At 38.8% G+C, this 72089-nt stretch overlaps 1 long non-coding RNA gene across 1 annotated transcript; it reads left to right on the top strand.

Annotated features, from left to right (window-relative positions):
* The first annotated feature begins 16312 nt into the window (after nt 1-16312).
* On the top strand, nt 16313-35283 carry LOC116529500. The gene is made up of 3 exons (XR_004259523.1): nt 16313-16468; nt 26635-26639; nt 35272-35283. It is a non-coding gene; the product is annotated as an uncharacterized LOC116529500 (long non-coding RNA).
* The last annotated feature ends 36806 nt before the right edge of the window (nt 35284-72089 follow it).

Raw genomic sequence — 72089 nt, 5'->3', positions numbered from 1 at the left:
TAAGTAAACTCCCAATCTCCTGATCAAGGGTAGAACACATTCAGAGTTAAGTGCAGGAGTCAGAAAGATACAGCTCAAAGTGTCACTTGTTTTGTTAAACTGCTAAAGCTGATTCTAGAATATGCCTTTAAGTCTGCAGGAGAACAGGTTGTTAATCCTTTATCCTACAATTAAACTTATTCCCATCCTCAGTACTGGCAAGATGGACAATTGCAAGTTTCCCCTACAGAAGCAGATTTCTAACAACACAGACGGGAGCAATACAGGTAACACTCTCTCAGCCACCTTGCAAATCCCAGAGGAAGCAGGTTGGAGGGAGTATGTGCAAATCTGAAATCCATTTTTGAAACTCTCCAAACAGATTTTTGTTTCTCCTTCCTTCAGTGGAAAGAGTGAGTAGGAAGCGGTGAAAGAAAATGTTAGTCTAGGTGGAGTCCTTCCTCATGAAAATAGGAGGAACTTGGAGTAAATATCACTTCTTCCTCTCAATGAGGGTTTTCTACAGCTCATGGGGTGCATCACCTCTCAGAATGGGGCAGGGGATGAATTCCTGTCACATTAGGTGGTCACATGCTTTTGTGTCCCTCAATGCTTCATCCCTTGGAGTCAGGGTCCTGGTTAATTCTCCTTTTCCCTCAGCTCTGGGCTGAGTACTTAACACTGTAGAGTGAGACTAACTTTATGTGATTTTATGCCTGAATTAAAGGATATGGCAAAGAAGAAAGATAGAGGAATTTGTCATTGCTTCTCTGCCAGGAGGCAAAGAGCTAATCTTAACAAAACGTTACTCTAATTTTCAAGGCTTTCTCTTGGCATTGGAGGAGACTTATCACTTACTTTTATATTCATTGAGGACGTTTAAAGGAAAGCATGTTTCTTTTTCTTCTGCTCCTAAAGAAAGCATTTCAGTTTCACAGGACTTTTAAAAAGGATACAAAAAGATACAAAGGTTTAGTTTGAAGCTTCCATGCAGCTGGCTGCTGAAGTGGTTGATATTGATGGATTGCATACTGGTTTCATTCTGGATAAAGGAGGCTTGTCTGTTAAGGCATTGTTTCTGTGTGCTGGTTGTGTCATCTAACTTCAGCTTTATCTTAGTCATGTTCCAACATTGATAGTCTATAGGGAAAATTATAATCCTATAAAGTGTTTTGACAAGAAACAGGGAAAAAAATCCATGTTTTGATTGAGGGTTACTAGGAATTTTCCTTTATGAAGTTATGATCTTTAGGTTTCAAGATTTTGGTAATAACTATCATGCAAGGATAAAGGTGGATTATTTCTATTCCCTGAGGATCAAATGAAAATATATGTATATATGAATTATTACTGTGATATATCAATTCGTATCAAATTGAAGAATGGGAGTGTGGAAGAGAAGTTAAATTGCAATCCTTGTTTTACAATTACAATCCATAACACATGTTATGTAGGCGGAGAGAGAAAACCTGATCATTTTGACCTAAAAAGCCGTTTTTTAGCATTATTTTTTCCTCATAATTTTCTTGCATAATGTCTGAACCTATACAGAGATTTTTTTTTTTTTTTTTTTTTTTGAGATGGAGTTTCATTCTCGATGCCCAGGCTGGAATGCAATGGCACAGTGGAGCTATCTTGGCTCACAACAATCTCTACCTCCCAGGTCCAAGCCATTCTCCTGCCTCAGCCTCCTGAGTAGCTGGGATTACAGACATGCGCCACCATGCCCAGCTAATTTTGTATTTTTAGTAAAGACTGGGCTTCTCCATGTTTGTCAGGCTGGTCTTGAACCCCCAACCTCAGGTGATCCACTCGCCTCAGCCTCCTGAAGTGCTGGGATTACAGGTGTGAGCCACTGTGCCTGGCCCAGAGATTTTTTCTGCTAATGTCCTGAATCTTATTCAATAAAGAAATGTGATTTTCATGTTTATCATATATGCTTTAGGGATTAAATTAGGGTCAACTCTTTTCTAAATAAATATCATCCATTATTCTGCTTGGCTTTCTCTTTTTCTCTTACATACACATGCACGCATGCACCCACGCACGCACACCAAAAATGGCAAATTCTTGCTGTGAGTATATAATGGCTTTTATTTGTATCTATCAAAGTATTCTCCACTTTGTGTCCATGGTACACAGTCTCAGTCCCGGCCCTGACATTCATACACATACAAGGAAGCTCTGCACTATGTCTCTTCATGCCACATTATGCTTTTGCTAAGGAAGAAAAATCACAACTTGATATATAGTGTTAGTTCATTCATCAATTAAATAAGCTTCATCTAAAATGCTTCAGTAAGTTCTAATTGCCCATTTATAAACAGTCTTTGGCAAAAGAGACATATCAGATGACAGGCATTAATGACTTACTAGAAGTAGAAAAAAAATTCTGATCTTTTTCATGATTTAAAAGCAAACAAATCTCAGGTTTTCCCCAGAAAAAGAAATATGATCTGTTTTAATGTTTTCTGTCCTCACTAATTATTTTAACTATAAGAAAACATTGATTTGGAGAATTCAGAGTCATTTATGTCATGGATACTTCCCCAGGCCAATTAAGCCTGGGAATTTAGTTGGAATCCAAAATCAGAAATCTATTTTTCTGTGGTGCTGCTTCATCTTCTCTAGGGTCTTCTTTGCTTTTTACTACTAGACGATCCTAATTAATCTAAGTTTCCAACTTGTGCCCAAGGACACCACATGACACAATCCAAACAGCTTCTTAGACCATATGGTTATTAAAGAGAATTCTCTTGCAGACCTGGAAAGCTTTCTTCTCTTTATTTCTACTTATGGTGCTGTTGCTTTTGCCAGAAGAGGAGAGCTCTTAACCACGGTCCTGCCTCCATGCCTTTAGTGCAATAACAAGCTTAAGAATGCAGCCAAGACAGCTTCCTTACCTTTAATTTCACCTAGGCACGTGCAGGTTCTTTCTCTTCCTGCAGCCAACAGAAGACAACCCTAGATAAACAAACCTGCTTGGCTCAGATAAGACTGAGCCACATCCCTGAACAATCACTCTTCTCTTAACTGTTTACCAGTGGTGGGATCTAGAAGCCCCCTGAAAACTGCTATTTTCCTTCTTTCCTCTATTAGGATGCTTTCCCATGGTTCAGGCAGCTGTTTTGATACAAGTTCATTATCTCTCTTTGAAGCAAAATATTTACTCCAGCTAAGAGAAAACAATTTCTCTAACAGAGATGTCACTGATTCTCTGAAGAAGAGTCATGTCTTCACCTTGAGCAAGAGGAAGACTATATTTACTACACTTTGCTCATGAGGATTGTTTGAAAATGGGACTGATGTCCCATGCTTATAGGAGGAGTGCCAGCAGCAGCTCAAATGTTGCCATGCTATTTATGACTCACAGAACTCACAGCAGAGAAACAGAGATGGTAATCTAGATATGCTTATATATTGGTCATTTTTTAGGTATATTCATTGAATTGGAGAGAAATATTTTTCAGATAATTTAAAATCCTGAATTTGAATATACTCTGGATTCAGTGGAAACAATTAATTCAGATACAACTGGATATTGTTTGGGTTACAACTATGATACAGTCAGATGGTTTTATTGCTTAGCCATAGTTGTTATGATTTCTGGTCTCATTAAAGTTATTTAACATCATTAACTTACTCCAATCCAGTTTTTCCTCAAAATTTGAAGTTTATTAACATCATTTCCTGTTAACCTTGTTAATAAGTATGGCTACCATTTATTACTAGCCTTTTGTTAAACTTGTTAGTACTACAACCACTAATTGAAGCAAAACTTTATTGGATTCTCATTATGCATTCAGCTAACCACTTTGTGTGCCTCACCACTTAATTCCCACAATAATTTTTTTTTATGTAGGTACTGTTATAATTCTTATTCTATAGGTGTGGATTCTGAGGCTCAGCAAAGTTAAGCAATTAAGTCACAAAGGTATAAAGAAGTATAACGAAATCTCAGATCCAAGCATATGTGACCGATTCATTAGTTGGCACCTGCATTTTAAGGTACATGTTTATGTATGTAAAAATTCATAGATTTAGTTAAGTGTACCTGTTAATATGTATGCATATGAATAATAACATTTATTTTCATCTAGATTCCAGGATCTGCTGAATTGGTTTATGAACACTTGCTATATTTGCCACTCAGAAAGTTAAAACAACAACTTGTCTTTTCTTTTACCTTATAGTTAAATTTAAACACTAACTGCATGCAAAAGTCAAGATTTTTAGGATAAAAGAAGCGATTAATTTTCAGTATTTTTTTCTACTACTAATAATAGATTAGGCATATCATTGAAGAAAATTATAACCTTAAAATGTTCTTTAAATATTTCCACTGTATCTTTTCCCATTCCTGTCTCTTTTCACATTCCTTTAGTTATCTTATCTAAATATTCTTAATTGCACATATTTAAAAAGAATTAGCATATGTTTCAACAGTACCCTTAAGTATGTCTCCATGTCTTAGCTCTTAGCACTCTGCCTGGCACACAGTTAATGACTCATAAGTATTTGTTGCATTTTATTGAAGCACAAACTAAACATAGAATTAAGTCCATCTAGCAAAGTCATAAATAGACAAAAGTCCATCTTTTTCAGAAAAATACATATTTCCATAATATGCTTGTTTATTTATAACACATTTTTGGAATTAGTTTAAATATCCCTAAACAAAATTTTAGAGGCAGTTACCAATTTTAGTTATTTTATTTGGCCACTTTGCCTTCAATTAATGTATATGCAATACAATTTTAGAATAGTCAATGTGTAATCAATTTAGCTCCCTTGTAAGCATAAATCTGCTTCCTTGAAACTAATGAGAATATGTCTAAAGTTATTTTACTTAAATTTATTTAAAATCTACAGTGAATTCAATTTATTGTAAAGATCAAACGTTTGGATACTCTTTTTCTGTTGTATACACATGCCATTTTTGATTAGCCCGTACCATTTTTTTTTTTTTTTGTTAGCTAAAACCAGAAATGGAAAAGGCAAAAATACCGTGAGAACAGCAGTTTTCTTGTGGTATTTCCAGCTCATTGGAAGTGGAGTGTACTGGAAATCACGGGAGACAGGCCTTTCCCAGGGGACTCTAAGCCCAGCAATGCTAATCCAAGAGGTTTGGTTTATTTAAAGCAATCCTTTTAGCCTCGGCTATCACTAGTTTCAAGACCCTGAACAAAACCCTTAGCAGTCCAGGCAATTTTACACGTGTTCTGGCAGTCTTCTTCTATGTGGAGTTACTGTCCAAATGTACAAACGTTTTCCTTTCAACAAATATGTAATGGGTTTTCATAACTCTGAAAGATGGGTTTCCAAGTATAGATTCTCTTTTCATGTTCTGCATGGAGGTTTGGATCACTTCTTAATAGCTGAATGGAAAACAAACTCCCTTTCAAACCATCAGTGTTTTAATTCCTTCCTCTTTCAATTTATCTATCGTGAGATGACACCATCACTGCCAACACTAGGGCAGGGAATGCACAATGACTTGAAACACTGCAGATGTTGAGTAGTACATTTGGAGTTTCTCAGTTACCAATATTTTTTTTCAATTTTTTTTAAAGCATGCTTTTAATTTGGCCAAAGAGTAGTAACTGAGGGCCATAAACATGTACATGGTAAAAAGGAAATTAAGTTTGTCTCAATAAATATTTCCCAAGCACCTACTCTGTGGCAGGTTCTGAGGATTTTAAATGAATAAGATAAAAGTAGCTTTTTTATATTTGTGAAAGCTCACTGTTTTCTATATGATGATCTAGTAGACCCCTTGCATATATTATTACACAGACGTCTAACAACAAACCTGCAAGGTAAGCATATGTGTTGGCCCTATTTTACAGAGATCATTTGGCTGCAGACAAGTTAATCAACTTGCTTCTAGCCACACAGGCAGAAAATAGTAGCACTGGGATTCAAAACCATGCCATCTATCTTTAGGAACTATGTTTTAAATCTTCTATTTCCTTAAAATATTGACATTCTAAGGTAGAAGACCAATGTAGAAACCAATAGCACAATACAATATGATATGAACAGTAACATATCATTGAGGTAGGAAGTAGCATTCTGATGGAGTGGAGGGTAGAGAAGAAAGTCAAGGGACACTTCAACAAAAGTGATATTTAAGTGGAGAGTGAAAGGTGGGAATGCAGTTTGCTGCATAGAACAACTTTCAACAGAGTAGAGGAATAGGATAAAGAAGCTCCTTCCACGAGAGAAATAGCATGTCAATACATGGAGACATGACATAGCAGGGTGATGTGCTTTAAACCACAATTGATGTAGCATTTCTGAATCACCAAGCATCGCTGTGGAGAGAGGTAACAAGAATTGAGTCTACAGATGTGAGTGTCAGTTCATAGGAACATGCTAAAGAGACTATGTCTTATCCTGTAAATCAATGCTTCTCAGGGTTTTTCTTCAATGTACTTGTATAGACAGAAAGAGAAATAAACCCTTAGGTTGAGACAGTGTAGCCCACATAGTCAAAAGTCCTCACATGAAAAAAAGTTTTGGAACTTATGGTTTTGTTTAAATTTATGCATTTACCTTCGATTACATAATACTTTTATTTTATTTTATTTTATCTCAAGACACAGTCTCTGTGTCATCCAGGCTGGTGTGCAGTGGCACAATCACAGCTCACTGCAGCCTCAATGTCTTGGGCTCAAGCAATCCTCCTGCCTCAGCCTCCTCAGCAGCTGGGACTATAGGCATGCATCACCATGCCCAGCTAATATTTGTTTTGTTGTTTTTTTTTTTGTTAGAGATGAGGTTTTGCTATGTTGCCCAGACTGGCCTTGAATTCTTGGGCTCAAGTGACCTGCCTGTGTCAGCCTCCCAAAGTGATGGGATTACAGGTATGAGCACTGCACTCAGCCTGTTTTAATATGTAAATGTTTAAATTATTTCTCACTCAAGAAAATTTATGTTCTAAAAGATTTGTGTGCCTCATTTGTGAAAAAGAACCTCTTAACATACCCCATGTTTGGGAAGCTCAGCTGAAGATATTGGTAGGGCAAAAAGCAGGGCAGTGATATAATCATATTTGTCTCTTTGATAATTTTGGAGGGGCAGAGAGAACAGGAAAATCTTCCAGACTAGAGTTGATGAGGGCCACAGCAAGGCAGTGGTAGTGGTGATGAAGAAGACATAAATGATTTTAAAGTATATATTAGGATAATTAGCACGGGCTAGTTATCAAATGAATGTGAAAGATAATTGAAAAAACAAAGCAAGGCTATCTGTCAATTAAGGATGGTATAATCTCATCAACTGAGATGGAAAATACAGGAAAGAGGGCTTCCCTACACCTTTCAAGAACATTGTAAGGAAGACTCAAGACAGGTACCCTACATCCGTGGAAGTCAAGAACAAACAAATCTCAGGCTGAGTGTGGTGGCTCATGCCTGTAATTCCAGCACTTTGGGAGGCTGAGGTGCGTGGATCACCTGAGGTCAGGAGTTCAAGACCAGCCTGGCCAAGATGATAAAACCCTGTCTCTACTAAAAATACAAAAATTTGCTGGGTGCAGTGGTGATCACCTGTAATCCCAGCTGCACTGGAGGCTGAGGCAGAGAATTACCTGAACCCAGGAGGCAGAGGTTGCAGTGAGCCAAGATCACACCACTGCCATCCAGCCTGGATGACAAAGTGAGACTCCTTCACAAAAACAAAAACAAAAACAAAACAAAACAAACACGATTCCCAACATTTTCACATTCAACATAATCTCACTCTATTTTTCTTGATTCTCTTTTACATATTTTGAAGGTCTTTCCTTTTGGCATTTGAAGAAAAATCCTTTTTTTTAAATTAGAAAATTCAATATGTGTATTTTTTTTTATTACTCAGAATTAACAAGTGTTGGTGAGAATGTGGAGACTTTGGAAATCTTGTACAATGCTAGTAGGAATGCAAAATAGTGCAGTTATTGTGGAAAACAGTATGGCTTGATGATTCCTCAGGAAATTAAAAAATAGCATCACCATGTGATCCAACAATCTGGAAATATACCCAAAGAAATTGAAAGCGGGAACTCAAATATATTTGTACATTTATGTTCATAGCAGCATTTGGCACAATAGCCAAAAAGTGGAAACAATCCTAGTGTCTATCCATGGATAAATGGATAAACAAAATGTGGTATATACATTCAATGTAGTATTATTTAGCCTAAACAGGCTTATTTAAGAAACTTATAGACTAGCTTATTTTATTGATTATTTTATTTTTGAATGTTCTAGTGTATGAGGCTATGATAAAACAAAAAATGTCCATTTTCCTAAAATTGTTTATTAAATTATCAATCACTCCCCCAAAAGTGGGTGAGGCTTTTTTTTTTTTTAAATCATGAAGGAATTTCATATGTATTCAAGGGAGTATTTCAGGAGCATGTCTTCTGTCACACGGACTTGTGTGGAAAGTGAAACTATGTAGAGCGTAATAGCTACAAATACTGGCCTTGAGTGAAGTGTCTTGTGTTGAGTCCCAGGTCCACACTTACGAGTTGTGTGGACTTGGGGAAGTTGTTTAGTCTTTATCAGCCTTGGTTTTTCAATATACAAAATAAGAATAAATGATAGGAGTTACCTCATAGAATTATTGCAAATTTTAGAAAGGAAAGCCTTATAAAGTACCTTGTATATGATTAGTGCTTAATCAATATTAGCTATTATTATTTCACTGAAATTTGGCAGAGTTCCATATGTATATATGTGAGATATATATATATATATATATATATATATATATATATATATATATATATATATATTTTTACACATATATACATGAATATGTGTGTGTGTATGTGTGTGTGTATGTGTGTGTGTGTATATATATATATATATATACACATATATCTCACAAATCTGTCTTGACTAAATCATAATGTATTTGGTTCCCACAATTTTCAAGAATTTCAGGGAAGTATGAGGGCGGAAACTGCATGACTGTGTAATTAGCAGAGTGCTGTCACATACATTACTGATTTCCTTTTGATCCACACAATAACTCTGTGATAGAAGATATTTCTTCCCTATGGAAATGAGGAAACTCTTAAAGGTCATAAAAGTTTTAAGGCAAAAACTTGCAACTTCAGCTAAAAGTGTCTGACTTCCAAATTCAGTGTTTTATTGATGTATCAGAATGTCTTTAGGAACAGATTCCATACCCAGAATCTCTTGTATCAGATAGCTTTGGAAACTGTTTTTTATTTAGGGAAGTGTTTAAGCATTAAAAAAAATCTATGAAGGCCAGGTGCGGTGGCTCATGTCTATAATTCCAACAGTTTGGGAGGCTGAGGTGGGTGGATTAGAGAAGGTCAGACGTTCAAGACCAGTCTGGCTAACATGATGAAACCCTGTCTCTACTAAAAATGCAAAATTAGCTGGGTGTGGCAGCATGTGCCTGTAATCCCATCCACTTGGGGGGCTGAGGCAGGAGAATTGCTTGAACCCAGGAGGCAGAGGTTGCAGTGAGCTGAGATCACACCATTACACTCCAGCCTGGGCAAAAGAGCAAAACTTCATCTCAAAAAAAGAAACAAACAAACAAAACAAACTATTAAATACTTCTAGGGCAGTTCACATGTGCATAAATGAAATATCTCTATCTCCTAAACTATGAACAGAAGCGATTTAAAAGATCACTAAAATAATATATATAAGGTAGCAAGTGCTTGATTTATTCCTCTATAAAATTTCAGGATGATTAAGGAGGCGTAATGTGAAAGTGATATGAAAAATAATTATGACACCTGACTCAAAGCAGACGCTCTTCAAACTTCTTTCAAACTGGTGGAAGTTTTCTTGACAGCCTGATCTCATCACAAAAAGGTGTTGTGAGGGGGAGATTTTTCTCTGAGCAGCCAAGTTGTAATGAAACTCCCAGCGGAGCAAAAAGTGTGGTCCAAGCTTTTCTTGGTTGCTAGGGAGTAACTGGAACCTCCTATGTGAACATAAATTAACTCTTTCCATTTTTCCTGTCCTGGTTTGTTATGCAATCCTAACTTTTTATTGTAAGTAGATCTTTCAATTGAATCCTACATGATAAACAAATTATCGTACATGTTTAAATCATTATTAATCATTTAGAATTGCAATTGCATAAAAAGTGCTGTTTTTTTTTTTTTGCTCTATTACTCAGACTTAGCCATTCTTTCCTAAAATGTTCTGTTTCCAACTTATGAAGGAAATTCAATCATCAAGTCAGAAATATATCTAAATTAAAAGTTTAAGTCAAAGTCTATATGACCATAAGTCTTTTTTGGAAGCTGCAGTGTGCAGTTGGAAATGTTTCCATTTATTATGCAGATTCCTAAAAACCTGAATAAATTTTAATTTAACTCCCAAAGAAACCTGATTTGCATGGAAAAATTAGTTAAACCATCATATAATTGAGATTTAAGGTGTTTCAATTTGGATTAAACTGCAAAGCTATAATTTCTTAACCTGACAGAATGCATTGCTTTACATAGCTATGTCATTTATTTACTATGGTGGACAATCATTTTGGTTTTATTATTTTTTTTTGGTGGGGGGGGTGATTCTCAGCTTGCATTCATTCTTCTTTTGGTACCAGTAACTCTGAAGAGCCCCTCCCTATTCTCAGTTGTATAAACTATTTGTAGTATAAACTCCATCTCTGACTTCAGGAATGAGCCCAGTTAGAACATCTTATTTTCCTTAGCCAGAAGGATTACTTCAAGAATGGGTGTGGCCCAATCAGAAGTAATGCGTTCAATAAAGATTTTGCTGGAATTTTAGGGGGAGAAGGGAATTCTTTTCTACTGGGTTTGAGAGAATGTAGACAGTGAGGTATTGGCAGCCATGTTGCCACCAAGAGCAGACTGGGAGTGAAGCCAACATGAAAGAACACAGATGACGACTGGAAAGAAGCTGGGCTCTGGTGACCTTGTTGGAATCCCTGGATCAAGATGGTATAGACATTATCTTTTGGCCTAATTGTTAAAAGTTATTAAGAATTATTACTTTTCCATTTTTTTTTTTTTTTTGAGATTGAGTTACACTCTTGTCATCCAGCCTGGGGTACAATGGCATGTTCTCAGTTCACAGCAACCTTCACCTCTAGGGTTCAAGCAATTCTCCTGCCTCAGTCTTCCAAATTGCTGGGATTACAGGAGCCTGCCACCACATATGGCTAATTCTTTTTGTATTTTTAGTAAAGATGGGGTTTCACCATGTTGGCAAGGTTGGTCTTGAACTCCTGACCTCAGGTGAACCACCTGTCTTGGCCTCCCAAAGTGCTGGGATTGCAGGTGTGATATATAGTATAAAAGAGTACAAATTGGCAAATATGGTATAGTGTGATAAATCTTAAACTAGGTCAAAGTAAAGTGCTCTAGGGAAAATTGGGTGTGCTGTGGAATGGTCAGGCAAGAAATTCAGAAGGAGATGATCCATCCTAGTTGAGTCCTAAATGAAGAGAAGAAAGTAGTGGCTATTTGGGAGAAAGAAGAAGAGATGGGTGTGAACTGTCTAGACCAAGAAAATAGCCTGTTGATAATTCCAGGGGCCGGAGTTAGGTTGTTTAAATAACACCAAACAATTCAGTATGGCAGGATCATAAATTTAAGAGCTGGAGAAAGAATTCTGGAGTCTTGAGAAATGAAGCTGATAGAGTGATCAGGGGCTGGATGAAGAAGGTTCTTGTAGATCATGTTTTAAACAGAGCACTGGTGTTTTAGCAATATGGCTTATAAATGTGTGAAAAGGTGTTTTGAGAGGCAGCAAAATTGGAGATAATATAACTTGTTAAGGGAAAGAGTATGACTGCATGGTCTGAGGTAGTGTCTGTGTGAATGGAGACCAGCAGAAGGATTTGAAAGAGATTTTGGGTGTGTGAATACTCAGGTCTGGTTGATTGGATACAAGGGTGAGGAAAAACCCAGGATATATCGGAAGAGATTAAAATATGTCACGGAGATTTGATAGTTAAGTTCTCCTCTGACACTAAGGTTCTGCTCTCTGTGAAAGGACTGTTTCTTCTTTCATGACTGTTCACAGTAAACGCTGCTAATCCAAACCTCATCCCGCTGCACACCAGCCTGGGCAAAAGAGCAAAACTCCAACTCAAAAAAAAAAAAAAAAAGAAAGAAAGAAAGAAAAAAACTATTGAATGCTCCTAGGGCAGTTCACATGTCCATAAATATAAGTGAAATATCTCTATCCCCTAAACTATGGACAGAAGAGATTTAAAAGATCACTAAAATAACATATATAATGTAGCATATATAACTCAACAATTTATCTTTTTTGCCTCATAGGTACACATATTACTATTTCCTAGTTGTCATTATTGAAGAAATAAAACAATCCTGTCCATAGAAGTCCCCTCATTACCAGTGTAGAAGAAAGGGATAATTTATTATCAAAAACCTATTAACAGGTTTATTTGCATTGAAGGTTACATGAAAATTACTGCAAAGACTGGACAGAATTTCACACAGACTTATATAGTAAAGTAGAAGAAAAAAACAATTCAATTCTCCTATCTGGTCAAGAAATAAATGGATATACCTTCCGATTGTTTTCTGTATACTTCCTGAAAGATTCCAGCGATTATTTTGGAACAATGTGTTTACAGTTCCAAGGGTCAGAAAATCTGTGAATTTGCCTTGTATAATCAAAAGATTGGACCTCTTCTTAGACTTATAATACATTTGAGGAGATACCCTTAGGAGAGGAGATTGAGGAAACAGCTATCTCCCTTCTCTTTACTAAACAAATAAAATTGCTTCATTTTATTCTTGAGTCATGAAGACCTCTCTGACTGTAATATCTTCACTGGTTTACCCTTCCCTTGGTTATACTCTCTGAGGCCAATACATGAGATGGTTAACTTTGATGTCACATAATCCAAATTTGAGGGTAAAGTGTATATGAGAGACCTTAAGACCCTGACAAATTCAGGGACTCCAAGGGACTCAAGGTCAGTGAATTCCAAGGCCTTATTCAAGTTGTTGGCAGACTCAGTAAATGTCAGAGTCCTATCATAGCTCCAAACTGCCTGCCTCCAGCTATTTGATCAAATGTGTTTTCAACCAAGAAACACCAATTCATTCTAGAGGGGACATGTCCAGATTTTTTTTAACAAGAATGATACCAGGCAATGAATGGTCATTTGTCCTTCTCTTTCCTTTCCCTGTTTCCTGGTGTTTTGGTTTTGTTAAAAGAATAGCTTTAGACAAAATAAGTTCAACAGAGTTTATCTGGGTATTAAAGAATTCATGAGTGGGGCAGTTGCCTAAACTAGAAGAGGTTCAGAGAGCTCCACTCCAGCAGCATGGGCAGTGAGCTTTTATAGCTGAATGGGGAAATCAAGGAAAGAAATTGGCTAGATTGGCTACAGCTAGATGCTTACTTTATTTGGGTATGATCTGGTGGAAAGTCCCTAGTTAGAAGTTAGCTGGAAGTTTCTGGTTGCTTTAGCTTAAATTTTGTTTTACTATTTACATTTGGCTTCCGTTTGCTTATGTAGGAATCAAAGGTACTACTGGATCTCTCTCAGCCTAATAGCCTCCCAATTACATTTTTAAGGAACAATTTCTTAATAAACTCCTGTAATGGGCATGTACCATGTAAAGTGGAGTCAGACTGAGGAAGGATTGTTTTGTTCTTTTCTGGATTATTTCACAGGTACTTGTTAAAGGTATGTATTAGAAAGAAGAGTGTATCCTCCTCAAGTACATAGAAATTCTATCTCAAATCACCAAACCCTTTCACATCACCTCCAGAAAAGACTGGTTTCATAGTGTTCCACCTGATACTTAGAATATTGAGGGGCTTTTTGGCTTTCCTGTAGGAACATCTCTGCATGATGGCTGAACATGACTTGCTAAGCTGCAACCGCTGATGTCACTGTCAGCTGTTATGTGTGGCCAACTAATCCCTGATAGGCTACTTAAAATAGAAAAACTACTGACATGTGGTCATTGGTGGAGGTTTGTAACAATGCATTTACAAGTAAGGACTTTTACTGATTATGTTACAGGGAGACTGAGGAAAAGATTTTATTAGACTTCACATAAAAATCTTTCTAAAGTATATAACTTTAAGCATTCTTGCTCTTTCTGCAAGCACTTTGCTTATATGGCATCTGTTATAGCTCTTTGTTCTCTCCTTTCCTTTTCTTCAGTGTCTTTCACCTTCTGTTCCCTACTTTCCTCTTCACTTAAACATTCTTTGCCTCCCATTTTCTCTCAGTTCTATTTATTTTTCTTTTGCATTCTCCAAAAATGTATCCTTAGTAGTCATGGAGCCCAGAAATATGAAGTTTCGCTTTTCTTAAATGGATGAAAAGAAGGAACTACACAAATATTTAATTTAATATACAGCTTTTCCTCTTAATATAAAAACCAGCCATATTTAAATTTTTCTTTGAGAACCTGGGTGAAACCTCTTCTGCCTTTCCTGTCTTGTGTTGCAGAATTGAGAAGGGTCAACTGAAAACACTAAGACCTCTCATTGGCTTTGTCAGAGAGGAATTTTACCTTGAGATGGTACATTGACCATCTGCAATTTGCAACCTTCTCAAAGACCAATATTATCATAGGTGTTTTACAGTTCCATCAGGTAACTAAAACTCTTTATTGTTATAGGCTTTACTTCCAAAATTCCAAATTTATTCATTTTGTTCATAGCAATCAGCTAAAAGAAAGATGTAAATATCTCTATTGTTCATTTCAGGAATTTCCTGAAAGAATTATCAAGCTTTCAGTAGAAAGCATCAGTGGACAGCTTTCACTATAAGACTCTTACCCTCTTGCCTCATCAGTATTTCAATCTTGCAATGCCCACCAATCCTAAACCATTATATAATGATGCTTACTCAGTCTTAATGAAGCATTTACATTGTAAGACTCACCTTAAACCTAATGTTATAATCCCAATTTTCCCAACTTTGGCTCTGACAACTAGTAATAATTTGTTGGAGTCAGTTCTCTCTTACTGCAGAGCCAACCGTTAACCCAGTTTGTATTATCAATGGGCTGTTTTGCTGATGTTTTGAGAAGTCAGCATTTTGACACTTACAAAATTAATATTCAGAGACCATGCAATGCAGCTACTATATTACCTTGAGCTTGTTGAAAACATGAATTCCTGGGGTCATGCCTGAGAATCTGAATTTGGGAATACTCAACATTTTTCCAATATGAGTGCTCCATGTACTATGCTTGAGAAGCACTGGATCTAAGCAGATATAAAAATATAAAAACTCACCATTCAATAATACTGAGATAACTGGATAGCTATATACAGAAGAATAAAACTGAAACGCTACATTTCACTATATACAAAAAGTCAAAATGAATTAAAGATTTATATCCGAAACCTCAAGCTATAAAAACCCCAGAAGAAAACCAGGAAATATCATTATGAACATTGGTCTTGGCTAAGATTTTATGACTAAGTCCTCAAAAGCAATTGCAACAAAAATTAAAATTTATAAGTGGGATCAAATTAAATGAAAAAGCTTCTACACAGCAAAATAAACTAACAACAGAGAAAACAGACAACTCATAGAATGGGAGAAAATATTTACAAACTATGCATCTGAAAAAGGTCAAATACTCAAAATCTATAAGGAACTTAAGTAAAAATCTAATAACCTTATTAAAAATGGTCAAATAATATAAACAGACGCCTCTCAAAAGGTGACACACAGGTGACCACAAACATTAAAAAATGTTCAACATCAATAATATCAGAGAAATGCAAATCGAAACCTCATATCTCATATGATATCATCTCACACAAGTTAGAACAGCTATTACTAAAAAGGCAAAAAATAACAAATGCTGGCAAGGCTGTAGAGAAAATGCAATGCTTATACACTGTTGGGAATGTAAATTAGTTCAGCCACTGTGGAAAGTAGTTTGGAGATTTCTCAAAGAACTTAAAACAGAACTATCGTTTGACCTAACAATCCCATTACTGGGTAAATACCCAATAGAAAATAAATTATTCTACCAAAAAGACACATGCACTTGTATGTTCATAGCAGCACTGTTCACCATAGCAAAGGCATGGAATCAGCCTAGATGCCTATAAAAGGTGGACTGGATAAAGAAAATGTGATATATATACACCATAGTATGCTAGGCAGTCATAAAAAACAAGATCATGTCCTTTGCTACAGGATGAATCCAACTGGAGGCCATTATCCTAAGCAAATTAACACAGGAACAGATAACCAAATATCCCATGTTCTCACTTATAAGTGGGAGCTAAACACGGGGTGCATGTGGGGTACATGTGGACACAAAGATGGGAACAGTGGTCACTAAGGACAGTGTGATGGTTAATACTGAGTGTCAACTTGATTGGATTGAAGGATGCAAAGTATTGATCCTGGGTGTGTCTGTGAGGGTGTTGCCAAAAGAGATTAACATTTGAGTCAGTGGGCTGGGGAAGGTAGATACACCCTTAATCTGGTGAGCACAATTTAATCAGCTGTTATCAAATATAAAGCAGGCAGAAAAATGTGAAAAAGAGAGACTGACCTATCCTCCCAGCCTACATCTTTCTCCCATGCTGGATGCTTCCTGTCCTCGAACATCAGACTCTGAGTTCTTTAGTTTTGGGACTTGGACTGGCTCTCCTTGGCCCTCAGCTCGCAGGCAGCCTATTGTGGGACTTTGTGATCATATAAGCTAATATTTAATAAACTCCCCTTTTATTAGTTCTGTCCCTCTAGAGAACTATATAGGCTAGAGAATAATATAGGCTGCAAAACAGGGAAGGGAAAGAGGGTGGCAAAGGCTGAAAAACAACCTATGAAGTACTATGCTTTCACTATCTGGGTGATGGGACCATTCAAACCCCAAACTTCAGTGTCATACAATATACAAACCTGCACATGTACCCTTTGAATCTGAAATAAAAATTGAACTAAAAAATTAACACAAATAAAAAATAAAAGAACCAACGCTTTCTTTTGTAAGATGTACACAATTCCATAACAATTATAAAATAACAAATCTTTTACTATGGTTAAGAATATTAAGTCTAACAATTTGTATGACATTTTGCTTCTCTTCGGGAACCTCAAAACACCACCTTTAATCATGCAAAGTTCAACACATTGTTAAAATTGTAAAACGCCGAAAGTTAAAAATAAAACATTTCTTTATCATTGTCTTAAATATTTCAGACCATATTTGTAGGTATGCGTGTGTCTATGTGTGTAAAATGGTCAGAACTTTATCTTTGATGAGACATGTACTATGGAAAATGAACTTTTTTATTTAACACTAATACTTGTCAATCCAGTAGTGTCCTTTAAAGGAAATACAGTGAAACTTTCTCTTATCAACTTTTTTGCTATTCATCATGTGTTAATCAAGCTGTAGAAGGTACCCATCAATCACAGACTGCCCTGGGTTTGACTCTCAATTTAAATTTATCTCTTTGGCTCAGTTTCCTTATCTTTAAAGTGGGAGAAATAATCTGTACAGGGCTGTTTACAGGATTGAATTTGTAACATACTAAATACATAGTGGGTATTCTGCAATATTAATTTCATTTCTCTTTCTTACCTTAATTTCTCTTGTCTGAAAAGGAAAATTAAGAATTGGGTTTTCTTTTCCCTAAAATTGATGTTAATCTGATATGAAAGTGAACTTAATTTATTAGTTGTTGAAACAGTTATGCTATCTAACTTCAGCTGTCCAAGATTTTGTTGTTGTTATCGGAGGGAAGTGTTAGTTATTTTTCTTCATAGCCTTCCTTCCTTCCATGAAATCTGTTAGTCTGGGTCTTTAAAACTTAATTTCAAACATCCTGCCCAAAATAACACTATTTGTTAATCTTGTTAGCAAAGATTACTTTTCAAGTGGATTTTGTTTATGAACTCTCAAAATGGCAAAGAAATGAGGTAACTTTGACAATGTTCTAAATTCATGTAAGTTTTGACTCTCTTTGAAATGAAATAAAGCTGCTTATTTCTTTAAGTTTTGACCTGCACCTGTAAAAGCCTGTGATGATTAACTATTTATCATTTCAGTTTGGATTGTGAATTGTTTTGGTAATTAAAAGCAGATGGCAGAAGCCGGAGAAAATTGTGTAGCAGCTGATTAGTGGAAATAAATGAATTAGAGATATTTAACTCCAGATAATAGATGGGTCAAATGCAGTTTATACTTCACTGTGTGTACTTTTAGAGTAATTCCAAACATGATGTTTGATAATATATTGAGAAGTAGGTGTTTGTTCTTCATCTTGTTTCACTCTCTGTCCTATGACACGATGTTCATGTTCCTTGAACAACACGTGCATCCGCACATTAATTTCAGCTCAACTTGATTACTTGGGTCACCAGTCGCCTCTTGATAAGGATTTGCCTTGCCTGTGGGATGCCTTGAGGCCAAGCATGATGTGTTGCTTGGATTTTTCTTATGAAGCTTGTTTTACTGGCTCTCAAACCCAGCATTCAATGAAAGTCAGCTATCCAATAAAGTTAATCTTTCAGCCTAAGAATTTTCATTCTAGTGCTGAAAACAAAAGCCTTCGTAGGAAAAATAAAGTTGTTTGGCAAGTTAGACATGTTTTAAACATGTTTATGGGCTTACGCCGATTCCCTCTCAGGCCTCACAATTAAGATTCTAATCCACTCTCCTGGAATTTGTGAAACCAGTTTGAAGGATGGAGGACTCTCTGTAGTTTCAATAAACCTGTGTTAGGATTTATGTGGCCCTAAAGGTGAAAGGATCCAGGCCTAAATGCAAGCCCACTGAAGCATGAAAATTCATGTTCCGTGAATGAAAGTCACCAAAAATAACGAAGGCATTTTGGAGAGTTTTATACATCCTCTGGAAAATGCTCACTGGAGTAGGAAAATTGAGAGAATTTAAAAAGAATAATGCCACAGATAGTCCTTCTCAAGGCAGTCATCCTTCGAGAATTTTATTAACCTTTTGGGAATAGCTCTATTTTATTCTTTGTAGATTTTTGCTCTCAAAAAGATGTTGACATATGAAAACAATTCTGTTTTTAAAGATGCTATGAGAACCTATCAATCCTTTCTGAGTTAAATTGTGTCTTCCTAAAAATGATATGTTGAAGTCCTAACATCCTGTACCTCAGAATGTGACTTTATTTGGAAATAGGGTCTTTGCAGATGTAACCAAGACAAGATGAAGGGATTAGGGTGGGCTATTGTCCAATGATTGCCATCCTTATAAAAGAGAAATTTGAACAAAGACACAGAGAAGGTGGTGTGAATATAGCTGTGTGATGAAGGAAGTATGGACTGGACTGATGCAGCTGCCAGTGAGGAATGGGAAGGGCTGCTGTCTACCACCAGAAACTAGGAAGAGGCAAGGAAGGATTCTGCGCAAAGTCTCAGAGGGAGCATGGCACTGCTGATTCCTGAATTTGGGACTTCAGCCTCCATAACTGTAAGACAACATGCATTTTCTTTTTTAAACCACCTAATATCACATAGTTTTCTATGGTGGCCCTAGCAAAATAATATACGATTCATTGTCCTTCATGAAAACTCACCTGGAAGAATAGATGAGCGATAGAATATAATGCTGTTTGTCATTAATATATATTCTTTCAATCTATTTATTAATGTTTTAAATAATAAATTTCTGTTAACACATCTATTCTTCCACACCTGGAAGAATAGATGAGTGGTAGAATATAATGCTGTTTGTTATTAATATATATTATTTCAATGTATTTTTTAATGTTTTAAATAATAAATTTCTGTTAATACAGATTCATTAAGGAAAATGTTAAAAATAGAGATAAGTGATCTGAATTGGTTCTTGCTCCATATAGTCTCTTCTCCAGAACATACCAGGGCAATCATCTGTTAAGAATTTTATTAACATTTTGGGTGCAGCTCTATTCCCTTCTTTGTAAACTTTTGCTTTGATAAAGAAGTTGGTACAGTTACAGCATTTACAGAGAACTAGTTAAAATACTAATCTTGCCTATTTTCTCATTGGAAGCTTTCAATGTCTTTTATCTCTCTTACAGCAAAGCCCATAGGATTATATGGACCTATGATCCATATAAACCATTACAGCAAGTTTTCAATAACTTGGAGGCATTTGAAAACTTGTGATGTCTGGGCTACATACTAGATAAATTCTGACAGAATCTCTGAGACTACAGACTGGGCACAGATATTCTGAGAATCTTCCTGGGGATTCTTCAAGAAAATGGGACATAAGCTCCATATCTTAATAGATACAGCAGGAAGGTTTCAGAAGAATATAGGCTAGGAGATGTGGTGGCCATCTTAAGACATTACAGTCTACCACTATGTTGGGAATTGATTGGAAGAGGACAATGAAAAGTGAAGAAGAAGAGCAAAAGTTATTTAAGGAAAAATAATCTTAAATTGCTTTTTAGGCTTACACACAATATTAAATTGTATGCTTACTAGGGTTATTATCCTCCAAAAGTAATACTGTTATTAACGAAGGCTGTGGGGAAATATTGTTTGTTATATGTTATATGTTATATGTGTTATGTTATATGTGTTATATGTTCCTAAACCCTAGGGTATACGTCATTTCATTTGCTTTGTTCAACACCTAAGTTGGACATTAACACAGAATAAATGCTTTGGAAGAGTGATGATAGTTTTCTAAAAGTTTTCAGAGATCTTTAATACTTGGGCTATTCTTACACATTCAACCTATTACATTTTTTTGCCTAAAAGTATATATCAACTCAAACACCTGGTAAGGTTAGTAAAAAAATAAAATAAAAACAGATTTAAAACCAATTACTAAAATTTGGATGTTTTTATTTTTAAAGGGAAAGCCCATGGTTTTCTTTTTAAAGAAAATAGGAAGCCAGTCATTCCAACTCACTATTATTTTAAGAGATAATACAGAGAATTTCTGGACTTTAATCCATTTCCAATTATAGGTTTCCATGTTTGGGAATACAAAATTGGCCCAGTGGAATCACTTGTTTGTCTTAAGTAAATTTATTAAATATTTTTAAAGAGGAAATGGCTGCTACAGTCCACTTGAAAGGTAACTGTCCTGTGGCAGTCCCAGGACTGGCTGCAGTGATGATGAGTATGAGGAGTGGTGGCTAAGAAAATGTAGACAGAACAGTGTTCTAGTTTCCTTTTGTCTCATTTATCCCCGTTGGCAATCACCCCAAAAGAGGGGCTCACACCCAGCTCTGCCTTGTCCATGTGAGTTCTTGGTTCACAAAGTCTCATAAAGCAGAAGAATAAAGGGAAGGAGAATTGAAAAATCCTTTTTGATGGTCTTGTTGCAAGCCTAAGTTTATCAAACACTCGGTTGCATATTTTTCCTAGAATGAACTGTTCTCATTGCTGCCTAGATTTGTTGTTTTTGCCAAAGTTCGAAGTGTATGAATCATGTAAAAAGGATATAATTAAATGTATGAGAAACTTTAATATTAGGAAAACAGGTGAGTGGCAAAGCACCACCAACATATTCATGCATTAAGCAGATATCTATTAAATGCTTACAAGGTACAAAACAGTACCAAGTGATATAAGAAGCTTGTTCTAATTTAGATCAAATTTGGATGGAAGAGTTGATCCTGTAGCCATCTTTCTTGTTAGTCCAGCACTCACTTTCACTCAGCCAAGTTTACAAAGCTGCACATTGCTTACAATTTGACTCATGGACTGGTGGGTTTTTATTGCTGCTTTCTCTTTTCTCAGCCTTTTCATTGACTGTCTGAGTACACACCATAAAATCAGCACCATTGGCTTCAAAGACATTTATTAGAACAACGCATTTGTAAGAAGAAATTTTATGAGACCTGTGGCTTATGAAGTCCTTGATCTATTTACTCCAGGTGATTGGATCCTAATGTTTGCAGCGAGGACAGCCCCTAATGCTTACAGGGTAAGATGAGAGAAGTTTTAAACTTACCAATTGCAATAGGGTGCTCAGGTTCCTTTCAATGACTGTGACCCTCACATTTATGCCTCCTTTTTTAAATCTAGGTCCACAAAGCATAAAGTTAAAAGTGCCTATGTGCTAGACAGCCCTCTTGGAAGACTAGCCTGCAACAACAACAACTTTAATGGCATATTTTCTGTGTAGCTACACTTAAGTGAATGTGTGTGAGGGGTGTGTGTGTGTACTTTCAAGATCTGTACATCTTATTCATTAAAATGAACCAACCAGTATCTACCAAAGAAAAGTGAATACAAAGAAGAATACAAATTTGTGAGAGCAAAAATGGTAAAAACACAGAAAGAACTTTTCTTAGGCAATAATCTTATAATTTAAGGATGTTTCAACACAGTAGAATAGATTTTGGCTGAGGAACAAAGACATTTATTAAGTACCTTCTATATCCATGTCAGGTACCGGGTAGTCATTGGAGAATCAAAGCTGAATTAAGATTTGGCTCACACATCTGAGAAGTTTTGGGGGGTAGGGAGGGGTTAAATAACTTGACTCGGGTCTAAAGAAAAATAATGCACTAGCACATATTCTGTGGTAGTTGCCTGCAGGAAGGAGTCAAGGAAGATATCCTGGAGTGGCAGATACTTGAACTGGCGCTTGAAGCATGACTGGGGGTTTTCCGGGCAGAAATGACAGGACATTATGTTCCAGGAAAATAACCACAGGGACAAGATACCACAGAGGAAAAACACCCATGTGCAACCAAATTGCCAACACTAGGAGCCTATAAGAGAAAGCAGCACAGGACAGATCAGGGTGGCTCAGAGACTTGGATAGTGTGAGATATCAGCTGGAGACTGGAAGGACTTGAGAATTTACAGCTCTTGAAAAATAAAGAGGGAGAAAGTATCAGTGGCTACTCAATGGCAGTGACAGCATTTCCAAACCAGCCTAGTCAGGGGCAGTCTTGCAAGGCAGTTATAAACAGAGTCTGTGAAGCCAGACTGCCTGGTTTGCATCATTGATAGATCACTTACTCCCATGGGACCTTGGGCCAGTTACTTAACTGGGTTTCAGTTTACTCATCAGCAAGTGGAGATGGTTAATAACAAAAGTATGAGGTTGATACTGTGAGAATTATATGAGTTAATGTACATGTACATGGACCATTGTTGGCATGATATATACTATTGAAATGTGATTAAAGATGGAGGTTTACATCATTGACATGTGTACAAGAGGACCAGGTGAATGACATGACACCCACTGTGTCAGTAAGGCTGTGTGTGATGGGGAAGGGAACCACCACGGCTGATAAGAGTAAAGGATTTATTATATGATGATCTTACACACCTTTCATGGGTGCTGGTTAAGCATTATATGTAGTTCTGCTACCTCTATATTTGGGGTGGGACCAAAAGTTGGCAGGGTGAACATTGGGCAGATAAAATGAATGACATGAAGTTAGGGAGGCAGAGGGAAGCCTGGAAGTTGTATCAATCTGTCATGCCTTCGAGCCTCATTTTCCATGATGCAGGTAACATGCAGAAGCTGGTGCCCTTCTTTACAGAGCCGCATGTACTCCCGGCCCAGGATGCAGAGAAGACAAAGAAGGAGAAGACACGGAACTACTGGATGTGCAGGACAGGGCATGGCCATTGCCACAGGGGAGCAGCAGTTCAGAGAGAATGTGTGTGAGCTGTCACACATCTGCCTGCAGCAAACTTCAGAGTGTAGATGGCCATTATCTCACTGCGGCCTTCCAGATGGCCTTCAAATTCCTCTGCTGGCTGTCCCTAACCTAGATCTCTCCAGGGAAGGGAACTCTGAGAAGGTATCTCCAGCACAGGACACTGACACAGTACAGCGAGTCTGCCTACACATTCAAACTGGCTGCCACACTGTGTTGGGACCCACGCTCTCTCCTCTTTCCTTACTTTCAGTTTCAACAATTAAAGAAAGAACACATGCTCCCACCTCAATACTGAGAAATAATGCCACCTCTGTGACTGAACTATCAAGGAGCCGAGAGGAAATCAGTTGTCATTCCAGGGAGATAAGGCTGTAAAATGGAGCATGGGCTGTGGAAGTGCCAGATGGCTGGATTTCTGTCTCTCCTTTTACACCTGCTTCTCCTGCCAATTTCTTCATCCCAGTAAATGCCACTCCCCTCATCCCCCAACCCAAGTGTTCCAGTTTTGGCTCCTCCTGGACCCTCCTTTTTCCTTGTCCCCCACATCTAATTTTGAAACTGACACAATAATCCCATGGACTGATAAGCAGAAATCGACTGTTCTTATTTTAAAGCTTGAAACTTGCATTGGTTTTATGAGTTCCTTCCTCAGGAAAGGATCCTCCAGGCCTCTCAAAAAGTAACAAAGAGCTGAAACTCAGAAGATGATCACATCCAAACAAAGAAGTGCCAGGCCCCCTAATTCATCATGATTGCTTTCTTACCCTTCCCAAGTTCCTGTTTCCTCACACATTGTTACATTTCTTCCCTGCTATATAAGCCCCTAATTTTAGTAGGTCAAGGAGATGTATTTGAGACTGATCTCCCATCTCCTTGGCTGGAGCACCTGATTGAAGCCTTCTTGCTTGGTAATAATCATTGTCCCAGTGACTGGCTTTCTGTAGGGTGAGCAGCAGGACCTAGACAGAGCCCCTGGTATTTTGGTAACAATTTGTTAGAAAATCCTACCAACTCTTCCCCAGTACTCATTCTGAACTTGCCTGTTGCCCTCTTCCTCCAGTACTGTCATTTTCTTCTAAGCCACCTCTTCTCTGGCCTGGACTCCTGCTGCAGCTTCCACCTGATCTCACCCTTTCTACTCTATACCTCCCTTCCCAAATCATTCTCCCCATGGAAGTTTGGATGACCCTTTCAAAATGTAGTTCATATCACCTCACAGTGATGCTGCATCTTACACTGGCCCTCCAGAAATTTAGGATAAAATCAGAAGTCTTTCTTCTGGCCTACAATTCTTGCATGGTGAGGTCATCACCTATCTTTATTATCTCACTTCCTGCCTCTCCTCCTTACTCATTGTGAACGTCTTTTGCTTTTCACACATGTCAAGACTCATCCCACTTGAAGAACTTTGCTCTACTGTAATCCCAGCACTTTGGGAGGCCAAAGCGGATAGATCACTTGAGATCAGAAGTTCAAGACCAGCCTGGCCAAAATGGTGAAACCCCATCTCTACTAAAAATACAAAAATTAGCTAGGCATGGTTGCATGTACCTGTGAGGCAGAAGAATTGCTTGAATCTGGGAGACAGAGGTTGCAGAGAGCCAAGATGAGAGAGAGAGAGAGAGAGAGAAGGAGAGAGAGAGAGAGAAACTTTGCTCTAGATTAGTGGTTCACAATCTGGGGCAATTTTGCCATCCACAACCTTAAGGATATTTAGCAATGACTGGATAAATGCTGATGCTAAATATTCTACAATGCATAAGACGATCCGCCACAACAAAGCATTATCTCTCCCAAAGTGTCAGCCTTATGAAGATTGAGAAATTTTAGGTGTTCCCTTAGCCTAGGTACTCTTCTCAAATCCAGTCATTCTGGCATCTTTCTCTGTTTTAATTTCATATCTATCCAGTGATTCTTGGTATTTGTTTGAATTATTGTGCAGATCCTCTATCAGGTTATAAGTTCTAAGACGGGAGGCGCCTGGACTATATCCTAGCATTCTGGGATGCTCAGGTAGGCGGATCACCTGAGGTGAGGAGTTCGAGACTAGCTTGGCCAACATGGCAAAACCTGTCTCTACTAAAAAAACAAAAGAATTAGCTGGGCATGGTGACAGTAATCCCAGCTTCTTGGTAGGCTGAGGCAGTAGGATTGTTTGAATCCTGGAAGCCAAGGTTGCAGTAAGTTGAGACGGCCCCATTGCACTCCAACCTGAGCAACAAGAACAAAACTTCACCTCAAAAGAAAGAAAGAAAGAGAGAAAGAGAGAAAGAGAGAGAGAGAGAGAGAGAGAAGGGAGGGAGGGAGGGAAGGAGGGAGGGGGTGGAAGGAAGGAAAGAAAGGTGAGCTGTAGGAATAAGAACCAGAAGCATAAAAGATATCCACGATATCCAGCAATTGTGAACATTAAATGATAAATATAGCATTTATCAATAGTATCTGGCACATCGATAGTGTTCTGTAAGTATTGTATTAAAGCTTCTACTGACCTCTACTTAATAAGGATTAATGATGTTATTTGATACCAAAAAAAACTAGATTGGGATTTGGAAAACTTGGCTCATTTCAGGGCTACCAGATAAATTGTGCTTTAAGTTTTTTCAAACATGTTTTGAATGTCTGCAGAGTTCAAGGTGCTGAACTTTTGCAACAGACAATACAAAGTGACTAGAACTAGCCTGCCTTTGAGAACTTGAAATCTATTGGAGGAGATAAGACAGGCATGTAGATAGCTAAAACACAAGTCAGAAAGTAATAACACATTTTATTTACTCCAAAATGCATATTCCCCTACCTGATCCCTGCTCTCTGATTTTAATATGTCTAAACCCAGGATTGTTTTAATAGATGACATCTCAGATTTGATGGAGTAAGGTAAATTTCACTAGAGAGATACCAGTACACTTCCATGGGAATCAAAAGGAGAGAGCAATTATTTCTAGCTGGGGACTTCAGGGGAATGAGAAAATATAGACAAAAAATAGTAGACATATTAGTCAACATTAGAAAGTGTCCTTGGTTTTCTTATCTCTAAAATGAATGGATTAGTCTAGATTACAAGTCCCTGTTTTAGTAGTTTGAAGTCTGACGTGGTAGCTCTGGACATTTCTTGCAGCTGCCGTATTCCCTGTCCACCTGTTCCTTCTGCAGAGGTTTATCTGGTCTGTCAGTAGGAAGGCGAGTCATTTTGCTATGGGACAGTTGTGGTGTTTTAGGTGCTCTTGAGCCCGCCAGACTCCCATTATAACTGTTTCTCAGGCTACTACCCATGTCTGTCATTTCCACAAGGCTGTAAACTCCGTGGTGTAGGGGCTGTGTTTGTTGGGTATAGAGCTATTTACACTCACATACCAAGAACAGTTTTTGGCACATCATTAAGTCCTCATTGGTACTAGCTGAATCAATACTGAAGGGTAATAAATTTTTTATCAGAACCTACTAACACCTTACTTGGATGATCAGCTAAACTTAATCATTTAGGAAAATGGAATGGTTAATAAGTATTTTGCTGGCCTGGCATGGTGGCTCATGCATGTAATCCTAACACTTTGGGAGGCTGAGGCGGGTGGATCACAAAGTCAAGAGATTGAGACCATCCTGGTCAACATGGTAAAATCCCATCTCTACTAAAAATACAAAAATTAGCTGGGTGTGGTGGCATGCACCTGTAGTCCCAGCTACTCAGGAGGCTGAGCCAGGAGAATCGCTTGAATCTGGGAGGTGTAGGTTGCAGTGAGCAGAGATTTTGCCATTGCACTCCAGTCTGGGCAACAAGAGCAAAACTCCATCTCAAAAAAAAAAAAAAGAGTAAGTATTTTGCCAAAAGTAGCTTGGGTACTTCAAAACTAGATGACATAAATGCACTTTTTTCATATTGTAGTAAACTCCTTTTTTTTTTTTTTTTTTTTTTTGCGGCTGAAAAGTTCCAACCTGACCTTTTTTTTTCCCCTGTGGAAAACAAGAACTTGGTTAATCTTTTGGAAGTGGCTAAACTATATGTTTAGGCTGTTTGGGGACAAACCTGAATGCTCAGTGAGGTTAAAATTGTATTAAGCTTGATGTGCTGCACAGGGCCAGCCATCTTGTGAAAGAGTAGAGAGAAGTAATTCTCATGGCGATTTTTTAAATAATTAGTTTCACAGCTTCCATTTTTGGAAAAAGCATTAGGACTAGCACTGGTTCAGAAACAATATGATTAGACAGCATTAGAGGAGAAAGAAAATGTCACATTTAACTTGTGCAGAATGTTCAGAGATAAACCAGCAATCTTCCCCGTTGGTAAAATAAACAAGCAAAAGATGGTGAACTAGACACAAGGAACCCTGCCAAAGTCAAATTGCCCCTGGACATTTTACGGTCCCTTGTTCATTTCTATTTCATTTGGTTATTCCTGTCTTTCCAATACTCCATCATCTTTAATCAAGCTTAAAATTAAACTGGGAAGCAGTATTTTCTGGTTTCTACTCTATTTTTTTCATTCTCATCAGAATCTAAAGTTATACATAAGCAAGTATTCATATCTAGAAGAAACTCTTCTAGCCATATTCTAAACTCTTCTAGCCATGACTATGATTGTACATTCATAGGAAAATGTTTTAAATGAACCAATATTATTGCTACTTTTTATAATGTATTATTTGTCCCTTGAATAAAGTAACTAGTTTGAAAATGTTTGGAGCATCTTTGGAAAACTCCTTGGTAACTGTTATACAAAACTTGAAAATGAGTTGCCTATGATGCATATTTGGCACAGAAGTGTCTTGCTGCTATTGCAAAGGTTTTTTTTTTTTTTTTTTTAACTTCGGTTCCAAATTTATAATCCAGCAGATTTTACATAAATATGTAAATGTCTGATCCTTCCTGAAAAAAATTTCGAAGGTCTAATAATGGACTCTTCAATTAATCCCAAAAAATATTTCCTGAGAACCTCCTATGTGCAGGCACTACATGGGTGAATTACCTAGAGTCCTACAGTAGCCATCTCTTCTTAGGGGAGGGGTGGTGGCTGTGCATGTTCTCCAGTGTCCCATGGTCCGAGCCACTGCAATGAGGCTTATTCTCAGTGGCTGTTTATCATCACCCTTGCATTGTCGATGTACTCATAATGGAGAAAAGAGTCCTTATTTCAATATGTGGCAGAGATGGCAAGCTGTCTAATAATTATTTGGAGTTGCCATTGGAAAGTGCCTTCTTAATTATGTACTGCACTTCACAGCCCTCTTTATACAAGCCAGGTAACAAATTCTCACTAATGGAATGCAAGCAGAAGTAATGGATTTCATTCTTGACAAGGTTTTTGAGAAAAAAACCAAGAGTCTCCAACCTCTTTCTCCCCTTTGAAGCTGGGATTGGAATATCCTAGACCTTCAGTACCACAGGATGAGAGCAGTGTGAGTCCCTAAGTTCCATACGGAAGAAAGGCATCACTTGAGCACAAACATATGCAAAGAATGATTACACAGGGGTTTAACATTAATTTAGGTAAGACGTCGTGTTTTTTGCCAAAATTGGAAACACTAATGATTATTTGACAGACTGAAATGTTTCAAAAGTGGAAGAATCACCTGCCCAAAGCAGTAGTTTATAGTACCTACCTGAACTTTGTAGGAATTTGAGCTTGAGACTACTTCCTTAATGCAACAGTTAGATCATTGGTTTTCCTGTAATTTTGTTCTGGATCTAGCAACTAGCAACTCTATTGCCAGAGTAAATTTAGTCATGAAATTCAGACAGCTGAAGATAAAACTCTAAAATTTTAGACAAAAGGAAAATGGCTTAAGATAATATTTTCAAAAACTCCATATTCAAAGTTTTATCTATGGAAGGCCATAAAGTATAATAAAATGAAGGATTCTTAGAGTTCAAGGTGGTGTAGAGCCATCCAGCCTTACCCTCTATATCCAACGTGGGAATTCTCTCAGTTTTTATATTTAGGTCTCGCTTCTTTATCAATACTTGCAGTGATGAGGAACTCCTAACCACACAAGACATCTTTACTGAACAGTCACTGTTGTTAGATTTTCCTTTATCATTTTAGATAAAATATGTCACCAATATCTATAACTGACTATAATGAATTCTGTTCTCAAATGCCTAGGAGTTTACAGGATAAACCGGATTTCTCTTCCATGTGTTTACATAACAGCCCTTTAGTTACTGGAAGATAGATGTAAGGTGTCATCTGCACTACTAAATCTTAATTTTTCTAAACTCAACACCCTCAGTTCTTTCAATTGTTACACATATTTATGACACTATCATAATCTTGGCTCTTCTAGATGCACTCCATGAGTTTATTCTTAATTATAGCCTATTTTTATTATAATTTTGCATTTGCTTTAGATAATCCTTATCAAACTGTTGAAAGATATTTCAAGAGTTGAAGTATATGGTTGACAAATTTGTTGTCAACCATATATCACAGATTTTTCTGGTAAGCACAGCCAATGTTTTTCCAACTTAATGTATTAATCCTTCATCTGGCAGTTTGACATATTTCTAAAGCTTTCCTATATCTCAGTACTTAAAAACGTACAGTTTCTGCAGATTTTATGTGAGGGGAAAATTGATTTAATCTCCCTGGAAACCTGTTTGTTTATTCTATCAGAATAAACTGGAATTTATAAGAGATTTGGAGGCAATCTTAAACTTGAGATTTTTTTCACTGTGATTTTTAAATAGATAATTATTTTCTCACTTCTTCTTCATATTTTTTAACTGCCTTCAGGTTCTTGCATTTCTAAATGTCTGTAATTTCTTATGGATTTCTGAAATTTTCTGTATTCTAACTTTGTGCAACTTGAGGAAAACATTATTTTATTTATCTGTATATCTTATAGGATGCTTCATGGCTCTAACGATTCATAAAAGTTGGTGAAGCAAAAATGCAACTCTAATCTTATAACTAAATAAACTTTCTTAAAAGAGAAATGTCCTAACTTAGATAGCTCAGACAACTTTTTCTAGACCAGGTTAGACTTACACTGAAGTTTCTTCAAACAAATGTAGTTACTGTACTTCAGTGGAAAACTTTGCATTTCAGGCTTCTTTTTCCTTTATTTATTTTTCCTGGTTCCCTTTTTTTTTTTTTGAGACAGACTCTCACTCTGTCACCAGGTGCCAGGCTGGAGTGCAGTGGCGTGATCTTGGCTCACTGCAACCCCTGCCTCCCGGGTTCAAGCAATTCTCCTGTCTCAGCCTCCCGAGTAGCTGGGACTGCAGGCATGTGCCACCACGCTCAGCGAATTTTTGTATTTTTTAATAGAGACGGGGTTTCACTATGTTGGCCAGGATGGTCTCAATTTCCTGACCTCGTGATCTGCCCACCTTGACCTCCCAAAGTGCTGAGATTACAGGCATGAGCCACCATGCCTGGCCTCTGGTTCTCATTTCTTAAGATGCTGGGAATCCTATATGGTGTTGGTGTAAGGAGGAAGAGCGTGGTCTATGTACTTGCCCACTTAGTACTGGGAAGTAACACAATATTCCAGGAGGGCTTCTAGGCTGGCTCTGTCTGCTACTGATCCCATGGGGTATAGTGACTAGTTGTTACTGCCCTCACAGCAGCAGTGACTGAAGTGCTGTCACTGTTGTATGTCATATGGGGTGGCTGAAGTGCCTAGCTAGGTCTCCATGAAATTTCATGGCATGAGTGGTCCTTTGAACTTCACCCCAGGGACTCTTCCACATGACTCATGACAAGTTTCTCTTGGGGTCTGATGTTCTCATTTATGTTTGTATCTTCTTATAAGCCCATAGAAAATCTGGTATTATCTTCTGTACCAAATTTAATTTCAAAGAATACTATAGATGATTCTAACCCTTTCCAGCCTAGACATAACTTTGCCCATGTCACTTATGATCTACCCCAGATCAACTTGAAGTGTCTGCTGTCAAGTAGCTCCAGTCAAACAGTGGTTTCTAGTTGTGTAGATTCTGAGCCCTTCGCTCAGTTTGCTTGGAGGGCTATTTTTTTTTTTTTTTTGGTGTCATCTCTTTCCCTCAGTGATTACTGAGGGAACAGGTAGGATGAAATCAACCGTTCTACCAATTCGCTTTCACTTTCTATTCATCTCCCTTTATGGCTAGGGAAAGAAACCAGCTTTTCAGGCTTGAATATTTTTTTCCCAGTTCTTATGCTTGGTGAGCTGTCTTCAAACCAGGTACTTGAAGCCACCTCATTTATTGGTGGTCTGTACAGGGGGAACAGAGAGAATTACAAAGATGTAGTCACTATGTGGCTCAAGTAGAAGCCACAGTTATCAAGCAGTTACATGCAGTTATCAAAGACAGCTTTAGTTTTGAGATTTTGTGAGTCCTTTTTCAAAGCATATTGACACTGGATAGTGGTCAGATTAATAAACTGAAGATTTTCATTTGATGAAGTACTTATCTGATCAAAATGTAGAACTGAGGAAACAACCCATTTAATTGTGAATTCTTGAAAGATAATTCTGGAAATCGTATTCCTCTTTTCATCTTTTGCAGAGCTACTCTTGAACAGTTTCATAATTCAGATAACTGAAAAATGAATCCCATCTCTCAGTCCACCTGTTGATATTTAGTAAGCCACTAACTACGTGGTGATATAAAAAAAGAACCTGGTACTTGCCTTGAGGGATGGTTTTTACATTTTTTTAAAGCTGTAATAAAAAAGGCAAAGGATATGTGGCTCATAAAGTCTGAAATATTTACTACCATAATCTTTACAGACAAATTTTGTAGACCCCTGCCTTAACAAAGCTTACTACCTACTCACTGATGGCATTGTTACTAGAATATGATATTTTCATTTGTATTTTTAATCATTCCTTTATAGTTATTATTTTGCTATTTTTATTACTGATATGACTTAGTCTTTAACATCTGGAGACATTTTATCTAATTTTCAATAATTTTCCTGTGATTCTTATAATCTGTTCATTAACTTTTCTTTTAGATAAAATCTGGCTCTGTTGTCTAGTCTGCAGTGAAGTGGCCCAATCTTAGCTCACTGTGACATCCGTTTCCCAGGTTCCAGAGATTCTCCTGCCTCAGCCACTGGAGTAGCTGGGACTACAGGCAGGCACCACCATACTCAGAGAATTTTTTGTGTTTTTAGTAGAGATGGGGACTTCATATGTTGGCCTGGCTGGTCTTGAACTCCTGACCTCAAGTGATCCACCCACCTCGGCCTCCCAAAGTGTTGGGATTACAGGCATGAGCCACTGTGCCTGGCCTATTCATTAGCTTTTATTTCTTTTTTGAGATGGAGTTTTACTCTTTTTTTGCCCAGGCTGGAGTGCAGTGGTACAATTTTGGCTCATTACAGTCTCCAACTCTTGGGTTCAAGCAATTCTCCTGCCTCAGGCTCTCTAGTAGCTGAGATTACAGGCATGTGCCACAACGCCTGGCTAATTTTGTATTTTTGGTAGAGATAGAGTTTCACCATGTCGGTCAGGCTGGTCTCAAATTCCTGACCTTAGGTGATCTGCCCATGTTGGCCTCCCAAAGTGCTGGATTACAGGCATTAGCCACTACACCTGGCCTTTTCTTTCTTTCTTCTTTCTTTTTTTTTTTTTTTTTTTTTTGAGACAGAGACTTGCTCTGTCACTGGCTGGAGTGCAGTGGCACAATCTTAGCTCACTGCAAATTCTACTTCCCAGTTTCAAGTAATTCTGCCTCAGCCCTCCGAGTAACTGGCACTACAGGCGTGCACCACCATGACCTGCTAATTTTTGCATTTTTAATAGAGATAGGGTTTCACCATATTGGCCAGGCTAGTCTCGAACTCCTGACAGTTCAGTTGATCCACCTGCCTCAGCCTCCCAAAGTGCTGGGATTACAAGCATGAGCGACCATGCTTGGCCACGTTCATTAACTTTTGACTGCCTTTCTTGCTATACAAGTCCATGAAGCTCTTTTACTTAATTTATATAGTCTCTTGGGCAAAATAAAAAAAGAATATTTGAAGACCACATTAAATTATCAAATTGATTTCCTACATTTGATTCAGGTGTTGTTCAGACTCTACCTGACAGCTGTATTTAGTAAACAATTGTACATTTTTCAAAAAAATGTTTATTTGAATGGTTATGCCATTTGTCTTAAATTGATTTCTTAATTCAGTCAAAAATATCAATGTTTATATCACATATATAGATATAGATGTGGACAGAAAGAGATTTCTTCATCCAAGAAAATTGTAACATACGAGAACATTAGGTTGTCCTCAGATTGACTTACTGCTATATTTCAACACCATTACCTTAAATTCAATGTGTTTCACTATAAATTTTAGGAAAGAGGGGTCACAGCCATCTAATCTAAATGTTTTCTTCAGGATATTAAAGAAAAATATTATTTTAAAAATCAAATGAGTTTTAAACACTTCTACTAAAATCAGAGTTATATCAGAATTTCCTGAATTTGAAGGGTCATGATGGATTATGCCCTTTTCTGTATGAAAGGAGTTAAAATTTTGAGGTGTTTTGCTATGTCAGTTTCGTGTACATAACAATTCAAATACTCTTTAAGTTGGTATAGCACAACCCATATGCTTTTCTTTACTACTTGTTGCTACTTGAATTATTCTAATCCCTGTCATGTATATTGATTATTCTATTCTTTTATGACATTTATTAGGCCAAATAGAAACAGGAACAACATAATAATTAAACATGCTGAAATATGTCAAATGATTTCCATGATGAATATTTCTGCCAACTCCAGAGGAATAATACATATTAGAATTCTTTCAGTTCTGCAAATAACCCAAAACCTTTCCTTCCTTGGGGGCCCTTGCTGCCATTCTCCTGGAATGTTCTTTCACCAACTCCTTGACCCACTGATTCTCTCATTTTTCATGGGAAGTGTAGGATCAGTCTACAGTACATGATTACTTGGACTAGATTCACCCCAACCCTTATCTAGAGGTTTCAGAATGATGGAGCTGGAGCCATTGGCATGTCCTTTCCTACTTTGTGGTATAAACCTCTAGATCATGTTTTACCTGGAGATTTTTTGTTTTCAGATTATCTGCTGTTTGCTCCTCAGTATTGTTTTCTAAAACAGGCAGTATATAAAACCCTCTTCTGGAAAATTTTAAATTATTTGGCTTATTTATCTTAAGGCCTGAAGATGAGGCTAATGTGTTCAGTGGAAATACAGACAGTTGAAAGAGTTGCTCCTCAAATGGTAATGCCAGGAAAGGCTCCTCAAAACCATGAGTCTAAAATTCACATCATATATTACAGTTCAGGGAGTAACATCCTTTTGTAATTCTAAGGACTAGGGAAACAGTGCAGCAGTGATTCCTTTGTATAGACGTGGGGATTTGGCATGCAACATCTAAACCATATATATGACAAAACACTTGGTATACATATCTAGAGTCTGAATGTGAGCTACAAATACAGCTATAATTAAATAGTGCTTATAGATTTTTCTGTAAAAAAATTTAGCAGCTGACAAACTATGGATTTAGTTTTGGAATCAGTTCTTTGGACTAGAGTATTGCTCATTAATGACAATAAAGTCTTTTTATATGCTATTGTATATATGTTAACTTCTATCTCTCTGTGTTTGTATATGTATTTTCAATACTCTTTAAGCAATAATTTTCAAATTAGTCTTTTGCAGATGTTTTATGCCAGCTGCAGCCTCTCACCATTTAAAATGCCTATATACTTATCTAGTTATATGAAAATGTCAGTCATAGGGAAAACAAAGCCATCCCAGTTCCTAGATATTTGCACATTACATATTTTGTATTGAATTTTGCATACCTTTTCAGCTATTCCTGCAAAATGCCAATAATTAGAGGTGAATAAACCACCAAATTGGTCAGTTTCTTTCCACATGGGAGGGTGTCCTCTATATTTTCTATTGTTTTATCTTACTAGACTTCCATAGTTTAAAGGAGACAGTTGCTACCATTTCCCAAAAGAAAATGTTTTCTGGTGCAGTGTCAAGCAGAAAAAGCATAGAATTTGAGTTAGATCTAGGTGTCAGTTCCAGTTCAACTATTACTAGCAGAGTAGTCATTTAATTGTCTGTGAAAATAAGAATGGTAAGAATATTTCACAAGTTTTTAGCAGGAGCCAAATGAGATATTGTATAAGAAAATATTTGGCCAAGTGCTAGCCATAAATTAATATAATCAATTATTTAGCTTATTTTGTATTCAGCATCAAGTAGAATTTTCTTTTAAACATTCTCAACAAGGGTGATATTGCCCTGGAGTGATATCACCCTTGTTGAGAGTGCATGAAATAAAATTGGGTCTAAGGGCAGGCAAAAAACAAAAAACAAACAAACAAAAAAACCCCTTATGTTTTATACATACTAGATGCAGATACAAATACAGCATATAAAAATATATACAGTATAACTATGTTATTAAAATTTTATGAGGAGAGCAATTAGAAAAAAAAGTCTAAAAAGGCTCCGTAGGCAGGTAATAATGTAAAAAAAAGTTGCAAAATACTGCATTATAGTGCTATACAGCAGGTGTAAGTCTCAGCCTACACATTAAGTGTGGATGAAATATAAGTTTCTTGTTTTCTGTTCTTCTGTAAGCAAATTTGTTATTTTATTTTTTATTTCATGCTCCCATTCTGCCAGAAGGAAGACATGTAATCTGAGTCAATTCAAGGAATCGCAGATCTGCCTTTGCCCATTTCCAGAATCACACCTGTGCTCTTGGTAGTTTTAGCAATAAGGTTTGGGGAAACTGGCTATTCTTTGAATGTTGAGATTTCTGTGGATCTGAACGTCACTCTCAGGTGCTTCCTCGGCACTGTGTAGTGCACAAGTCAGAAGCGGCTGCTGCCTTGCTGCTCTAGAGCTGCAGGAATCTTGGTAGAGCTCTCCTGGGCCTGCCTAGATCCTTTCTCCAGATGGTTCTGTTCTGTTCACTTCTTCGGATATGAGAAATTCAGGGATTTTGCCCACATTCTGGATTCTCCGCAAATACAGAAGCCAAGTATCCCTAAGTATTTAAATTAGTCAACACTATCTCTGGTTTCTTTATGTTACCAGCTACCCCACCCCATGGTTCAGCCTACAGGTAGAGGGTAGAGTGGCATATGAATAGCCTAAGATCCTTTTGGAAGAATATTCTCAAAACTATTATCCCTTCCAGGTGTTTTAGAAGTGTATTTTGAAAATTAAAGAACAAGAATGTATTTCTTTAGATCAACCCTTTGTTGGAATAAACCTACCCTGAGGAAATTGCTGGCTTATGATATAATTTAATGGGGGAAGAACCACAATATAACATGGAAGTATATAAGTTGATGGGGGGGGTGATGAGTGTATGAAGGGGGATTTTATTTAAAAGTTATTTCAGGATATTCTTCTCACTTTCTTAATTTGTCACAGAGCAGCTTATTCTTTCTTTTACATATCCTTACTGAGATGTAACTTACATACATACAATTTATCCACTGTAAGTTTACAATTGAATAATTTTTAGCAAATTTATAGTGTTACGCAATCACAGCTACAATCCAGTATTAAAACATTTCCATCACTCTCCAAACATTCTCAAAAGCCTGTTTGCATTCAATCTCAGTTCCCATCCCAGCCCAAGGCAAGCACTAATCTGTTTTCTATTTCTATAAAGTTGCCTTTTCCGAATATTTCATATGAATGAAATAATGTTACCAGTGGAAGAGACTCGAGTTGCCCAAGTTATTGGTGGCATATCTGTACGTGTGTGCAGCAACTTCAGCCCTTGCATCCTCAGAAGAAAGAGTCTGAATGAGAAGCATAAAGAAGAAGAAGAGACCAAGGCAAGTTTCAGAACAGGAGTGGAAGTTTATTTTAAAATGCTTTAGAACAGGAAAGAAAGCAAGGTATGCTTGGAAGAGACCCAAGCAGACATGTGAAGAGCATGTAACCTAGATCCTAGGGCTTTATAGGCTCACCTCTTTCCCAGGATTCTTCTCTTAGGGTGGGCTTCCTGCATACACAGTACTTTCCTTACTGTTGGGAACTGATCACATGCAATGTGTTTAGAAAGTTGTACTCATACCCATCTGAGGCTTTCTTCCTTTTTCCCATAGAGTGCATGGCGGCTGGGGGCGGGGGGAGTGGCGGGGAGCGGGTGGTCATACTTTGCCATTTTGTCTCTTAACACACATGCCCAGGAAGTTTCTTCTCCCTGGCATCTGCATTCAATTAACACTTTAGTGTTAACAGCTGTGGATCATCAGGAGCTTGTTCTTCCCTGGCTTCAGAGAGGGAGTATGATAATTATTGAACTGTCACCTGATATTTTTATTGGATGCTGGGAGACTCTCTTGCCCCACTCATCCCTATCTAACTACCTGTAAAAATAATAAGGTATGTAGGATTTGTATCTACCTTCTCTCATTTAGGCTAATGCTTTTGAATAAAGTTCATCCCTGCTGTTGCATATGTCTGTACCTCATTCCGTTTTGTTGTTGAATAGTGTTCCAGTTTGTGGATATACCACATCTTGTTTATCTGTTTACTAGTTGATAGACATTTAAATTGTATCCAGTTTTTGGATACAAAACTCCTATGAATATTGGAAACCTTTTTGTGGACATGTGTTTTCATTTCTTTAGAAGAGATTTCTAGGAAGGGATTTGCTGGCTTATATGGTAAGTTTATGGTTAACATTTTAAGAAAGTGCCAAACTGGTTTGCAAAAAGGCTGTACTGTTTTCCTTTCTCATCTGCATGCATGAGGGTTCTAGTTTTTTCACACCCTCTTCAGTAATTGGTATTGTATGCCTTTTAATTATAGTCATTGTAGTATATGTTGTCATATGTCATTGTAATTTTAATTTGTATTTCATATGTTTATTAGCCATTGATATATCTTCTTTGGTGAAATATCTACTAATCTCTTGCTTATTTTAAAAATTGGGTTGTATGTCTTTTCGTCATTGAGTTATATGATTTCTTTATATATTCTGAGTATAACTTTTGTCAGGTACATGGTTTTCAAATAACATTTCCCAGTATGTGACTTATTTTTCCAATTTCTTTTTCTTTTTTGCTAACCTCCAGTATTCAGATCTTTTGAATTTCTCAATAGTGTCTATGGAAATACAAAAGTTTTCAATTTCAATGAAGTCTAATTTTTCAGGTTTTTAATTTTTCTTTTGATGGTTTGTGCATTTGTTGTAATATCTAAGAATACCTTGCCTGGAATTGCCACTTTGCCTAACCCACGGTCACAAAAATTTTCTTTTTCTCTTAAAGTTTTTATGACTAAGTTATATTTCAGTTTATGATCCATTTTTTTTATTACACATCACTCCCTTCTTATACTGACCTGGAAAAAAGATTTAGTATAGCTATGTCCAGAATGAGTACTGGGCCTGGGGAAGGACCAAGCAATTGGCATATGGTTCAAAAGTCATACACAGTGAAAGACACACTTAGACATAGTCAAGAAATATTTCACTGCCACAAAACAAGACAGGGGAGGGGCTCTAAAATGCACAGCAGGATGAACTCCCACCCCTTAGATGTCAAAGAGCTTATGCCGTATCGGTATGAAGAATGGCTTATTTTCTGGTGTCCACATATGAAACTATTTCAACTGCCACTAGAAACTCCAGAAGAGCTTTTATTTTGTATTATGTTAAAGCAAACTATACATGCCCTGAGAAGGACTCTCTGCTTCTATTTTTGAGTTCTTGTGGGTGAACTGCAACGTAACTTAATAAGTAGACAAGATTGAAAACCTAACTTAGGAACATCCACCTGTAATAATTGCTTAGTCTTGGCCAATCCCAGCAGCCATACTTGAGACAGTCATACCCTGCTGAGTGTTCAAATAAGGCAAACACCGAGTTGTAACCAGTCAAGCTCTTTCTGTACTCACTTCTGATTTCTATACCTCACTTTACACTTTTGTCTGTAAATTTGTTCTGAGCATGAAGCACCCCTGCACTCTCTCTGAATTGCTGTGATTCTGGGGGCTGCCCAATTCACGAACCATTCATTGCTCTATTAAACTCCTCTAAAGTTAATTTGGCTGAAGATTTTCTTTTAACACTTAGACATATTTTGTAAAAGTAAAGGTAAAACATAAAGTTAATTCAGGATCGATGTTGACCTTCTGGAACCTGCTCCTCTGGGGTCTGGGAGGAAATAGCTTTGTTTTTTTAAAAAATAACCATGCAGGTTTTATGTTCAGCTTCCACTGGGGTGACTAAAGCTCCGTTCAGTCACCTGACTACACATGAATAAAGGAATCCTGGCTCCTGGGAATACAGAGGCTCTCCTGCTTCTTCTTGTTGGTCATGCCTTGGCATGGTTCTTCCCTACCCTCATCAAGCAGATTCTTATTAGGTTAATGCAAAAGTAATTAAAAGCAATGGCAAAAACGGCAATTACTTTTGCACCAACCTAATAGTAAACAAAACACCTGCAAAGACCCAAGTTACTACTTCTTAAGCTCCCCTTGGCTAAGAAGAGATTTCACATGGTTTGGACTGAGAACCCATGCCCCAGAGGTGCCATTCTGACTAGATTGTATGAAGTGAGTGCAGGAGATAAAATCGATAAAATGAAAATGACAGTCACTGGTCCCCCATCCCATTCCTCTGCACCTCTCCCCTGCATATGTCACACTGACCCTATCTTTAGGCTTCTTAAGTTGTAGCTGCAGATATGGTTAGTGTGCATGTGCAGGGGAGAGGTGCAGAGGAATGGGACAAAAAGGAAAGATGTTTTTTTGGGATAGTGGTCTGCCTGCTGCCCTTCACTTCTTGGCTTTGCTGTGGGTAGTCACAGAGTTCACAGCTTTATGCATACTTTCTTCACTCACCAGGAACTGCATAGGCCTGATAGATTTCAAATTCTTGTCTAACTCATAGACAATGGGAATACCAGTTGGCAGGTTCTGCTCCATGACAGCTTCTTCAGAGGGACCTTCCAGATACTTAACATCCAGAAGACTGATGCTATGGGCTGCAATCCACACCTGTTTCTCCTCCTTCATCTGGGAGTTATTAATTAATTTCAAAAGGGCACATCTCTGGCAGTAGTGTCTTTCAGACCCTCACAGCAGAATAGCTGACCTCAGTGAGGTCTCCATCCTTGTGATTCTTACTGAGGTTGCTGTAGAAGGGACAGTGGGCTTTATTGGAGATGCTGGGATGGCACAGGAGGCCTCCAGATTTTTACTTGGGCCCATGCTTGGCAGTCGTTTCTGCTTTATTGGGGCAAGTCAAACCCCCATAGTGTCATTCATTGAGGCATCGAGTGTTTACTACAGTAAGCCACAAATGGTCAATGGCATCCGGCACTATATAGTGGGTCAGGATTACGCTCTCTTCTGCTCTGAGTAAAAGCACATGTCAAGTTCATAGGCAGCATCTCACAGAGCCTGCATGATGCCCTTTGCCTCATGCCCCGCTGGGCTCAGGTTATGGTCCTATCAGTGCTGAAGTGGTTCTCCAGGCTCCAGGTGCTCTCGCAATGCTAGATCAGCACCAGCCTGCAGATGGCCATGGCAGCTGGCTTGGGGTGCTGTACCGACTAGGGACCCACTGAGATTCTAGAGTGTGAGCCCACTGCTTCCATTTCCCTCCCCAGCCATGCATGTGCCATTTTGCCCCATTGCTCCTATGATCCATCTTCATTTAATTTCTGTGTATGGTGCGAGACAGACCAAAGAAAAAACAGTTTTTTCGAAAACACTATCCGTCCTCCCTTGAAATGACTTTGCACCTTGTTGGAAAACCAGCTGCAGAAACATAAAGGGAAATTTCCAGACTATCAATTTTGTTTCATTGATCTATTCCAACTGCCTGTAATTATACCAGTACCGCACTATCTTAATTATTATAGTTTTATAGTAAGGTTTGAAGTCAGGTCGTGCAAATCCTCCAACTTTATTCTTCTTTTCCAAAATTGTTTTAGTTCTTATATATCCCTTGCATTCCCATATCAATTATAAAATCAACTTACCAATTTCTACAGAAAAAGACTGGGATTTTGATATGGGCTATGGTCTATGGATTGATTTGGGGAGAATTAAAATTTTAACAACATTGAGTCCTACAATTCATAAACATTGCATTTCTATTTTAACCTTTCTAAATTTCTCTCAACAATGTTTCCTAGTTCTGTTCACTAATCTTCATTTTTTGTCAAGTTTATTCCTATCTTATTCTTTTCTGATATTGTGTATGTGTGATGGTTAATATTGAGGGTCAGCTTGATTGGACTGAAGGATGCAAAGTATTGTTCCTTGGTGTGTCTGTGAGGGTGTTGTCCAAGGAGATTAACATTTGAGTCAGTGGACTGGGAGGCGCAGACCCACCCTCAGTCTGGGTGGGCACCATTTAATCAGCTGCCAGCAGGACTAGAATAAAAGTAGGCAGAAGAACAGGGAAAGAATTGACTTGCTGAGTCTACTGGCCTTGATCTTTCTCCAGTGCTGGATGCTTCCTGCCCTCAAACACCAGACTCCAAGTTCTTCAGCTTTTGGACTCTTGGACTTACACCAGTAGTTTGTCAGGGGCTGTCGGGCCTTTGGCCTCTGACAGAAGGCTGTACTGTCAGCTTCTCTACTTTTGAAGTTTTGAGACTCAGACTGATGCACCACTGGCTTCTTTGGCCCTCAACTTGTGGTTGGCCTATCGTGGGACTTACCTTGTGATCATGTGGGTCAATTCTCCTTAATAAATGCACCTTCTTATATATATTTATCTTATTAGGCTGTCTCTCCAGAGAACACTGACTAATACAGCATGGAAGTGTTTTATTAGTTTAATTTTCATATTGTTCATTGGTAATGTTAATTTTGATTACTCAGGCCCCCTATGACTTGCTCACCTTCTAGAACTCCCAATCAAATATCTGACTAGTTTGCCAGTCCGTCACTTGCTTCAAACAGGGCCAAGACCTCAGACTAGCAGAGCTGCTGACTCTCATAGTGCACTTGCCACACAGATTACCACTTTAACTGTCAACACTTCACATGAAGGGAACACATTCTGGTGTCATCAGCAAAGCTAAATGATTGTTTTCGACAATTTTGCCCAACTTTATAGTTGGTTTTCTGTCAGGATCAAAGTTGGTGACAATTTATTTTTAGACATTTTTTCCTCTAAATTGATTTCAATATTTAAAGATTTGCTATTTTATACTTAGCAACTCTTTCTTGCACTTTTTGTTTAAAACTTTTCATAGGAAAAAGGTGGTTATACATTTTACTATTTTTATTAAAATCACTGCAAAAATGTATTTTATTTCATGGATTCATTTGTCATACTTGAAGGACAAAAGCAACTGATGAATAGCCAAAAATAACCGCATGCTTCAGTCACTCATTATAAATTAGGTGAGGTCATTACTGATTCTGCTGAGGTATTACAGGCATTATTAAATGATATATTTCTCTTTCCAAAGTTTTAAATTTGTTTTCCCACTTGGATGTTTAAAGAGCTGTCATAATTTCAATGTTTATTCTAAAAATGAGGATTTCCAGGTTCTTGGCTGTATAATTGATTCTTTATATGACTGTCCTCCAAAATCCACATATATGGATACAGATACTAAGCCAGAGCTATTTATTCAAGCTTCATTTTACTTTCACTTTCATTCACTGAGTTTAATCAGTATTATATAATCTTTAGGCCAAAGTTTTTAGTTCTAGACATCATGATAAATAATTTGCTTCATCCTTGATTAAACAATAAGTCCTTTGAAAGCAGATATCACATTCTTTTAATAATAATCCTCTAATAGTCCTTTGCATAATACATTATATAAAGTAAATTGAATCTATGTGTTCTTTGACCCCACTCAGCCCTGCAGTGGAAAATACCAAATGTCCCATTATGAAAAATTAGAAATAATAGGTAAGGTTGAAAGTCCTTGAATACTATTTTAAATGTATAAAAATTAAACCTATTTTCCTCATGCAATCAATAGGCATTTATTTAGTGCTTTGCAATATACTAAATGCTAGGATGGTGGTGAACATAACAAGCATTATTCCTGGGCTCAGGGATGGTTTCACAGGGAGACAGACAATCAGCAAATAACGAACAAATAAACAATTACAAACGATTTAAATACCACAAAGCAAGTAGCAGCGTGAAACTACAGAAAATAATAGAAAAACCTACTTTGACTGGATGTGCTACAGGAAGTTTTTGTACTGTTGTCCCCACTGTTCCACTATTTTACATTTATTTTTTATTATTTAAAACTTTTACTTGGACTAATTCCTGTTTATAGGGAAAATTGCAAAAATGAGAGTAGTACAAAGAACACTCGTATACATTTTCTCAGATTTGTGTAATACCAATTTTTTCACCATTTGCCTTATTGTTTGCTTTCTAAATGTATCTATCTTTCTATACCTAGCTACCTATTTTTACCTATTGCATTAGTCTGTTCTCACGTTGCTAACAAAGACACACCCAGGACTGGGTAGTTTACAAAGGAAAGAGATTTAATGAACTTACAGTTTCACGTGGCTGGGAAGGCCTCACAATCATGGTGGAATGCGAAGAAGCAGCAAAGTCAATCCTACACGGTAGCCGGCAAGCGCGCTTGTGCAGGGGAACTCCCATTTACAAAGCTACCAGATCTCATGAGACTTGTTCACTACCACGAGAACAGTATAGGGGAAACTGCCCCCATGATTCAGCTATCTCCACCTGGCTCTGCCCTTGACATGTGGGGATTATTACAACTCAAGATGAGGTTTGGGTGAGGACTCAGCCAAATCATATCACCTATCTTCTAAATACTGTCAGGTGCTGCATAAGGACGTTTTAGTCAATCACGGGCCGCATATGCAACAGTGGTCCCATAAAAATATAATACTGTATTTTTACTGTACGTTTTCTATGTTTAGATATTTTTAGATACACAAACACTTACCATTGTGTTACAGTTGCCTACAGTATTTAGTACAGTTATATGCCATACAGATTTGTAGTTTAGGAGCAATAGGCTGTCCCACATAGCCAGGTGTATAGTAGGCTATACCATATAGGTTTTTGTAAATATGCTCTATGGTGTTTGCACAATGATGAAATCATATAACATACTTTTCCCAGAATGTATCTCTGTTGTTAAGTGACACAGGACTATAATTTGTTTTTCCAAGTCATTTAAGGGGGTTCATTCACTATGGACCTTTAACTTTATACAATTTAGCGTGTATTTCCTGATAAAAAGAATATTTTTATATAGCCACAGTACAATTCCTTCCTTCCTTTCTTCCCTCCTTCTTTCCTTCCTTTCTTTCTTTCCTTTCTTTCTTTCTCTCTCTCCCTCCCTTCCTCTTTCTTTCCTTCTTTCTTTCTTTCCCTCCCTCCCTCCCTTTCTTCTTTCTTTCTTTCTTTCTTTTCTTTTTTTCTTTTCACACAGGCTGGAGTGTAGTGGCACAATCACAGCTCACTGCTGCCTCAACTTCCCTAGACTCAGGTGATCCTCCTACATTAGCCTCCTAAGTAGCTGGGATTACAGGTGAGCCACCATGCCTGACTACTTTTTGTGTTTTTTGTAGAGAGGGGGTTTTGCCATGTTACCCAGGCTGGTCTCAAACTCCTGGGTTCAAGTTGTTTTCCCATCTCAGGCTCCCAAAGTGCTGGGATTACAGGTGTGAGCCACTGCACCTAGCCTCACAATACAGTTTCACTTTCAGTAACATTAATATTGATGAAACAGTTTTATCTAAACTACCATTTGTATAAATATATATTTTTTGGTTAACTGATTTAGTGATGTCCCAAATAACATTTTTCTGCCTTCTTCCAGTACAAGATTCAGCCTAGGCTCAGGTCTTGCATTTAGTTGTCAGGTCTCTTTAGCTTCTTTTAAATGTATCTAAAGGAAGAAGCATGTATTTAAAGGAAGAAACATTTTTTAAAAGTTCTGAAAACATTTTTAAATGTTCTGGAACATTTCTACAGAATACAGTCCTATCCCTCCTTTTTAAAAAGCAAAACATTGCTCAGTTTGAGTTTGCTGTTTCTTCATGATTGGATTCAGGTTATGCCTCTCTACCAGAATACTGCACAGGTGATGTTGTATTTTCTATAGCAGGGGTTCCGAGGACCCAGGCCACTGACCAGTATTGGTCTGTGGCCTGTTAGGAATCAGGGCACACAGCAGGAAGTGAGAAGTGGGTGGGCAAGCATTACTGTCTGAGCTCTGCCTCCTGTCACATCAGTAGCGACATTAGATTCTCATAGGAGCACGAACCCTATTGTGAACTGTGCATGCATGCAAGGGATCTAGTTTGTACACTCCTTAGGAAAATCTAATCCCCTCTCTTTGTAGAAAAATTGTCTTCCATGAAACCAGTCCCTGGTGTCCGAAAGGCTGGAGATGGCTACTTGATAAGTGGTCTCCCCCAGAAGCAGGCAATGTACACCTGCCCCTCATCGGTGATGTTAGTTTTGTTCACTTGGTAGAGATGTTGAACAATTTCTCTACTTTGTAATAACTGTTTTCTCCCTTATAACCAATAAGCAGTCTACAGGAAGACATGTGAAGACCATTCAAACAACCATCTTATCAGCAAAATATTCCCCTGGTATTTAGCATCAATTGTCATTTCTTTCCTGGTTCGATCTTTACTGCAATTATTGCAAAATAAGTATTTACCACCCCGCCCCGCTGCTTCCAACATTGTGCTACTAGCTTGCCCCAGCCTTGATGTCAGCCATTTCTCCAGAAACCCTGCTCAATATCTTTTGTATAGACTAGAAACAACCAGTTATAAAAACCATTGGCAGTGTGATTATAAGATGAGCATTTTAAAATAAAAACTACATGTAATCAAAATTACATTAGGAATGCTAATGTATCTCCTAAATGGTAACAAAACACAGGAAAATAGATGAAAAAGGCTTTCATCTTACCAAGTAAAAAGTTATTTAAAAATTTACATATTTATGCTAATGTGGTAAGGTACCAGACTCAATGAGACTAGCACTCAACAGAAAAGCCTGAAAGAGACTAAACGGCAATTTATAAAAAGTGATTAAGAATCACATTAACTTACAGATTATTTGTTTAAAGTCCAATATTGAGCTTTTTTCCCCATTAGCAGAATTTATTTACATGGATTAAAGAGTTAATGTCAAAAATTAAGTGTTAAAAATTAAAAGTTATAGGTAAATATTTAATTTTTTAGCATCACTAAGGAATTTTAAAGCATAAAAGAAAAAGAGAAGCTGTAAAGTAACATTTGCTAGTTAGTTGTTTTTTACACATGTTGTATATTTCTCTTAAATTGTTTTTCAAAAGCATATTATTTCAACAATCTTGAAAGGCAGCATTCTAATGAAAAGGGAAAAAGGAATTTACATGTGTCACAAATGTCTTCACGGGCCTATACTTTCTGCATCCTCCTATTTTCATGCCTACTGTCTCTTTTGCTCATTTTATCCCTGGTGTCTAGAGCAGTACCTGGCACAGGGAAAAGGCTGAACAAGTATTTTCTTTTTCTTTTTTGAGACAGACTCTCTCTTTTGTCTGCAACCTCCAACTCCTAGGTTCAAGCAATTCACATGCCTCGGCTTCCAAGTAACCGGAACTACAGGCGCCCGCCACCACGCCCAGCTAATTTTTGTATTTTTAGTAGAGATGGGGTTTCAGCATGTTAACCAAGCTGGTCTTGAACTCCAGACCTCAGGTGTTCTGCCCACCTTGGCCTCCCAAAGTGCTGGGATTACAGGCGTCAGCCACCATGGCCAGCCTGGACAAGTATGTTCTGAGTAAACAATCAATGACTTAAGAGAGTTGGAATCAATTATTTGTACATGCCCTTCCAGCTGCAGGACTAAAACTAAAGCACTCTGACTTCAGGACCAGTGTATTTCCTTTTTCATCCAGTCTGTCATCTGAAGGCTGTTTCATATATATCTGTACCCTCGTACTGGCTGGGATGAGCCTCTACAAACACATATCATTGCTTTGAGCTTTCTTTTGCTTGTCCTAGCAAAGTTTGTATACACATCCTGTAATGGATTGGACGCTGAATGGCCTAAGGACCATTTCACTATTTCAAAGAGAATGTGATTTTAAGCCTTTTCAGATTTCTGAACATTTTTTATACTAACACCCTTGGGGTGACTATAGTTTGGAAGAAGAAAAAGAGATTAGAAACTACTTTGGAGTGCTAGGATCATGAATGCTACTGTTTTTCATTCTTTGGCTGCTGTGAGTAAGGATAATAGAGAAAAAGAGAAAGGCTGCCAGCTTGGACCCGAGGCATGCCCTGGAGAGCTCCAGGCTAGTGGCTCCTACAAAGATGTTAATTTGGAGGCAACCTGGTAAAATCACCACAATGAAAACATTTCACAATTTTGTGTGTGTGTGTGTTTGAATAGATGAACAATTAAATATTGGCTGCTGATTTTTTAAACATTATTTTGTCAGGTTAGAGTAAATGTGAGAAATTCTATCCAGTATTTTTTTTTACACATTGCAACATCTAGCTTGTATGATTCATACCCTCATTTCTGTATTGGGAGGGTCCTGCAGAACACATGTAAGTGTAGGGTAACTTGTGTTTTAATTATAAAAGCCAAGTGCCCTTAAGATCAAAATGTTACTGCCAATATTATGTTAATTATCAGAACAAAACATGCAGCAGATGAGGAACATGGGGTAAAAAATGTTTTGGCAGCTTGTCCAAGGAATACACACCTGTTGAGTGGAAACCCCAAAACTCATTCAGATCCACTCCACTTTTGATTTCTCCTGGTCAGAAAGTGTTGATTTCTACATGGTTATGAATTTAGACTAAAAAATACAACTTTTTAATTATTTATTTATGACTTTGCTACATGATTTTTGTTTTTACTGATACATAATAACTGTACATATTTTGAGAGTACACTTGATTTTTGATACATTTATACAATGTGTAATCATTATATCAGGGTACTTGAGACATACATTTCCTCAAACATTTATCTTTTGTTCGTGTTGGGAATCCCCAAACAATTCTTCTAGCTATGTTGAAATATACAATAAATTATGAACTATGATGTTTCTGCTGTACTGTCGATTACTAAAACTTATTCCATCTATTATTTTACCCCTAATTCTTTGATTATTTTTGATATATGGAAGCTCATATCCATATTCTCTATGGGCTTGTTATTGACCCTATAAATTACACACACACACACACACACACACACACACACACACACACGCTCACTGGGAAAAAAGAATAAAGAAAAAATACTGGCTATATGACAATTAGATACCTAAGAAAGAGATATTTTATAACATGATTACATGTTGTTGCTAAAATACAGAAACTCATGAAATATAAAATGTTCTTGATTCTCAGATAATTTTATGCTAAATCAGATCTTCCCTCTCCCAGCTTAAAACCTGAAATAGCCTCTGTGGAACGCAGAATAACGCCCTTCGCCCCATACAAAAATGTTATAATCCCAGGATCCTGTGAATTTGTTACCTTATGTGGCAGAGGGACTTTATAGATGTGATTGAATTAAGGATATTGAGATGAGGGGATTATCCTGGACCATCTAAGTGGACCCAGTGAAATTGCTGGCATCTTTCTAAGTGAAAGAGAGAGGCATAAGGATCAGAGTCAGAGGAGTTGTGAGGGTGGAGTGGTGGGATTTTTACAAAGGAACTACGTGCTAAGAAATGTGGGCCACCTCTAAAAGTTGAAAAAAATAAGAAAACAGAGCCTCTCCTTGAGCCTCCAGGGGGAAGACAATGCTGATGCACCATTTTAGACTTTGAAACTTGAAAACTAAGATAACAAATTTGTGTTGTTGTAAGCCACTACATTTGTGTTAATTTGTTACTGCAGCAATGCAAGACTAATACAGCTTTCCAGTTTTCTGGTTCACCCTTCCCTCTAAGGTCCTTTAAGACTGAGCCTTGTTGGCTGGGTGCAGTGGCTCATGTCTGTAACCCCAGAACTTTGGGAGGCCAAGACAGGCAGCTCACGTGAGATCAGGAGTTCGAGGCCCGGCTGGCCAACATGGTGAAACCCCGATTCTACTAAAATTACAAAAATTAGTCAGGAGTGGTGACATGCACCTGTAGTCCCAGCTACTCAGGAGGCTGAGGTGTGAGAATCACTTGAGCTTGGGAGGTGGAGGTTGCAGTGAGCTGAGATTACACCACTGCACTCCAGTCTGGGTGACAGAGCAAGACTCTGTCTCAAAAAATAAAAATAATAATTTAAAAAACTGGGCATTGTCCAACTCTCCTACCTCCAACTCGAATTTTTAAAAATTTATTATTTTATTTTATTTATTTTTAAATTTTTAATTTATATATTATACTTTAAGTTTTTGGGTATATGTGCAGATCGTGCAGGTTTGTTACATAGGTATACGCGTGCTATGGTGGTGGTTTGCTGTATCCGTTGCCCCGTCATCTACATTAGGTATTTCTCCTAATGCTATCCCCCCCAATCCCCCAAGTGCCTGCTATTCCTCCCCTAGCCCCCCACCCCCCAGGTCCCGGTTTGTGATGTTTCCCTCCCTGTGCCCTGTGTTCTCATTATTCAACATACACCTATGAGTGAGAACATGCGGTGTTTGGTTTTCTGTTCTTGTGTCAGTTTGCTGAGAATGATGGTTTTGTTTCATCCATGTCCGAAATTTAAAGTAGAACATCTAGGGAAGTAGAACTCCATGCTGTATATGCTCTGCTACCCAGCGACACTAAACTACTTGAAATTGTCTTGTATAAATCTTGCTTTCTCTGGCTCCTCGTCTTGCTTTTTTCTGCCTTAGGCTGTACTTTTTTGCAAATGCGAAGCTATTCCCCCCATATCACCACTTACTTACCTTTACCCCATTCTACCCATACCACAACCAGGCAAATTAATGCTCATACTCTGTTCAGGTTTCCATCCTATAGAAAGCCTTTCCAATTCCATACTTACTCCCAAACTAAACATCTCTCTTCTATGCCCTTTTAATTCCACCTTGACCCCAATTTATTGCCATGGTTGCATTTGTCATGCTGCTTAAAGCAATCTATTAATACTTTCATCATGTTGGCTGGAGCGTGAACTCCACAAGAGCAGACACTGGATGGGCCTAGGATATTGCCCTGAGGCCCCCAACATGGTGCTGCCCATATGTAGTAAATGCTCAAGAAATGTTTGTTACATTCATATGCCTGAGAAATTTGCATTCTAGTGGTAACTGGGCTATTTACAAAGGAGGAATGTCTTCCTTAAAATAATTTTGAGAAAAGCAGCCATCAGTAATTGATTTGTTTGATTGATGGCCTGTATAGCCATCTCTTTCCTAGCACAACATTTATCCTGTTGATGGACATAATTTGACACTTTTGTGAAGGGGGAGGTATAACATTGATTCATGAAATGATTCACATTCTACAGATATCTTGAGATACAACTTTTTATATCTGAAATATGAGTATATCACAACTGATGTACCCGTATGTTTGCAATATCTACAAGCAACTGTAGGACATTTTTCACCTATAGTTTTAAATTTCATTTAAAGATTTGCTTTTATTTTAGTAGCATAGACAAAGCATGTGTAGTCACAAAAAGATATAAAGCCTTTATTGTATCACAGTATTAGAGATGACTTCTTAAATAGGCTGGGAAGTTCAGGAACTTCTAAGAAAGCACCAGAGAAGCATCCATGAATCCTCAGTGCAAGAAGGGGTTCCACATGAGGGAAGGACGGGGATCTGCCAGTGACAATTTGCCATTCTCGTGTGTGCTACTCTAAAAAAGCCAGGAGTGAAAGAAACCACATAGAACTTTAAACAATAGTTTTCTGTTTGGACAGTTTAAATGAAATTAATAAAGTCTATAGTTTTACTTGGTAAGAACAATTATATTACACAGATGTGCCCCGGAATCAGGGACAATTTGTTTATCAGCTTTGCTTATCCGAGTCTGAGTTAGGTCCTCCAATGTTTGAAAAGCTTTGATGCCTCAACATGATGTTTGCCAAAGTGGTGTCTATAATGAGCAGCCAAATTCTCTGTATTTCAGGCGCTTTCCTCTAAACTGCTTTTGAAGGGGACTGTCAAGTGTTGCATGCTGTTTGTCAGTTAACACTTGGGGAGTGAAATTCACAAAGGGGACTTTATGAACCTTCACAACAAGGATATCTTTGCCAACACTTCAGAGCTATTTTAAGTTTGGGAGTTTAAGTTTCTCTCTCTTCTTAGAGGTGATAGTAGCTGACCCAGGACGCCTGGGTTTTAAGTGAGTTTGCACTTTCAAGACCTGCTAGCACTCATTGGGATTTCAACTGCGTTATACATCCAAGGAATTGTGCCTTTTATTTATGTGGCTTCCTTAATCTAAAATGCTTAATAATGATAACAATGAATGTGAGATAAATGATGATAAATATCACTTATTATTTAATAATTACCCAGCATTGTAATCAATTATCTGCATGATCTAATAGAATACATGTAAAACCTTGAGGTAGGTATGCTTATTTGTCTTGTTTACAGATGAGAACACAGAGGCTCAGAAAATTTAAGTAGAATGTCCAGTGAAATAGAATGCAAGTGATGAAACCGAATTTGTACACAGAATCGCAGAACTTCAGAGCCCATTACTCATTTTTTCTTATTCTTAGAAGACTAGGCTTTAAACAAAGGAATTTTTAAAAATGTGTGTGTGTGTGTGTGTGTGTGCGTGTGTGTGTGTATGTGTGTGTGTGTGTAGCAGGGTAGGTACAGGAGTGGGAGAGATCATAGAAAGTACTTAGGTGTTAATTAAATTCTTTCTTTTCAGTATCACCCAGGGAATATATCTTGTTTATATGTGTGTGGTGTGTATCGCACGTTTGCATGGGTACATTTGTGTGTAAATGTGTTTTCCATTTTCCAACTTTCTTGGGTGCTCAAAATGTTGTTGTCAGTACTGTTAATCTTCTGTGTTTTACCCTGGGATTTTGAGATGCTTATATTTCTCTGTCACTTTTGTAATCTATCTGGTTGGTAATATTTGAAAGTCTCAGTTTCTGCAGATCACAGCTGGGAATTTAATAGACAGCTCTTTACTCCTTTCATTGTGAGCTGACCACAGACTCACTTTGTACATTGGTATGTTTGAGAATAACAGAAAAATAAAGAAAAACTGAAGATAAAGGCAGAGGTCTAAAGACTAGGAAAATAAGCATCAAGCTCATTTTGGTGACGATTGTGGATTGGCCTAGCTTTACAATGCCTATACATTTCCCTCTGCTTTTCATTCATCTCATCATTAATTTCTTTCTTCATTTGCTAAACAGATGAGTAACAAGGAAGGCAATAGAATTAAACCTGAACAAAAAAAGTCCCCTTTCTCCCCAGTCCTCAGTGTTCCTTTGAGAATAAAGACTTTAATGATGGGAGGTCCATTTCAATTATCTGGAGCCAATGCATTTCTACCTCAGTAGTCACTGCTTTCAGCAAAAGGAAATGCCTGTAAAGGGGTAAAGATCCGTTAACTGACCACTTCAGAGAGAATTAACCTGCCAGAGGAAGGGTGAATGTTTTGCAAACTTAATCTTTCCTGGGCAAAACCCCATTATGAAGTGCTGGCCAGGCACTTTCTTGCCTTATTTGGAAGACAGACTTTTTGTGTCCTTAACTTCACATCCAGAGACACATACATCCTCTCCAGCCCCTGACCTCTCTTCCCGACCTGCTTGTCTGTGTTATTTCTTTGCGGAGCTGCTGCACTATCTACCTGAATCTTCTTGGCTTCATCTTACAGATTAGCTGCCTAATTAATCTTCCAGAAGTACAGATTTGATGCTGATATTTTGCTACTGAAAAAGCTTTAATGGCTTAGCTTTAAACAACAAAACTTGGACTTTTTCCAGCTTATCCTTTAAGACTTTCTACGACTTAGCTCTATTCTACTCACCCAAACGTTTTCTGCCTCCCCTCCCTGCCCCCACATTTTAAAAAGTCCACTTCACTTAGACCAAACTTAAACTTTGTTTCCCTACAATAGAGTGTAAGCTCCTCAAGGACAGGATTTTTGTCTGTTTTGTTTACTGTTGTGTCTCTGACACCAGTGACAGTGGCTGGCTCTTGTAGATGCTGAACTGAGTGAATAAATGGCCATATTCCACATTTCCCTGATTCTGTGGTTTTGCTTACTTCTTCTCTTCATGAATAAATATTCAGCCTTTGTTTAGAACCTGTTAATAAACCACCTCTCCCATTTAAACATTATCAGATTAGCTGAAGTAAACCTCTCCCTTTTGTGAGTTCCAGTAATTATATTCTCACAATTCTCGTTTACGTATTTTTGTCACTTTTATCTTTCAATTATAACTGTTTAGATGCATGTCATATTTATTTGACTAAACTTTAAGTTCTTTGGGCAGAATGCACATCTAAATTATATTTATCCCTCCCCCTATTCCTAACCACTGGTTTATAGTAATGATCCTAAGATACCATCTTGCAGGTAAAAGACACTTAAAAAAGCACTTGGTTAAGAATTTTATATTTTATATTGTCATTTCCTGTTTTATTAAAATATGTCGTAAAATCCTTGCAAAGATATATCATTCAGTACTCTTTTCTTGTGTCACAGCCAACTTCATTTTAATGAAATAATGATGGTTTTATTAATAGTTACTAGATTATTAAATATACTAGTAATGGGCTAGTCTTCAGCATTTTGGGAAATAAGAAACCATTTACATCCAAACCCATAGAACCCACAATGCCAAGAGAACCCTACTGTAAACTATGGACTTGGGGTGATAATGATGTGTCAATGTAGGTTTATTGGTTGCAAGAAATGTACCACTCTGGTGTGGAATCTTGGTAGTGTGAGGCCAGGTAATACATGAAAAATTTCTGTAATCCTGTGCTCAGTTTTGCTGTGAGCCTAAACCTGCTCTAAAAAATAAAGTGTACTTAAAAAAAAAAAGTAAACAAAAGAAGTGCATTTATATACATACCTCTTCCTTTATACCCTGCTGCCAAGTAGTTTTAAGACATCTTTCTTCCAACATGAAGCTAACAGGAGTTAAAGATGAGAATGTAGGGAAACATATCTTTGCCTTTGGTTTAAAATTCTTATGTGTTCCAGGCAATAGAACAAAACAATATTAACATTTATTTGGCTAACGGTAATCTCATATTTATGTATTTCCAGAGCATTTACAAATAGATGTGACAGCACTACACCAATTTTTGACACAGTTTTTTTCCACATTGCTGCTGCTTCTTTTATATATTTAATTTTTAACTGTTGTTGCATGCAACAAGTTCTAAATTCTCTCTACTGCTGCTATGTGAATAAAGACATGTTTGCTTCCCCTTTTGCCATGATTGTAAGTTTTCTGAGGCCTCCCCAGCCATGCAGAACTGTGAGTCAGAACTGGTTATTAATTAGTTTAGACTGTGCAGTCTAACCCTAGCCAATAGGGGAACAATACAGCAGTAGGGGCTACCTGCGTCAGGAATAAGAACCCCTTCCCCTCCCTTGTCCAGGTGTGCACTCACCATTGCTCCATCTGTGAGGTGTATCCTTCTATAGAAGTAAACTGCCTTGCTGAGAGACTTTATATTCGAGTGCTATTTCTTTTGTGGCATCGAAATTTTACATATAATGCTGTTTATAATTGTGAGTTCTGTATTACTCTGTTCTAATTTATCACATTGTTAAAAGAGATACCTAAGACTGGGTAATTTATAACCAATTCTAACTCACAGTTCTGCATGGCTGGGGAAGCCTCAGAAAACTTGACAATCATGGCAAAAGGGGAAGTAAACATGTCCTTATTCACATGGTAGCAGTAGAGAGAACGGCAGAGCGAAGGAGGTAAAAGCCCCTTATAAAACCATTAAATCTCATGAAAACTTGCTCACCATCATGAGAACAGCATAGGGGAACTGCCCCCATGATCTAATCACCTCCTGTGAAGTCCCTCCTCCAACAAGTGGGGATTACTATTCAGATTACAAGTCAAGATGAGATTTGGGGGGGGACAAAGAGCATATTATTTCGCCCCTGACCCCTCCCCAATTTTGTCTTTCTCACATTTCAAAACAAAATTATGCCTTTCAACAGTTCCCCAAAGTCTTAACTCATTTGAATATTAACCCAAAAGTCCAAGTTCATAGTCTCATCTGAGACAAGGCAAGTTCCTCCCACCTATGAGCCTGTAAAACCAAAAGCAAGTTAGTTACTTCCTAGATTTAATGGAGGTACAGGCATAGGGTAAATACACCCATTCCAAATGGGAGAAATTGGCCAAAACAAAAGGGCTACAGGCCCCATGCAAGTCCAAAATCTAAAAAGGCCATAATTAAATCTTAAAGCTCTGACATAATCTCCTTTGACTCCATGTTTCACATCCAGGTCATCCTGATGCAAGATATGGGCACCCATGCCCTTGGGCAAGTTCTTAGGGGAGAAAAGAAAAACCAAGAATAAAAAGCAGGCACCTTTATTTAACAAGACAGATGCCTGCAAAATCACAGCTCTGACTCCTGACTGTTATTGCCCTCCAGGGCCTGCTTCTCCAGGGAAGGCACATTTTTCTGCGGGCTCCTTTCCCTTTGTTCCCATCACCGAAGGTAATAATTTATGCAGAGGAATCTTGGCTGTGGCCAAAGGCTCTTTTCAAGATGTATTGATGGTAATCAACTGAAGATTTCTGAAAATAAGATACGCATGCAGCCTTTAATGAGTTGGAAGTTTAGTTTCATGATCTTGAAAATAAATTATAGTGAGGATTATCAGCACTAGATTGCCAAAACCAAAACAAAAACAAACAAACAAAAAACTGTTGAGTTTCCCATGGCTACAGGATTCTCCGTTTTTCCTTTTGTTTTCCTTAATTTCTCCTTATGGGAATATGTTTATTCATGCCATTGATATTTGATGACTTCTGGGTTTCAAGATGGCTATTTTTTCATAAAATTTGCCTTCTGAAAGAGGAACTATATGTATTGTTATTTTCCTTCTGACAGAGGAACTATATGTATTCAGCATGACTTTGGGAGCTCAGAGACCCTTGTGTATAGGCACCTGTTATTCCTGAGATGTTACCAAGTATCCATGTGCCAGTTTGGTCATGTCTCCTACAAGTATCCTTGGTGACATCTCAAGAAAACAGCACGAAGAACGTGCTGCTTCCCAATACACCATAAAAGAGGTCTTGTTTAGATTCTTTTCCAGGAAAAGAAGTTAGAGATTAGACATATTGAGGTTGTTCCAGCTTCAAGAAGAAAAAAAAACTTTCTTAAAACTGCTTTTTTAAAATATGGCACTAAATTGAATCATTGTATTACTCAAGTGCTCTCTAGTTTTCAAATCTAAATGTAAATAGAGGACAGTGACAAATAGATTCAAACATCCTCAAAGTATGAGTACAGGGACTTGACAACCAAATAGAGGAAAGATTGAACCTATTGTTTAACCCTACAATTAATCCAAATTCTTAATCTTTTAAATATTTAGTGTTTCCATACATCCTAGGAATTATAAAACAAAAACCCCAAAACTAAAACAGTGCTTCTAGTTCTATTTATAGTTTTTCTCACTCATCCAGAGACAGAAAAGACTGAAAGCATCTCTAAGTTCTATTTCTCTAATTCCTAGAGAATGGTAAATATTTAGCCAAACAGAATTACTCATTTGAATGTTTCAAATGGACAGCTGTTTTGCCAACATAGAAACCAAATTTAGTTTTGGGTGGTCATAGTGAAGCAGGAGGGCCACAAACAAACCTCTCAAACATGGAACAGAGAAGGAAGTGGTAATTTTAATTTGGCCAGGAGCTGCAGTAGGCATGGGTGCCTCAATAACCGAGTTCCCCGTGAAAGAAAACCTTGGCCCTTTTAAAGGTTTACAGTCTGAGAGGTGCACATGTGAGAGGGTCGAGAGCGTGGGGTTGATGTGACTAGGTGGGAGTCTGAGCAGTTGAGCAAGAACAATGCCTTCTGGGAAAAATTTCTCCATAACACGTCCATGATCTATAGATAGGGTTGTGGTTAGCAATGGGGGGTTTAATCCTTTAGATCTGACTGGTGGCACCAACCAGTCCCTCCTCTGGCTGACTTTTAACTTCTCCTTTTGAGATGCAATGTAGAAGGCTAAAGGGGAAATGGCCTTAGAAGCTCAGGAGGCAGGGGTCTCTTTCCTCATCCCCCACTTTAAGAAATTCACCTGTAACATTAGTGAGAGGTCTCACTCTCATTCTCACTTTCCTGGTTCTCTAAAGAAACTGATTGATAATGATTCATAAAATATACTTGTGATGTGGTTCTCTGGTTAACTATAGCACTGATGAATCCTCTAATCATCTGAAGGAACAGGGGGACCAAACACGGGAGTAGCAAGCAAACACCTATTATTATTACAACACTTATGATGAGAGGCTTGAATCCTCCCAAGGATGAGAACCAACCTCCAAACAAGGACTCAGGGTTAAATCCGTGCCATACCTGCACAGGCATGTGTGTCAGTTTGGTCATGTCTTTTACAATGTCCTCAACTACTTGACCCTGGTCATCTATGTGTAGGCAGCTGTTGGTTAGAATGAATTTTCCACAGATTCCTCCTCCAGCTGCTAGCAAATAATCTAAGGCCAACCAGTTCTGATAAATTGCATTTCTCATTTGAGTTTCTTGTTGGACAAAAATGGACAGAGCTTTGCCTGTTTCATTAGTGAGTATTTCCAAGACAGCCTGCAACCAGATGATCCAATTGAACCTGTAAACAGGAATCTGATATCCCCATGAGCCATCCTCCTCCCATGTGGCTGGCCCATAATACTCAATAATTCTCTCCAGTGGCCACGCATCATCTTTCCATTCACCTATCTTTAGACTTCTTTTCTCCCAGGCAGAGTAGACCGGATATCCTTACAGCTCACCTGTCTTAACAGATAATAGGAACAAAGAAGGATTAATGGTGACTATGACACAGCTACCTGTCCATCTTTCAGGCAGTTGTACATATGCTCTATGTCCACATATCCAGTACAACCCAGGCGGGGCTGTCCAGTCTCTCCAATACCCAGGATGGTTCCAAGCATCCTGTAATTTTGGGAATTTCAGGAGGGGCTTCTCTTCTGTGTAATTTGAACTCCACTAGGTTACAGTATCCACTGTTCCATTATACAATTGTTGCCCTAAGTAGCTAAGCTTCCCTACTGGAATAGTGAAGTCTTTTCTTTCTCTGGCCAAACAGTATTGTCCAATAATTGAAACCTTTAAAACTCAAAAACTGTTAGTTTGAATTATTTGACCTGAGGTTAGGTCAGGGACAGGGTCAGAAGGTACTAACTCATGAGCTTCCCATGGCCACTGATCACCCATAGTAGTTCCTCCACATACATAGCAAGAAGTGATATTAAGGGAATGGGTTACATTTTCAGCAAGTTGGAGGAATAAGTTCTTTGTCTTTTTTCAGAAGCTCCAGCACTGGCAAATTTAACATATCATAGAAGGTCTGGTATACTGGCTAGGATGAGCATTTTTGGATTTTTCCCTGAATTTGGATACTGACTCCAGGATCAAGTTCTTTTCCAACAATTCCTAACATTACACTCTCCCCTTTTTCCCATTTGGGGTCTTGGGGGTTTGTGATTTTTGTGATTATTAATTCTCCTGGGTTACCATGTCCCGAGATGCAGGGGACATTACCCCATGGAATGGTGTCTCTCCTTTTTATAAGGCGAACAGGATCATTTTTATCATCTTTCCAAGTGGCCCAGATGATGCATGACCAATAAATGCATTCACTGCACCAGTGGGTTTTCTGGCAGATATACTTACGCTCCTTTGTGTAACTTTGTTCCCATCCAAGAGAACCACGCCCCCCGCCCCCCCACCCCCCGCCATGGGAATGATAGGCATTGATGTCTGTACAGGCATCAAACCTTAGGGTGACCTGTTTTGGGCTTCCTTTTTCCTCTGTTTTAGCTATTAACTTAGTGGGGCTATTCCATCACCCAGTAATGAGTTTAGTTTCAAAAGTTGTATGCATAGGGGGTTCCGATGGACATAGCAGACATCGGGTTGTCCATCCCCAGGGTTATACACCTTATACTGAGTACCATTATATAAACAGGTTCCCTTCTGTGTCCCTGTACATTCATAATAACTGTAGAACAAAAGAATGGCAGTAACTTTCCATCCTACCTCAGTAACCTGGTGCACACATCAAGGACATTCTCTGAAATCATTAATATCTCTACCGTATAAGTCCATACTTTAAGAAGATTAAGTCCACGATGAATTTCCTCATGCTTCGGCTGTGCGTGGACCAGCCAGCTTCTGGGATGTGGCTGGAGCAAGGCTTGTTGTCCTTCTCAAGGTGATTCTCCAGTTATTGTCTGGGTCTGGTCTAGCTTCACAAGTTTCAGCTGCTGCAAGCTTTACACAGCTGTGGTGGATCCAGGCTGGGATTCCCTCTACATTTATGGCTGTGGGGGTGGTTGGGATCACAGTCCAGGGTACTTTCCACTGTGGCTTCAGAGGGACTACATTCCAGTCCTTTATCCACACTCGATCACCTGATAAGGAAGGGTGAACTGGGGAGAATAAGCTTACAGGGCATCTTTCATCTACTCAGGTTGAAATATCCTGAGTGATTTTTCCTAGAGCTTGTAACTGTCGTCCTAGCTCAATTTCTCCCCACTCCCGAGAAGTTCCCAGGAGTGCCCACAGTATGGGAGGGGCCCTATGATATAAGACCTCATAGGAGGAATGTCCTGCTTTCTTAGAGGGAGTACATCTAATTTTGAATAACACCAAGGGAAGTGCCTGCACCCACTTTAATTTTGTTTCCTGACACATTTTCCCTAAGCTATTCCTAATGGTCCGGTTCATCCGCCCCACCTTTCCAGAACTCTGTGGTTGGTAGGTGGTGTGCAGCTTCCAAGTGATACCTGATGCCACTGCCGTTTTCTGGACCAAATCAGCCACAAATGCTGGCCCGTTGTCTGAGCTGATGTGAATGGCAGTCCAGACCTGGGGATGAGGTCTCGAAGAAGCACACAGGTTACTTCATGGGGCTTTTCAGTCCTAGTCGGGAAGGCCTCTAACCACCTAGAGTATGTGCACACCAGGACCAACAAATACATATGCCCTCCACACTTGGGCATTTCAGTGAAATCTATCTGGAGATCTTCAAATGGGGCTGCTCCATGAACTTGAACGCCAGGGGAATAGTTGGGCCTTGCCTCGCGTTGCACTGCCGACTGGTAATGCATCTCTGTGCCACAGGTTTTGTCGGGGCTGATAAATGTTAGATGTAAAATACCAGCCTAACAACTTCTCAAGTGACTCTTGGCCTAAATGACTGGTTTCATGCACAGTCTGTACGCCCGTGGCCCCCAGTAGCTGGGGCACCGCTACTCTTCTGTCTGGTAGCTGAAGCCATCCCTCTTTAATTATTTGCCCCTCCCCCCGCTCCTGATTTGAGAAAATCCTTTTCCTTCTTAGATTAAGTGTGCACCAAGTCAGGTGTCTGGGGAATTAGAGGTGCTGCAACTGCTGCCTGGTAGCGGGTAGATGCCACCTTATGAGCTGCTGAATCAGCTCAGGAATTTCCCAGGGCTACGGAGGTATGGGCCTGCTGATGTCCTCAGCAGTGCACTCTGCCACCCTTTGGGGCTTCCAAACTGCTTCTAACAACTGCGAAATTTGATGTAGGTACTTTCTTTCTTTTCCCCCTGAATTAACAGTCCTTTTTCTTTGTACAGTGCCCCATGTACTTGAAGAGTTAGAAAGGCATACTGGGAATCAGTATAAATGTTCACAGCCTTACCTTTATTTAGTTCTAGGGCTCAGGTCAGAGCCTTCCGAGCCAAAGTACCCTGAGGCAGTGGCATGGCCTTGATTACAGTGTCCAGAATTACTACGGCATAGCCTGCACACCTTTCTCCTCATGGATTAACAAAACTGCTTCCATCCACATACAATGCCCAGTCTACTACTGTCCACGGCTGATCCCGAAGATTGAGCCTGCTGGGATAAACTGAATCCAATACTTCAACACAGTTGTGTTTGACCGGGCCTTCTGACTGGGGAGCAAAGTGGCAGGGTTCAAGATGTTGTAGACCTAAATGGTGATGCGGGGATTCTCACATAGCAGGCTCTGGTATTTGCTTAACCTAACATTTGTCAACCAACGATGTCCTTTGGTATTCATTAGAGTCACTACTGCGTGGGGTGCTTTGATATTTAAGTTCTGCCTCAGAGTTAGCTTGTCAGCCTCTTGTTCTAGCAGAGCAGTTGCTGCCAGGGCCTTTAAGCATGGGGGCCATCCCTTGGAAACTCTGTCCAGCTCCTTGGAGAGATAAGCTACAGACCTGGGCCAAGTTCCCACTGTTTGCGTTAGAACTCCAACCACCATTTTTTCTCTGTCTGACACATACAATGTGAAGGGCTTTGTTAAATCAGGTAATCCCAAAGCTGGGGCTGACATAAGTTTCACTTTCAGTTCCTGAAAGGCCTGCCACTGCTCAAAGGGCACCTTGTCTCCCCACTTCGTAACTTCATATAGGGGTTTGGCCAGTACTGCAAAGTTTGAAATCCACAATCTACAGAAACCCACGGCTCCCAGGAACTCCCTCACCTGCCTTCTGGTCTCAGGTTCTGGCAGGTTACAAATGACTTGTTTCCTCTCTGCTCCTAGGCTGCGCTCTCCCTGCCTGATGGTGAACCCCAGATATCACACATGCTGTTGGCAAATCTGGGCTTTTCTTTTAGACACGTTATACCCAGAGTCCTCTAGGTGCCAAAGTAAGGTTCCTTTTGCCCACCCGACTGTCCTGGGGTGTACCAATAAAATGTCATCATCATACTGGAGCTACACGCATCCTAAGTCCTCAGCAGAAAACTTCTGGAAGTCATGGGCTAGTGCCTCCCCAAAGATGGTGGGAGAGTTCTTGAACCCCTGGGATAGCCAGGTCCAGGTGTACTAGGCAATTACACCTGTTTCTGGATTTTCCCACTGAAAAGAAAATAGTTTCTGACTCTCCAAGGCCAGTCTAATGCTAAAGACAGCATCCTTATGTCCAAGCAGGTGAACCAACTATCCCCCACTGGCAATAATCCCAACAGCATGTACGGGTTGGACACAGTTGGGTGCAAAGTCACCGTAGCCTGATCAACCAAATGCAAGCCCTACATTGGCCTGTAGTCTTTGGTCCCTGGTTTAGGAACAGGCAAGAGGGGGGTGTTCCATGGAGACTGGCAAGGAACTGTAATTCCATAGTTCTTTTAAACATTTAAGATGGACTTGGTTGCCTGAGAGCTTCCCTTGGGACTGGATACTGTCTCTGTCTGACAGGCAATGCCCCTGGCTTTACTTCAGTAACCACTGGGGCTTGGTTTGCTGCTAGCCCTGGGGATTTTCCTCTGTCCAGACCCGTGGCCATTGCTTGGCTAGAGCAGGGGTTAATTTTTGTCTTGATTCATTCAGAAGGAGTCCATTCCTCCTCCCTAGGGACTGTGAGAGCCATGATAATCCCTGCGTGAGGCAGTTTTAGCTGCAGGTCAATGAGAGCCTGTGGCTTCTCAGTACAAGACAGGGTGTTATTTTTCCAGTTGAGAAGATCAGGTGAGGTGAATGGTAGGTACATGAGAAAACATCTTTCCACCATGTGGCCATCCTCATCCACTCCTGTATACCTCTGCTCTCTTAAAGGCATCTGCACCCCTGCCTTGGGTTGCAGATGGGCTGCTAGAGGGGGAGTTCCTCCTGGGAGGTAGGCAGATATGGGAGGAGTCCCTCCACATTCTTTCTTGTCTACCTTGGGTGGTTTAGGGGTGTGAAATTCTAGCAGGGGCACTGAGGTTTTAGGCCCAGGGGCAAGGACTCTTTCCTCCTGATAGAGGGGAGGTATCATTGGCAAAGCCTCTTCACCTTTGAATCTGTCAGGACCTTAGGAGTCTGTGTCCCTTGGCGGGTGGAGTGGGGTTTTTCCCTAGCTGCTTGCCCCTTTGCCATCAGTATGGTTGCTGCCTGTCCTCCTAGCCACTGTGGGGGGTTTAGAACTAGCTGCAGCCATGAGTGTCTATACAGAAATTGATTAGGGTGTCCTGGCTTGCATGTAATATTATGCCATACTTTGAAAACAAAAGATCTGTCTAAGCTTTCCTCTGAGGGCCAATACACCGTAAATGCTGGCCAGTCTACCTCACATAAGGTCCTCAGCTTTCCTGGTGTCATAGTCACTCCATAATCTCCACTAAATCCCTTCTTGGAATTTTTCAGCATGGTCCCCAGAGGAGTAGGCTTGCTATGAGTGTGATCCATGTCTTTTTGCACAGAAACAGCACTCACAGAGAATCTTACTTCATCCTCAGTTTCTCCCACCCTGCACAACATGATACACTCTCTTTCACTTTTGCTTCAGGCAGGTAGGAGAGTCTCCCTCTTGGGAGTGCTTCAGATGCCTCTTGGCATTGGAGAGTTCGTTACTCCCCTGATAATACCTAGATTGCAAGGACACCTTCTAGCCATATGCGGATCACCCCTAATCCCAGCTGGCCCCACAATATGCTTGGAGCTTACAGTCCCCTCTGATGGACTTGCTGTTCCTGCATTTCACAGCTGGTGAGTCCAATTTGACCCCTCCAATCACTCACACAGTCATACACCTCCCACTACCCAAGCTGAAACCAAAAGCAAGACTTCCAAGGTTAGATACAGGAAGAGAGAGACAGCCAAGTTCAGGAGTGCCAAATTCAGCACATGTGGGACATCAGGCCACCATTCCACCTAAAGAAGGTGGGCAAGTTTCCCAGGACCGGTCCTATCGTGTTTCTGTCGTCCGGATGCTTCAGGCACCCATTCCTTCTTGGTGTTCAGCCACTGGGTGGATCCACTGTGAGGACCTACACTGCTTTGCTCCAGTGAGGCATTCCACTGGGGCCAGTGCCTGCCCAGGAGCACTCACAGGACTCACATCGCCCAAGCAGGCTGGAGGTCCCCGCTGGGATGCTCTGTAGGGCAAGGCAAACAGCTGGGAGGCTGTCCCTGCTGTCTGTCAACTGAAGCTTGCTTCCCAGTCAGGGAACCAAATAATGAAGCAGGAAAGGTCACAAAACAAACCTCTCCAAACACCGAACAGGGAAGGAAGTGGTAATTTTATTCGGCCGGGAGCTGTGGCAGTCATGGATGCCTCAACAAGCGAGCTCCCTGACAAAGAAAACCTTGGCCCTTTTAAAGGCTTACAGCCTGAGAGGTGCACATGTGAGAGGGTCAAGAGCATGGGGTTGATGGGACTAGGTGGGAGTCTGAGCAGTTGAGCAAGAACAATGCCTTCCAGGGAAAATTTCTCCATAACATGTCCATGATCTATAGATAGAGTTGTGGTTAGCCATAGCGGGATTTAATCCTTTAGACCTGACCGGTGGCACCAACCATCCTGTCCTCTGGCTGACTTTTAACTTCTCCTTTTGAGATGTCATGTAGAAGGCTAAAGGAGAAATGGCCTTAGAAACTTAGGAGGAGGGAGTCTCTTTCCTCAATAGTTTTACAATTTAGTCACTCACCAATAAGCATCCATGAAAACTGATTTGCCATTCATGTACTAATTTATTTATTCATCAATTTATTTAATAAGTATATACTCAATGCTTATTTTGTGACAGGCATTGTTCTTGCTGCCTAATACTGAATAGTGAACAGAATAAATCTGATTCCTGCCCTCCTGGGCAAGAAGATAGCCTGTTGAAAAAAACAGATATAAAACAAAACCAAAGAAATAAAATATTATCACAGAGGGCTGAGAACTAAAAGAGCAATTTATTAATGAATATAAACACCTGACATCATACACAGGTAGATTTAGAAGCATAAACATCTCTATTGTCATACACAGGTAGATTTAGAAGCATTTCCCACCCCCGCCCCCACCCCGACCCCTGCTTACATTCCTTCTATAAGAAAACACAGATATTTGCTACCTAGAACAAACATTTTGTAATCTGGCCCTGCAGTGTTATAATTCACCATGTTGCTGGCACTCTCATTCTCTCTATATGTTTCCATCAGTGTTTTCCACATTGCCCTTCTCTATTTTCCTACATGATCAAGGGAATTCTCATTCAGCAACAGGTCATAAAAAGTCAAATCAAACTCTGCTTTGACCAGCCGAGCCTGTTGTCTCTTGACTGACTACCAGGTTTTCATGATGAATGCTGCACGCATCTCTGCAAATTGTCCTCTTTTATTCGCCTCCTTATGCTCCAGTTTGTCACCTGCCATTATCTGCTCACTTCCCAGAGATTTTTGCTCCTACTAGCTTTCCTGCTAATCAACTGTTTTTTTTTTCCTGTTTCTAAACATAAATCTCAATGTCTGCTATGATCCTCACACATTTCCCAGTCACCTTCCTCAGCTAAACCTGTCTACTTGGCAGACAAGCACTTTGGAACTTCGTATCTACTCTTTCTCATGCCACTGACATATTCTTTTTTTGGCATACAAATGTCAACAGGTAGGATCAAATGGAAAAGAGGTGTGAAAGGTTAATTCCCCAATATCAGCATCAACTATAGGAAATGTATTTGCAGAGTCACAGCTAAGTGGAACTCCTTGAATGAACAGTACTCTGTGACAACTATTGAATGAGAACATTTCTGTCACAGTGAAGACAAAGATAGGTTGTTTTAATGTCATGGGTCACTGGGTGAAGAGCAGAGAAAGCCAGTTCTTCGTCCATATACAAGAGCCCTTCAAACATGGGAGGCCAACATTACAGATAAATGTTTAGCCAAAGAATGAACAGCTGTTGCCAAAAATCAAAGGATTTTTTTTTTCAAACACAATTTTTGATCTTAGGTAAATCCCTGTTCAGGAGACATGACCAATATCAGTCTGTCATCAACATGTGCAGAGGAAACTATAAATTATAAATGTATCTATGTAGAAAAGAAATAGAATTGTTATTTACATTGTTTGAGAAATCATATTATCAGTGACTTTGCTTTCAGAATGGAGGTTGTGTAAATGAATTTTACACCATGAATCTTTATTTAAAAAATTGTAAAATTATAGGGGAGAAGAGATTTTTTTTTCTCACCCATTTATTGTTGGATTAATGACTGAGACCGTGGTAGAAAAAAATTAGATTAACAAGAGAAAAAAGCACACAAATCTATGTAGTATAAGTTTTACTTGACATAGAAGCCTTCAGAGATGAAGACGCCCTCCTCCTCCCAAAAACAGGGAAAATTGTGTAGCTTTACGGACAATTGTGCAGAAGTATGATTAGAGGACAAAAAGTCCTCATCCAATGGTAATAAACTGGGTAAAACCTAGCAAGACCTGTTTGTTTAGATTCTTCTCTGTGTCTTCATTCCTTTTCTCTGGGTAGAGGGAGGGGTCCACTGGAATGAGAATCTGATGACCTATTCTAGAGGAAGTTCAGAGAATTATTATTATTATTATTTTTGAGACCGAGTCTTGCTCTGTTGCCAGGTACCAGGCTGGAGTGCAGAGGCACGGTCTCAGCTCACTGCAACCTCTGCCTCCCAGGTTCAAGCAGTTCTCCTGCCTCAGCCTTCCGAGTAGCTGGGACTACAGGTGCACGCCACCACACCCAGCTAATTTTTAATTTTTTAGTAGAGACAGGGTTTCACCATGTTGGCCAGGATGGTCTTGATCTCTTGACCTCATGATCCACCCGCCTTGGCCTCCCAAAGTGCTGGGATTACAGGTGTGAGCCACCGTGCCTGGCCCAGAGAATTATTTCATAGTGTGCTTCAGAGGAGAATGGCAGGAGAAGGCCAAAGAGACCATACATCTTGCTTCTGTTGTTTTTCAGATACCAAGGTGCCATATTTTGAGGATGTATATTCTGAACTCCATTAAAGTGGAAATGTTATTTGTTAGTCTAAGTCAAACATAAAGTAAAATAAACCTCTAGACTCTTCTTTTTTCAAAATGCCTCCTTCCATATTTCCTCCATTTATCTCTTTTTCTTTAAATTTATATTTTAGAGACAGGGTCTCACTCTGTTACCAAGGCTAGAGTTCAGTGGCACAATCATAGCTCACTGCAGCCTAGGACGCCTTGGCTCAAGATTCGCCCACTCAGCCTCCTGAGCAGCTAAAACTATAGTTGCATTCCACCATACTGACTTTTTAAATTTTTTGTAGAGCCAGGGTCTTACTATGTTGCTCAGGCTTCAGTGAGATTAATTTGCAATGAGAAGGACTTCAATTAAGCAGGAAGAATCTCTTCCTTAATAAAACATAAGAATTTGCTTAATGATTTATTCATTTATACTCATCTTTAAAAAATTATTTGAGATGACATGTTCTCACTCATAGGCGGGTGTTGAACAATGAGAACACATGGACACAGGGAGGGGAGCACAACACACTGGGGTCAGTTGGGGGGAAATAGGGGAGGGAGGGTGGGGGGTGGGAAGCTGGGGAGAGATAGCAAGGGGAGAAATGCCAGAGGTAGGTGATGGGGAGGAAGGCAGCAAATCACACTGCCATGTGTGTTCCTATGCAACAATTTTGCATGTTCTTCACATGTACCCCAAAACCTAAAATGCAATAAAATAAATAAATGGGGAAAAAAAAATAAATAAATAAATAAATAAATCCTTTCTCCTTCCAAAAAAAAAAAGCATAAAATAAGAAGATAAAGATAAAAAATGATAAAAGAGTGTAGAGCAAACAAAAACATGAAAGCATAGTTGAACTGGGGATAAAGTTAGTGTTCATAAGAATGGATTGGATTGGAGTGTCCTAGTAGGGAAGACACCATGTGAGAGAATAATCAGAAGCATAATCCACAGATTCTGGGAACTCAGGAGACACAGTGGTTTGCCCATTGACATCCAAAGAGTGTTTCTCTTGTGCATCTCTAAAAAGAAGACATATGTGATGGAATGAACAACATACTAAACAATATTAGTTCAACAAGAGCAACAGAAAATGTTACATATTGTATTTAAACATGTTATATTAGTTTCTTATTGATAGAACAAAGTTGCCAGTATAAAAAAATTAATTCAAATGTAGTGGCTTTAAACAACACATATTTATTATCTAACAATTCTAGAGATGGAAAGTCTGAAATGAGTCTTCTGGGGCTAAAATAAAGGTATTGGCAGAGCTGTGATCCTTCTGGAGGTTTTAAGGGAGAATCCATTTCTTAAATTTTGCAGCTTGATTTTGAGTCTGATTGCATTTCTTCGTTACTGGTCCAACACTCTGACCTCTGGTCCTGTCATTAGAGATCTCTTTCTCTCTAATTCTAACCCACTGTCTCTGTTTTATAAGGACTATGGTAGTTACAATGGGCCTGCCAGGATGATCCAGGGTATTTCCACATCTCAGGTTTTGTAAATCCCTTTTGCTGCATAAAAGAGCATATTCCAGGAATGAGGATATGGCTGTCCTTGGTGGGGTGGTTATTCAGCCTAGCACACGTATTTTACTGTAGGCGGATGATTGGGTGATAAAATGTCTATGTACGCAGCTCTGCAATACTCTTCAATATACAAGGAAAACTGAGGAGGGTTCATAGTATGTTCACATTTTACCACCATGAAAAAAAATCTGTTCTGGCAGCTCTGGTTTTCATTTTGATAATAAGCAGTAGGTAACTATTCTGGGCTCACAGAGCTTATCTTAAGACCTATCTCTGTTTTCAAGGTTAAAGGCTAAGGAAACACCAGTAAAAGCTTCAAGTAATTTTCTATAAATTAATCTGTCTGGTAATAAAGAATGTAATGATGGTCAAAAGCAGTAGCTGTGCTTAAACTACTGGTTCCCATGGAAATCCTTGCCCTAAGAAGCTCAAACTTGAGGTCTGTCAAAGTCGAAACTGAATTTACATTTTATAAGGAATTAGATAGATAGTATTAGAGAAAATATCTAACAATCAAAAATTTCTGGCAAGTTGGCTTGTTTCTGCTGGCTGAGGAGATGGTTAGATAGTCAAACTCTGGTGTTCTCTTCTCATAAACATCTCCTGTCTTGAGAAGTAATTCATTTGAGGGTCTCACATCTTTGACATCCAGGAAGGATAGCACTCACATCAGGTGCAGAGTAGGGAAGCCACTTTTGCTGACAACTACTTGCCCCTGAAAGTTGACATCCTCTTTCCTAGTCTCATACTTACATTAACTTGTAGGTGGAACTAACTGGGGGGAGGGGTTCACTTCTGGCCAAGATTTCTAAACTGGCACATCTCAGGAGGCTCTGCAGGGAGGTGTCTGGCCCCAATCATCAGAAGATCTATAGGCAGAAGATGTGGCATGTCCAGTTTCATCTGAGTCTTTAGACAAATTCTTGGACAACAGAAAAAGTTCCATGTGACATCTGTTATCATTATAGACACATTAATCTTTATATCCCGTTAAATGATATATTAGTTTTATAAGCCTGCCATACATAATAAAATATCACAGACTAGGTGGCTTAAACAATATAAATTTGTTTTCTTGCCACTCTGGAGGCTAGAAGTCTAAGTTCAAGGTGTTGGCAGAGTTGGTCCCTCTCTTTTAGGCATGTAGATGTTTGTCTCCTCCCCTTTATTTCAAATCGTGTTTTCTCTGTGCATGTCTGTTCCTTAATCCTTTCTCATAAGGACACTGGTAGTATCAGATTAGGGTCCACCACCATGACCTCTATTAACCATAGTGCTTTTTTTAAACCCCTGTCTCCAAATACAGTCATGTTCTGATGTACTGCAAGTTAGGATTTCCACATATAAATCTGGTTATTTGTATCTTCCAGTTTCTAGTGTCTGCTTGCATTTCTGGTAGGTAAAGGGAACATGATTCACCCCATAAAAGTAGTAAATTATCAAATAATTTAGTCATAGGTAATCACAAGTTAAGAAAGCTTTGGTAGCTGAAGTAACTTTTGATTTTTGTGTGCGCATGGTCAGCACTTCCATCTCTCTCCTCATAAGGTAGCATATCAAATCCCCATTTTTCACCCTTGGCCCCAGTCTGTCAGAGACACTTGTACTGGTCCAAGAGACAGACCAATCAAGGCAGCAAGATTCTCTAAGCTGGAACTGCCTGGAAGAGAACTCACTTTTATTTTATAATCCACATTATAAAGACATGAATTTTCCTTTTGGGGAAAGTGTTTTTTGTTTGTTTGTTTGTTTGTTTGTTTTTGAGATGGAGCCTCGCTCTGTCACCAGGCTGGTATGCAGTTGGGAGATCTCGGCTCACTGCAACCTCCCTTCCCAATTCAAGTGATTCTACTACCTCAGCCTTCCAGGTAGCTGGGATTACAGGTGCACACCACCACTCCTGGCTAATTTTTTGTATTTTTAGTATAAATGGGATTTCACTGTGTTGGTCAGGATGGTCTTGATCTCTTGACCTTGTAATCCACCCACCTTGGCTTCCCAAAGTGCTGGGATTACAGGCATGAGCAACTGTGCCTGGCCGGAGAAAGTATTTTATAAAATGAAGTCCAAAAGATAAAATAATGAAAAGAGAAAGAGAGAGAGAGAGAGCAAGTGCCCTTAGCTCCCATGTTTATCCTCTCTGAGGCAGACACCACACCTATTCCATGGAATGTTATGTTTGTCAACAAAACCCCTTTTAGGCACACCCTAGTTCAACTTAAATATCTATCATCTGCAATCGAAGTGTCCTGCCCACAGCTGCTGCTGCTATGTGATTGAATATAAACCCTGCACCTCACCTGAACACGTGCATAAGAGTCATATCCAAATGAATTGCTCCAAAAACATGATGAATATTTTCAAGATGTTCAAGAAGCTCTACAGTTTCTACTTCCCATTTTTCCTTGTCTAGACCATTTGGCACACCTGGTGTTTTTCAAAGGCTAAGTGCCAGGCTTATTTTCTGTCATGGTGGATTTATAATGACAGCTCAAGTTCCATCATGGTCAAATACTAGCTTTATTGGGTACATGGTCATTCATGCAAAACTCAGATGATGAGATACATTTCATGGATTTGCTGTTCCCCTGAAAGTCCATGCTTCCATAAATTGTAAAACAGACAAAAATTACCCACACAAATATAGTTAGAGGTGGTTCAGCTCCCAGGCTGTTACTCTTTTTACAACTATGAATTTCTTAAACAGAGAAAAATGAAATTTGCTTTGGTTTAATGCACATACCGATTATGATAATCTGTGAATCTTATTTTCACCTCTTGGCAAAAAATCATCAGTATTTTACCTGCCTTGCTTTCTCTCTGTCTCATATGATTTCTTAGATGTTTATAAATTTCAATAACATTTGGATAAATAATTTAGCTCAATATATGTATATATGCCTAAAATATGTAAAAATGATTCATTTATTTATATCTAAGCTTATTACCATCATTTATGCAGTTAGTTTATTATTATAGATAAGGGGTCAGCAAATTTTTTCAGTAAAGGGCCAGATAGTGAAGAGTTTGGGCTTGCAGCCCAGACAATCTCTGTGGTAACTACACACTCCCATAGAGATACTTGCATCTATGCTACTGCTCACCTCTGCTATAGTAGCAAGAAAATAACTATAGACGGTGTTTCAATAAAACTTAGTTTACAAAAACAGACAGTGCCTGGGGCATAGCTGT

The sequence above is a fragment of the Sapajus apella genome, unplaced genomic scaffold (assembly GCF_009761245.1).
Source record: "Sapajus apella isolate SASKATOON/1434 unplaced genomic scaffold, GSC_monkey_1.0 scaffold3, whole genome shotgun sequence".
In the NCBI taxonomy this organism is placed as follows: Eukaryota; Metazoa; Chordata; class Mammalia; order Primates; family Cebidae; genus Sapajus; species Sapajus apella.
Note: the sequence above shows the minus strand (reverse complement) of the source record. Positions and strands in the feature narration are given on the sequence as shown.